Source organism: Coptis chinensis, chromosome 1 (assembly GCF_015680905.1).
Source record: "Coptis chinensis isolate HL-2020 chromosome 1, ASM1568090v1, whole genome shotgun sequence".
Classification (NCBI taxonomy): Eukaryota; Viridiplantae; Streptophyta; class Magnoliopsida; order Ranunculales; family Ranunculaceae; genus Coptis; species Coptis chinensis.
The window spans coordinates 33,857,158-33,923,726 of NC_141456.1; the positions used below are offsets into that span (position 1 = coordinate 33,857,158).

Sequence of the window (66,569 nt, forward strand, 5' to 3'; positions counted from 1 at the left end):
TGAGGTTGAATACCCTCACATTCTCAAAGTTAAAAGTTTCTTATTAGTGGTGGTGGTAGGTGAATTAGTGAATAAGTTCAAAAATATAAGAATGGGCCCGTTACCATTGTCAGACAAATAATATATAACGACAATGGTCTACACAAGAGTTAAAATACAAACAAGTTCCGTTTTTATTTTGGCCTAGGAATTATTGCCTTTTTGTGTAAAATTAATTTTTTTTCCAATCAAGTTCTCATCACTTCTTTTTATTTTAATAAGAAAAAAAATTAAAAATTACAAAAAATAACTCACCACTTCTCTAGACCAAATTCTTTATTTAACTTGGCAAAATTTTCAAAGATTTTAACTTTTTGCCAAAACATACAAAATTAGTATTATCGGTAATAAGAAAAAAAAAAACAAAAAAATAACTCACCACTTCTCTAGACCAAATTCTTTATTTAACTTGGCAAAATTTTCAAAGATTTTAATTTTTTGCCAAAACATACAAAATTAGTATTATCGGTATACCAATTTGAATACTTGCTGGAAATCCTGAATGAGTGTAATATTTAAAACCCTGCATAATTTTACCTGATTTTAGAAAACACTTGCTTTTGGAGTGCTCATGGAGTTGATAGAGTTATATTTTACTGTTAAAAAGTCGTTTGCCACGTCCAAAAGTCTAATAAATTTAAATTGTTAACCCAAAAACATGTGTTTAATGAGACCCTTGTCATTGGGCTGGACTCGTATGCCACCAAGCTAGCCCCAAAATGGGGCATGCCAAGTTAGGCTGGCTAACTAAGCCATACTTATTATAAAATGGAAAGGTTCACTATTTTTCATTTCAAATTTGACACGAAGAGAATATATTTGAATTTCGAAATATCTAAATTATATATAGAGAGGACATACATTGCAACAATTAACACACATGGTTACAAATCTACTCGATTAACAACTAAGCTTGACCAAGTCATCTCCTTCTCTTCATCTAAAGTACATTGACAACTTTTGTCAGATTCATCCGACTACAAATTGTTATGTAGTCTTGCTGCCCATACTTTACTTTCTAGAGGAAATCACTCACCTTTGGAGCGTCAACTAAGATATTAATATGAGCTAACATATCTAACCTATAGTTTTTCAATGCATGTATGATATATCCATAAATGCATGAAATTATCAGTATTCCTCAATTCATTATTTTTTCAAAAGAATTTAAGCTAGGGACACAGAACTATGATACAAAGATCAACTTATTTACCATATAACTACCAACACTATTTACCGTTTTTTTTTTTTCCAACACATTGGGGACTTTTTGACTGAAATTGAAATGCCACTAACAGATTTCACTCTTAGCAACTCAACTTCGGTCCTTGCCGTCGATTTCAATTGTTCAATCTCAATGTCCAAAAAATAATACTAATCTCGATAAAGTTTTCTCACTCTAATCCAATCGTATTTTTGGGTCCCCTCAAAACTCCCGAGTAAATATTTCTTCATCGTTACTATCGAAAGTTTCCGTTAATTACGGCAACTTTCTCGTTTACAGCTGTAATGTTATAAAGTACAGCTGTAAACAGCTTGCATTGTAAATTGTAGGGTCTTAACTGTCATTTTATTATTTTTTTCTCTCACATCTTTGTTCTTCCCCTTTTGCCTTTTGGGTTTATACCTTTTCATTAAAAGTTGTTGTAGTTCATTAGTTCAGGGTTTTGACTGTCATTATTTGCTGTGGATTATTGGATTTTCAAGCTCTTCATAGACATCTCTCATTAGTAGGTAATTTCTTCTTTGTTGTTGTTATTATTATTATTATTATTATTATTGTTGTTGTTGTTTTTTTAATAGTTGCATGTTTGAAGTGAGGATATGTTTGCTTACTTGCTGCATTTCCTTAATAACTGTCAAATTGGGGGCATGGGAGAACTTGTTTTGGAACTGGTTCTGGTTATTAAGCTGAATTATTGATGATCAGTTAAGGGTGTTCACAATTTTAGCTATGTTTCTTGGTATATAAGTTCTGGAAATTGTCCACATTGTGTCACTTAAATCTTTTTTATAGTTGTTTGCCAAAAAATATCGGATTTCGGAAGAAAGTGGCACTTCTACCCCTACGCGCTACCGGTTTATAAGATTATCTGATTCTGTCTTCAATTGGATGGTTGTTTGTGTTGCAGGGTAAGATGAGCTTTACAGAAGTTGTAGATCTATGTAGTGATGATGATACTGGGGAGGCAGTAATGCAAGTTGTGAAAGAGGAGCCTCATCTGAACCCAAGTGTTGCACAAAGGAAAAAGAAGCGTAAAGTTGAGAATCAGACATCGACATTTCATAGTACATGGAAAGCGTCTCAAGCCAATGGAGGTTCAAATGCTTTAAATACTGTCCAAGCCGGTTCTGCAACCAATGGATCTGACTTTGCTTCAAATTTGCCTCCTGCACCCTTATGCCGTCAATTCTGGAAAGCTGGGACTTATAATGATGCACAGGCTTCCAAGGTGGCACTTCAAGGTACACCGCTATTTTATCATAGGATAAAGGTGTCTTATGGCCTGGTGGGTTGTTGATTGCATTTCATGTTCGTATTGTTACAGGTGGACATAATCATTTACGTGTTCATCCCAAGTTTCTTCACTCAAATGCTACTTCACACAAATGGGCCTTTGGTGGTAGGTAGAAATGCCTCCCAAGTTTCTTCTTCTTTGTTTAGTTTGTTGACTCTTTCAGTGCATTTCTGTTTTTGTAACCGTTTTGTTGGATCTCTTTGCAGCCATAGCAGAGTTGCTTGACAATGCACTTGATGAGGTAATTTTTTCTACAGATTGATGTTTCTGATGGTCTTTGTTCTTGCTTTATACTTTTGGTTCAGTTCAAATGAACCTAATGACTAAATTGCAACTGGGGTTCATTTCATTTTTCCATGCTGTGCTGCACCTAGTTGATCTAGTTTTACAATTGGTAGAAACTGTGTTTCTCACCAAAAAAATAATCCATGACATTTAGATTTTTTTTTATGTAATTGATTCTTCTTTCACCATTTCAGTACTGTTGCTATATGCCTATATGTGCTTATTGAATTCTATTCTGGATCATCAAAATTGTATAACAACAGATTTGCTCTGGATATGCATTATAGGTGCAAAATGGAGCTTCTTTTGTCATGGTTGATAAAACCATAAATCCAAGGGATGGGTGCCCAGCTCTAATTATTCAGGGTATTTCCCTAGTGATTCTTTGAGTTATGTTGGAATCTTTACATTATACTTTTACCACTAGATATGTTCCCATTATAATACTTGTGTATCTGAACTTGGTACTTGGCGATAAGAAGATGATGGAGGTGGAATGGACCCAGAATCAATGCGCCGTTGTATCAGCTTTGGTTTTTCAGATAAGAAATCAAAGTCTGCCATTGGACAATGTAAGAATGTTATACTTGTCCTTTTACATGTAGTTTTGCTCATACTTGCTTATTTTATATTTAATTGTGGGCTTGTAGCCTTTCAGATGGAAATGGCTTTAAGACAAGCACTATGAGACTTGGAGCAGATGCTATTGTTTTCAGCCGCCACACTTCTAACAGGTTTGATTGCTATCTTTGTTTAATTGAATCTTAGATCTTTTTTTTGCTTGGCTGTCTCCCATAAATCAAGAGGTGCATGACAATTTTTTGAGCATCTTCAAAAACCTCAGAACACTCAAGAAGTAGCATCAACAAACAACAACTGAACTCATCTATTTATATGGAAAATAAATCATGAAACCGCAGATTCCCAAGTGCGGTTCCCCTAGACCAATTGTACAGTGTTTCTATGGTTTCCTGTGCCCATTGACTTCTATCTTGTTTTGGTTATACAGATTTTTACTTGATAATCATATTACTTTTGTTAATATTGCTAACTTTTCTATTGTAGTTTTTAGTGTTAGCCAGTTCTCTTCTGGATGTTGTAATAAAAAATTCTTGAACAACTTCCCTAATTTTGCAAATGAGAACTGAAATCTGCCATGTATTTGAACTTTAATTTTGTATAGATGTTGAAGTTCTACTTCGCACATGTCTATTTCCGATTACGCTTCACTGATTTAGGTATTTTAATAACCTGTATTTCTCTGTTATCAGGACATTGACTCAAAGTGTTGGTCTCCTTTCTTACACATTTTTGAGGCAAACAGGACATGATAGAATAGTCGTACCGATTGTAAGTAGTTTCCCTATATTTTTGTTGATGTTTTTAAGTTTTTTGTTATTATGGTTAAGTATTAATGTATTTATCTCGACTAAAAAATGTAGACGGGCCGGTACAATAAGGGTGAGAGAGGGGATCGCCTAGGGAGTAAGCAAAGGAAAGAACAAATTGATACAAATATCCGTAAATGCATTTGTTTCTATATACAGTTTTTAGGGACCCTCTCTAACATGTGAAGTTTGTCTGGAAGTCAAAGAGAAGCTGGCCTTGTCAAAAATGTAACTTATAGTTGAATGATTTCTTATTCCCTCAAGTTTTATTTCAACTTATCAAAGGAATGGAGGAATGTAATGATTTTGAACCAATCTATCCCGTTCATTGTTGTGAACTTGGAAATCAAATCTCCCCAACTAGAATGTTTTTATTACACCTGTGTGTGCAGCTAAGTCACGAGGAGAAGCCTACATCAACACCCCACAAAAAAAAATGTGTCGACACGGATACGTGTGTAGACATGGATAAAAACATCAGATCAGTGCAAAATGTTCTTTAACACCACTAAAATCGGAGTGGAAAATTTAAATAAAAAATGCCTATTAGGTAATTAAAGCAAAGAAATATCCCAGAAATATAGTATTACTATTCTCTTTTGCCATAAAAATCTGTGGTAGAAAATTAGAAACTTTATTAAAAGGGACTCAAAGGTCAAATTTGCCAGCAATAACATTTTTCGTCTCCTAAGAAATTGCATGAATAATACTACATAAAAAAAATATAGGAAATGGGTTTTTTGTCATGGTTTTGCCAAGATGGTCAATAATTTTTCTATATAAAAAATACTACTATTGGTGTCCCCGTGTCGTTTCCCACAACTTGCTGTGTCAGACACTCCGTATTCGTGTCGGTGTCATAGAGTGACTAAAGTCAACCTAGTCAAACATGTGGTCAGTGTTTCACGGAGTGACTAAAGTCAACTTAGTCGACCTATTTAAACATGTGGTCAATGTCCCCTTTTGGTTTTAGTGAAAATTTTACTTAGACATATATAGGGAGGAATGAGTTCCCATTCTCCTCATCGTCTACGGACCATATGCAAGGAACTTCCCTGGTGGGATACCAGGACCAGCTCACGACGACACTGAAGGGTGCGTCATGGGTTCCCGATAACTCTAGGACAGGTCTAGGGACGTAGCTCAGTTGGAGCCTGACTACATGGGTCCGTTGGGTAGAGAGGTTTCTAAATACCATGTCCTAGCGCGCCGCGCTATGCCTTGTTGCTCGGTCGTGTGTCATCATCACATCCCTCGTTGCAATGAGGTATTGGCTTTCCAATCTCAAGATATGAGACAAGTGTGCTTAGTCTGCTCTCAGGTTTACCCGAGGATGGATTTGACTGTAGGTAAATGGGGTAACCTTCAGTCTTGGCTATCCATGAGAATACTTGAGCACCAATGCTTATCATGCTTGTATTGGTCGAGCTGCACGATCATGTGCGCCGCACGATCACCTCCCAGCACATGTGCTTCAGGGCGTGTAAGTGACAATCGGGTAGTGATACATGTGTCCGTGTCAATGTAACTTAGCTGTGCAATGCCTTGTAAATTTTGTTATATGCTTCATTTGTACCTATATTATTCTCAGAGTGAAGGTTTTTCCTTTGATAATTAGTTGTTTATTGTTCTTTCAGGATTTAATATGCATTAAAGTGATGTTCACTTTGTGGGTTGCAGGTTGATTATGAGTTTGAGGCATCAACTGGCAAATTAAAAAGCCTAAGCTCCTATAGCGCAGAGCATTTTTCATCTAATATGTCTATGCTCTTACAGTGGTCACCATATGGTACAGAATCTGAGTTGCTGAAGCAAGTAAGCATGCAAATCATTTTTGGTTATGGCTTTATTGTGTAAATTGACCAGAAGTATGAGTGTTGGAGTCAAGTTGTTGTTTTTAGTCCACCGTTTTAGTCAAGTGCCTCTTGAATGTATTGCTTAAGTTCATTGGAAATGGCTTCATCATTTAGACTGTTCAACATCCATCATGTTTTAGTTTCCTTTCAAGTCATATTCCTGGTCAAAGATCGGGAGAGACATTTCTTTTGGTAGTTTTTTTTTTGCTGTGATTCTTTCATGGGCAGCCTGTTGTAACTTTCTTGGTGTCGTTTAGTGTTTATGTGGTCTCCCTCTTGTTGGTTTTCTTCAGTTTTTTCATGCTTGCTTTGTAGTGTAGGATATCACATCCTGCTTATCTCTTATTAGTAGTCCATGTCTTACCTAAAGTAGAAAGAGAAAAAGAAAAGGAAAAAAAAGAGAAAGCATGTGCAAGAACATTCGCATTCCAAAAGGCACTTAATCCTGGAATTACATGTACACTTTTTGGAGGTGTTCCACCATGTGCCAAATTTGTCTGTGTGGATGAACTATAGGCATAGTCAAGCACTCATTGGCAAATTGACAAGCATTTGTATATATGTTTGAGTTGTCACTTAATTTGTCTACTTGTGTAGCAGTTACATTCTTCCAGTTCGAGCCTGTTGCACCATAGGATGTTATATATATATGCTGGGTGAGTGTGTGTGCTTCCAGGTTCCATTTACCAGTCTTTATACAATGTTTTATTCAGTCCCTCCCACCGCACCCTACAAGGTGAATTAAGGGATGACATTTTGTGGATGAAATGTTCCCACCATGGAGACGGTCTTCCACATGAGCTGATTGTTTGTGGAGTCGATCTCCATGGCATATAGAACACATCCACAAAAAATCAGCTCCTAATTCATTGTTTTTAAGGAGTTTTGTATTAAACATTGTATAAAAAGTGTTGTATAGGTTTTGTGTTAAACGGTGTCTGTGCGTGTGCATGTTTTCTATGGGGTTGGTGTGAACAGTTGGGTCGAGTTAGCATGATTGTCTTCGTCTGAACCATGAACATAGTTCTATGAAAAGATTAACGCACCAGAGAAGTTCATGGGATCTAGGAGAGAGTTAAGCTAGCAAAGTTGGTAAAACCTTTGGGTGATGATACCAGAGGTTTGGGGCTCGAACCCCGCCAGCATCAAAGAGTTGCTGATCTCATTTAAAACAGGCTTGCCAAAAAAAAGGCTAGAATCAATTTTGACTTTTCAGATTGTATTTCTCTTGATATTATTGATCTTCTCTTTCAACGGGAATTTCATCAGTATTACATTTCTGTATTAATGTTGCATTATGAGGCTTCATTTAAATCATACTGAATCTTGATGCAACTATTTTCTTTAAAATGTCTTATTTACTTTACTCTTGGATTCATTTGGCAGTTCGATAACATGGGACATCATGGCACCAAAGTTATTATTTACAATCTTTGGTTCAATGATGAAAGAAATTTAGAGCTTGATTTTGAATCTGACGCTGAGGTTAGCTATTCTCTAAAGCTTTTTTAACTCTCTCCCCCCCCCTCCTTCTCTATTGGAATATATAGTACTGATGATGATTTCTGAGTTGCTGGTTGTAGGATATTCTGATTACTGGAGCTCCTACAGTTGTTAAAACTTCTCACCAGGGAAAGATGATTACCCAACATCATATTGCTACCCGGTTCCCTTATTCCCTTCGTGTAGGTTCATTGTATAGTATTTGATAATCTCTACAGAAGTCCATTTCTTCTGCTAAACGTAGTTCTTATTGAATAACAGGTATACTCGGCCATTTTGTACCTAAAGGTACCAAAGCATTTCAGAATAATATTGCGCGGGAAAGTGGTTGAGCATCATAGTATTGCTAATGATCTCAAATTTCCCCAATGCATTTTGTACAAGCCTCAAATTGGTAAAGATCCAGAGGTTTGTGAATTGATATAGAATACTTGGTTTTTTGCTTGAATTGCAGTACGTTTCTTATATATCTGCTGAGGGTGGTATTTATCAACTTCAAAGCTATGCACTATTTTAATATAGTAATATTAACGTGGTTTGACTATTATCTACTGAGTTGACAGTGTTCACTCCACTGGATTCATGGTTCCTTGGGTTTGTCAATATGAAAAGGTTTTTTCAACTTTTTTCTATTTTTTTAGTGAACACATATGCCAGCCAATCAACCTAAAATTAAAAGAAATTGGTTTCTGTAGAGAATATTTTATTGGCTCATGGGTCCTTGCCAATAGTAAGCATATGGGGAAGTGGGAACCATAAGAACCTTCATAAATCATAGTAGAAATGTTTTGTCTGCATGAGATGGTTTTTTGATAATATAAGCCATTAAGCCTCATGCTCATGTCTTCAGTTAGTTACACTGCGTTTTTTTTTGGTTTTGCAGGCTGCAGTTATTACTACCATAGGGTTTTTGAAGGATGCTCCACATGTGAATATCCATGGATTTAGTGTCTACCACAAGAACCGCCTTATAATGGTAATTTCATGTACTTATGCACAATTACACACTTCAATGGGTCATTCTTAGGTTTTGAAAGAGAGTTTATTCAGAACTTTTCTTGCGAATACTCAAACTAACGCGACTTTAACAAGGTCAGGGGTATGACAATCAAATGAATTGAGAACTTAAACCCGACCTTGTTGAACATCAGGGGTAAGTTTTCAATTCATTCGATAGTCCCGTTATGAGTGTGTTGACTTTATTGTTCTCTTGATAGCTGTATCATGGACTTTTAGCGAGATTATTGGGAAGTTTTAAATAAAATGGAATAATGCTTTATGCTTGTGTAGTATAACGTGGAATATGAGAGGAGAAAAATTCCATTGCTTCCATCATGTTCCAGTGTCAGCTGGTGCCAGTGGTTTTTCCAGTTTGACAGTATATAATGCCTATGACTCTATGAGATTCTCACCGACTGTCCAGCATAATAGGAAGTCCTGGGGACTTACATTTACTCCCTTCTATAATTGCAATTGCATCTCAAACCTCTTTCGCTCTCTTTTCCAATTGTCCGTTCTCTGGCAAATAGATTTTTCCAACAGTTGACTCGTCCATGGTAGGTCTGGATATGCAAGGCCATACAACAAATCTGGATAAATCTCACAATTCCCTCTTTAAGCTCTTCTCTTACAAGACTTCCTTACCCGTAATCCAAACATATTCAAGTGGATAACTCTATTTCTAACTGTAGCAATTTGGTGGAGAAAGCTTAATGCATTTTCGTTCTCAATGTCAGTCTTGACAAAACATTTTTCATTTCCATCATATCTCCTCCTTTCTCGCCATTCTCTCAAACTTTAAAGAGATTTATTTTATTTAAGCTCTACAGGGACTTATTTATCCTCTTCTTCCTTGAAATCGAGCTCCCTAGTCATCTTAAGTAGTTCTTCTTTTCCTCAAGATAAACAATTTTATCTGCTATTGGTGCTAACTTTCTATTTTGGGAAGGTTTATTACTCTAGTTGTCTGAATTCTGACGTGGGCATTTTTTATCCACATATAAGCTCTTCAAATAACAAACAATGTCATAAATCTTTCTCCAGTTCTCTGAATTCTGACATGGGCAATTTTTTTTTCTCTCCATCTTTCCTTTGTTTAGTATGTGAGGATCCGTTGTCGGCCTTTTCTGTTGTTGAGACAGCAAATCCTTATGGATGTTCTCCTGCGTCAATAGTTAATGAATTTCACTTTCAGCAATATGCAGGATGAATCATGCGAGTCATTAATTAGTAAGAAGTAATGTGTCCCTATAATTGTCAGTTCAGACCAAATTTATCTCCCTTTTGATGTCGTGTAGATTTTCTTGTTTTATTGACATTGAAGAGCAGGGACATTTATCTCACTCTTTCTCCATAACTTCTTTGCAGCCATTTTGGCGTGTTGTGAGTCAGAGCAACAATAGGGGCAGGGGTGTAGCTGGTGAGGAAACTTTTTGCTTCTTTTTCCTGTTGCATATTTAAGGATTTGATTGACCATAAAACTTAAATCCATGTTTAAAATTCACTTTACTGAATATTCTAATAGTGTTTGTTAGGTGTACTGGAGGCCAATTTCATTGAACCTACTCATAATAAGCAAGATTTTGAGAAGACATCTCTTTTTCAAAAACTTGAAGCCCGTTTGAAGGACATGACGTTGGAATATTGGTAAGTTAAATAAAATCTTTTGAAGCACATTTATTGTGCTATGTGTTTGATCATGTAGCAGAAATCTTTCTCTAATCTTTGTGACACATTCAAGCGCACTTATTTTTTGTGACCCTTGAGGTCTATCTTTAATCTAGTAATCTTATGCTATTGTCGTTATTGTCATTCTCTTCTTGCCTGTTAGTCGAATTTCATTAAATACACAAAATATGGAACTGATCAAGTACATGCTTTACTTCTTACCTGATCAACTTTTCCTGTAATTCTGTAGGGATTATCACTGTGGATTAATTGGGTATCATCAACCTAAGAAGTCTCCCACAGCACGGACTCCTCCATCTAAAGCAGTCAGTGGACTGCAACCTGTAACAATGACTCCCAGTTCTCCGGCTCTTGATAGTTCAAGATTAGCTTCCGGAGGTAGATCGCTTAGAGATTCTCCCAGCGCGTTCTCTCTCTCGATCTTCTGGCGGAAGACCAGGGGAGGCTCTTGCAAACAATCAAACCAGCTCTGCACCAGGTAAATGTACAAATAGACAATACTGTGGGGAGAAACAAATTTATTTGTTTATTTATTCTATTCATAAAACACAAACAGGAGTAAATATGAAGAGGAAAAGACAAGGTAATGTGATCGAGAATGAGGGAGTGAAAAGACAAGCAGGACCAGGGGCAGATTGTGTCAGCGGTCAGAGGCATATTTGGGAAGTACAGGTACCATATGAGATTTCAGTTCACATTCTGAATTCACATCCCTTGATTGAACTCTACACAATGAGTAGTTCATGGGCTGATTTTTTGTTGAGATGATTTCCCCACCATAGAGATCATTCCACAAAAAAGTCAGCCCATTTAAAGATGTCTAAAACTGTTAAATGAATGTTAAATTTAAATACAACTTTGACAAGTGAGACATCTTCAAATGAGCTGATTTTTGTTAGGATCATCCCCATGGTTGGACGATCATCTTTTGTCTTTACCCAAAAGAAAGAAGATTGTCCCGACTTTGGATGCCGTAGTCTGACATACACATGCAAGGATGCACACATCCGAAGTGGCACCTCAAGTATGAGGATTCGTACCTAGGGTAGTAAGTAATAACTCACCCACTCTAGCTTGTTAATACACGAGAGGCTTCCTGGTTGCACCAACTGAATTGGAGTTTATGAATGGTCATATGGGCCTGTATCCAGAATGGATTCTTAAACATCATATCGTATTTGATCCACTTTGAAGTCTTAAAACATAGAGCAAATTATGACAATGCATTCTTTGGCTTGTTTCAGACTTCAGTAGTTTCTAAAATGGTTAGCAGTATTAGAAGATAGAGGGTGAACATCTTCTTCACGTTTGTTTCCCTCTCTTTCTGCAACCCCTCCTCTAAATGTATCAGGATGGTACACTCATAATATGTGGTCCTATGGGGTGCCAACGTAGTTCGCATATCCTAGAATCACATAGTTGCTCTTCCTACCACCTTTAGCTTAGCTGTATACTTGTCCTGTACGTTAGTAAAAGTTTTCCATTAAAAGAAAGGTGAAAGATGGTCTCTAGAGCGCCAAAATTGTTTTAGAGCTATTTATGTCCCAGAGACGCAAGGTAGTCTGGGGGGGGGCATTTTGAGAAAGGTACCTGTTTGTACACCTCATAGTATATGATCTTTGTCTGGACATTTTCTCAGCTTACATTGTTGTAAATGTTGGTGTTTTTCAGAGACCCTTTGGCAGCTCTAGTTTCTGTCAAAAAATTTAGTCTTAGACTACTACAAAACCTTATCTCATTAGAAATAGAGGAATGACAAATTTGATCTTTAAAATCATTAACTGTTTACATGATTCTTGGAGGAACTTAATTTGGATCCAGCTCATATGGTTTTGTGTCTAAAAATCAGTTTCTGTGTACATGCTTTTGGAAGACCTTAAATTTAGACAAATTTTGTGTATTACTTACTGTGTTTCTCTTACCTTTGGGGGAATTCTGTTGTGTCTTCTCTTTTATTAACTGATTTACTGAGAATTTTCTCTACTGATTCTTTCCATGTCTTGTTGATAGCCTGTGAATGGTACTGAGAACCAGTTGCTTGACGAGGAAGCTGAAAGCCTAATACAAGAAAACAGGAAGCTACAAGCACAGTAAGCACAGAACAGTATATTTGGCTTTAGAAAGCTTGTATTATGTTTCCTAAGTACAATTTTTGGCTGCATTGCATATAAATAATGTTTTCAGCAGCAAACTAAATAAAATCTGGACACCGGCCCTAAGAAGTGATTAACTGGCCCCACATGGAATATTGATGAACAGTTGAACACAGTAGTTTAAGTTTGTCTTTCAGATTGCCGTTTTTGAAAAATCTTAATTGCTTTCATGTTCTTCTATACAGGTGTTTGGAGTACGAGAAGAGGGAAGAGGAGCTTAATCTTAAGGTAATTTACCTGAAATAGACATAACTGAACTTGAGTAGCTTGTCACAGGGCTGTCTACTGCGTGTAAACCTGATGCAGCAGTCTCAGAGCGACATGTTTATTAATATGATAAATCAAGTGAAATTCTTAAGTGTGGCATGGGCTCTCCTTGTTATAGCCATTATGGTTTCCATTTGCCAGACTACTATCTGCATCATGAGAGTTGTGCTGTTTATGTGGAAGAGCACCCTAGGAGTTGGATTAGGGCCATACCCGAGTCTTTCTAATGAATACTAATATTTTGATTTTTTTTTTTTTTTTTTTTTTTGTAAATTAAAGGCTGTGGTGCAGTTTTCCTGTCCACATTCATAATGACTTGAGAAGATAAGAACTGAAGGACAATATGATGTATGGGAACACTGTGCACCATGGCCTTTTGGGGTTAGGAAATATAACTAATAAGATTATAAGAACACCTTTCTTGTGAGACAATGTTCTCATATGCACCGAAATCTACAACAGACAATGCTTACTTATCATTTTAATTCATTGATAGGTGGAACAGCTCAAAATTGAACTACTTGAGGTCCAGCACGAGTATGCAAGGCTGTTGTCTGAATCAAAAGCATTGGAAGACGCTGTGAAGAATGAGAAAATGTAAATTATACTCTTATCGGGTTCATATTTTACATCTGTAACATATCTTATGAAGTTTTGTTGGAAGCTTGTCTATAAAAAATGTCACCCTTTGAACGGGTACGTAGATAAAGGTCCCCCCTAGGCACTAGGAGGTAGTTAACAATCTGTTTGGGGATTCCACATTTTGCCTTACTGTAAGATTGTAAAGTGTAAATGAGAAAATAGACGGAGAAAGAAAAAAGCGATTAAGGAAAAAGAAGTTATACGTTAGTCATCTTTTGTATATTTTTGCTATATATAGCATCCACATGCAGTATATTTTTTGCTATACTTCTTGTTTCTGAACAGAGATGTCGGATTTGAAGTCATTTGAGCTGTCAATACTCATTTCCAGTTTCGTGTACATGTGTAATATGCGAAATCCCTGAATGTAATCAGAATGATGTTCCACACTACTAATTCAAAAGTTAAACCGGTTACTTGTAACCATCTTAGTTGTTAATCATTGCTATTTTACTTCAATCTCTTCGTCAACATAGGATTATCTGGTCTCATCACCTGTACACAGGCCTTCGTATTTAACGAGCGTCTCAGCTTCAGACCACTTCTTTCGTTTCTTTGTTAAGGCATAATGTTCGATTAACTCGAAAGTAGTTACTATGACTAGTATACTGTATGGCTGGGGAGTGAGCGGTCCGCATACCCCTTTCTGCCACCACTCACTCAATTAGTTGCCACTTGCCAGATTAGCCTGCAAATATCGGTTACTCCTTACAACAGTCCAGTTTACAGTCAGTTGGCAATTTGGCACTATCCAGAGGCCAGAGCTATGGTAATTACAACTCATATATTTACGTTGTGTTTGAATAAATAAATTGTTGTAAAATTGAAAAGGAAAGGATTTGATCATTGGAATTAGTACCAAAAAAGAAACTTCTTGGGGGCGGGGCTGTTATGTTATGTTCAAAACCTCTTACTTTTAGGGTGTTCATCGTCTTCATCCTCAACCTCTACTGTTTTGTTTGTATTGTATGGCACACTGTATCCTAAGCGGTTACTATTGAAAAAAGAAGAAAATAAAAAATGGGTGAACTTTGGTGTGATGACCGGAGACCATCCTCATCAAAACCACGGCTTAATTACGTGTAATTTGTTTCATTGCCTATCATTAGCTGTCAATGCATCGGTTTGGATGCTCCGAAACCAAACAATAATATAATTGGGTACTCGAAACTGAAACGAACTGATAATATTATATTTTATCTTAAATCAAATCAAATTGATAATATATGTTGCAAATCAAAACTAAATTGATTCGAACCGAACCGGAAAACTATAAAATCAATTAAATCTTAAATTAAATCGATTAATTTCAGCCACTACAATTGATAAAATTTATACAAAATTAATCATAAATATTACGAAAATACCATCTTATTAGTTCGGTAGAGAGCACACCAGAAATTAGGGGTGTAATACGGGATGGGCCGGGTCAATCGCAGGCCAAATAGTGGGTCAGGACGGGTCTAGAGGATACAAATCTAGTGATCCCCGATGGGGCAGGGCGGAACAGGTTGAAGTGTTATGTCTTAGTACCATTATCCGGCCTGTTGGGTCAGCTTACGGGGCGGGTTTTGGGCGGGTCATTCGAGTCGGGTGGAAATATCATTTTAACCCAATTTCACCTAAAAAAAACTTTCTAATTCTGCAAATAATATATTTTCAATTCACAACATAGAGAAAAAAATAGAATCAATCAATAAAAAATAAACAAAAATAAAAAAAACTTGAACTTGAACCCAAAACCATATATGTAAATTTGAAACTTTTTTCTCATGATTTATCATTTGTAAATTGATTATTTTTCATAGCATGATAAAATGAAGATGAGAGCGAGGATCTATGGTACTAAACAATAAAATATAAACTAAAATAAGAATTCGAAATTAATACAAGGATGAATGATTCATTTTCTCCAAAATTTGAAAGTTAAATTTGAACTTTTGATATTTGCCCAATGTTCAAACTTGAATATTTGAAATTGATGTTGAACTCATAAGTTTGTGCTTATATCTTTCAAATTCCTATAAAAGTTAAAATAAAATATAAACAAAATACAAAAATATTAGAGTTGAGTCTTGAAATTTTTTGTCAACGGAGTCGGTCAATGACTTTTGACACGGTCGGTGTCGGGTGGCTTTGACGGGTCGGGTTTGAACATAAAATCTACACCCATAGCCCAACCGCGTAAAAAACGGCGGGGTAGGGGTAGAGCCTGTTTTTGGGTCGGTGTGGATTTGGGTGGCGGGTGAAGACCGGGTACCCTACCGGATAATGAGTCAACGGTTTTTTTAAACCAAACCAATATCTGATAGGTACTCAAAATTAAACTCATTAGTCATTACCGAACTAAAACCGAATTACCAAAACCTAAACTGCTTTTGATTGGTTTGGTTCGGTTCGGTTATCGGACCCATTGACAGCCCTAGCCATTACACACCAAATTAGGACTAATAATAGGCGGTACTTAGCACATATATGATATATCAAAAAACAACTCGTGCTACATTTTAAGATTTTAACCTTATTAAGTACCTAAAAAAAAATAATATGAGTCCTATTACTAACGACCCTATATTGTGTTGGGCAGACAAAAAAAAAAACAATTATTACAAGTTTGTCATTGGTCTCAAAAAATCCAAAAAAAAAAAAACAATTATTACAAGTGTGTCATTGGTCCCAAAAAGTTGTTTTGTGTTGGGCACCTCCCAAACCAACGTGAATTTCCCCTTTTCAGCCCTTCTCTTCTATTTTTTTTTTCTTCTCTTCCACCATCCTAAATTTTAAACCATGAAAACTATATCCTAACACTAACATTAAACACTGTGGTTTGAATATGCATGTAATGCGATTGGGTGAATGAAAAATTCGAAAACCCCAAACTTAAACGAATTCTGGGTGGATTCGTTGTTAAAACCAAATGGTCTGGTCACATCGTCTGGACTGAGTCCAAAACGATGTGGTCATGTCGTTTGGGATTTGGACGTAGAAAAATCCCCAATGATATGGCCACACCGTTTGGACTAAGTCTCCAACGATATGGCCACACCGTTTGAACTAAGTCCCCAACGATATGACCACACCGTTTGGGATTTGAACTTTGAAAAAATATAAAGTTCTATTTTTTGGCCAATTGACCGGTGTGGGCACATCGTTTGGACTAAGTCCCAAACGATGTGGCCATATCGTTTTGAACTTAGTCCAGACGGTGTGACCAGACCGTTTGGTTTGCACAACGACGACCTAGCCGGGTTATTTAAAATTGGGGTTTTCGAATTCAACTTTTTGGGACCAATGACACACTTGTAATAATTGTTTTTTTTTTTTTTTTTTTACTTTTTGGAACTATCTCTACACTATATGATAGCCGGGTTTTCCGGAACTAACTCCCACCATCGAACAGGCAACCCCCCCCTCCCTTTTCAATTAGCCCCCTACTGTTTTTATTCCACACAATCAGAATCCATTGAAACCATACTACCTATCGATCTTGAAAGACCGGTTTGAAGACTGAACAAATGATGTGTAGCTCAGTTTGCATACTTGTAAATACCTATAATATAGGCTCGCATTTTAATATTGTTGTTGCCCCGCAACTTGCTACTCTATATTGTTGTTGCCCGCTGCCCAAAACCCTAATGTGTTTCACAACTTGTACCATTTGTTTTTGGTAACTAAGGCGTCACAATTTTAGCCGGCCCTAAGACCTCTCAAACCTTTATATAAGCCAACTTTCTAACGTATACTACACTCTCTCTCAAAGCCCTAATCTGTAGGGGCTGTAGCACCTCTATTCTTCATAGTCTCTATTGTTTCAGAGTAAGATTTTTTGTAGTGTTTCCTTTGTCTTATTTTTAGGTGGTGGATGCATGTTATGTATCTAAACACTTTGTTAGATCCTATAGAGTATAGAGTCTGTTTAAATTTGGTTACCTAGATAACACAGAGTTTTTATAACATATACCTCTAAAACTGCTGGAAGATTGCCAACTCCAATATTTAAACCATTTTTTTTTATCTTAATTACAAAAGTAGATCAACAAAAACACGCTCCGACCACAATATAGATCAAGTTTTGTCCAGTGATGATGTCTTATATCGTTACATATAGAGCATTTTGAGGTGAGTGTAATTTGCGTCCTTGAGAGCTACCTATCTGTAGATTTATTTGTGTTTATTGATATTTTACGTGCAAATGACTTCCATCCGCATGTGAAAACAAGGTGAACAAAGCGGCCATAGTTTTGCACAAATTAATACGCAAAAGAGCTTTTTTCCTATAAGAGCTCTTGCTGTCTTCTAACTGGTTTACGTGAAATTATCACATAAATCTTGTTAAGTTTGTCAGCGAACATTTTCTTACAATAAAGTTTTGTACCCAAAAAAAAGTCGTCTGGAGGCTGGACCAAATAAAGGAAGAATCACAAAGAAGGCTTTTTTTTTTTACAAGATTTTACTTGCCAATTAAAGGATGTTAGCAAGTTTATTCAAATCAAATTGAACCAGGGTCTGCGCCCAATTTTATTATGTCCATTTGACTTGAACAGAAACTGAGGGGGATTTCAGACACACACAAATTCTCATGATGAGGTTGTCATCTTGTTATACCTAACCTCTCCACCAATCCGTGATACACAATCCGTAAAATTTAATTGGTAACCCAGCATTGGCGTCAATAAGGCAGCTAAACGCATCATGTCTTTTGGACTTTTTGCATCTACTGATCTACACACCTTTTCACAAATTGTTACATCGGTCATGGGCTCTTGTGAGTATTGACACTACTTAAAGCCTTAAAGGGCATAAAGCTGAATATAAGGCAAGTTGAGTATTAAGTCTTGAAATAAAGTTTAAGCCCAAAGCTAAAAACAACCTCCAAGACTCAAGTGGCTCCACAACCTCATCCAGTCCTAGAGTCATTCTTGCTGGGCTTGTTTAAGGAATACCCTTGAGTAAATAAAAAGAGGCTATAACTCTTGGCACCATCCTTTTTATGGTCTAGGCCCAAGCCCAGGCCCGTGAAGAATGGGAATCACTGTGGAGAACGACAGGCCTAGGTGTGTATTGGTGAAGAACACCGGCAATTGTATCAACGATTCAACTGAGAAAAACTAAAACGAAGCGATAGATATAACTATATAAGAGCAAGTCCAATGGGATGCTATATGGGCTGCTAAATAGTCATATAACATCCCAAACACCAAAATGTCATTTTAATGGGATTGTTAAAAGGGTTTTAAATTTGGAAACTGTTATAAACCAAGCCAAATGACGCCAATGCTAAGTCCTTGTGAACGGGCTTTTATTCAAGCCCGATCAACAAGCCGAATGGAATGAGTGAATGACTAGAAAAGTGACTAACAAGTGGCATTGATACAGACTACGGACACAGATAGACTGATGCACAATCAAGTCAAAAATAATCCAGTCTCTGATTTCTATACAGTTAAATTAAGGACTAAAATCTGTTATGGTAGTTTTGACTTTTGACAGTTGTAAGGACAACACGAGAACTGAAGAAACCACAGCATTAAGCAAGAACACAGGTACAAAGAATATGAAGTAAAGTAGAAAGAAAAAACGGTGAGAAATCTGGCTACACCAATGCATTCTCCTTGACACTCATGTTCGTCCTCAGATATGTTTCAGTTGACAACTCTTCTCCTTGTGAATTAACCAGAGTCATGGAACTCATCTTCCAGTACTTAACATTTTTCTTCTTTTCATGAATGGTATTTTGTTCTGTTCCATCACTATCTGAGCTTGAAATTGAAACTTTTTGCCAAGTACTCCATATCCTCAACATTATATAAAGCATTATACAACATATCAATGTTGAAGTGAACACAATGGCTACTACTATCCCAGCAACTGCAGTTTCTGATAGAGGTTTTTTACTTGAACTGGTTAGTCTCGAACATGACACCAATGGTTGGCCACAAAGGTCTTTGTTACCCAAAAAGGAACTCAGAGGGAACTGTGAGATTGTTGAAGGAAGCTGGCCTTGGAGTAGATTATTTGACAAGTTAAGAACATGGAGGCTGGTTAGCTTTCCAAGTGATGGAGGGACTTCTCCTTGTAACTGGTTAAACGAAAGATTCAACCTCTCTAACTTAATAAGGTTTCCAAGTGATGAAGGGATCTCACCAGATAAATGGTTTCTACTGAGGTCTAGTATCACTTGTAAATCTGTGAGCATTCCTAGCTCAGTCGAGATCACACCCGTAAAGGAATTTTCAGAAAGTCTCAGTTCATAGAGCTTCTTACACTGCTGAAGTGTGGAAGGTAGTGATCCAGAAAGGTTGTTCTTCCGCAGATTAAGCACATTCAGAAAGGTAAGTTTTCCAATCTCCAATGGAATTTCACCTGAGAGTGTGTTACTATATAGTGAAAGCTTTAGTAAGCTTGAACAGCTTCCAAGTTCTGAAGGTACTGTTCCATTGAAGAAATTAGACGACATGTCTAGTTCTCCAAGAGCTTTCAAGCTTCCTAACCATGATGGTATGGTGCCTGTAAACTGATTGTCGTTGAGAAGGAGATGCTCCAATTGCTTACAGTTTAATAATTGTGGCGTCACTTCGCCTGTGAGGTTGTTCGATGATAAATCAAGGAAATTGAGCAAATTAAGTTGGCCAAACTCGGATGGGATATTCCCAGTGAAATGGTTGTGACCAAGACGAAGACGGGTCATATTTCTTGACGCTGCGAGTTTAACAGGGATGGGACCAGAGAAACTATTATTTGTCAAGTCCATTTTGATCAGAGTGCTCGAACCACAGAGAGGAAGAATACTTCCACCGAATCTGTTATGAGAAAAATTGACAATTGTGAGATTTTTTAGAAGGAAAAGAGATTCGGGGAGTAGACCTTCGAGAGAATTGTTATAGAGAGTAACAATGCTCAGCTCAGAAAGGAATCTGAAAGTTGGTGGCAATGTTCCTGAAAGTTTGTTATCCGCCAAAGCCAAGGCTTGAAGATTCTTGCAGTAACCCAAGCTTGGTGGGATTGGGCCGGACAAGTCGTTCTGCCTTAGTTGAAGCACAACTAAGTTCTTAAGCCTCCCAATTGTGGCGGGAATGGGACCTGAGAAATGATTTCCAAAGAAGTCGACCTCGGTTAAGCTTGAACAATTCATTAGCTCCATTGGTATGGTTCCTGACATTTGATTTTCATAAAGAAAGAACTGACTTAGTTGCCACAGTTTTCCAATTTCCGTGGGAATGCTACCTGTGAGGCTGTTGTGGAACAGAGATAGAGATTCCAAATTGCTCATATTTCCAATCTCATGAGGTATAGACCCAGTGAAGCTGTTATTATTGAGCAGAAGGTCTGTGAGGTTCCCCAGGCTGTCTAGACCAGATGGTATCTCTCCGCCGAGGGCATTGTCAGAAAGGTCTAGTTGTTTTAGTGAAGAACAATTCATAAGCTCTGGTGGAATCCTGCCTGAGAGCTTGTTTCTTGCAAGAAATAGCTTATGCAAGTTTGAATTAGGGACGCAAATATTACTCGGGATTTCTCCTGATAGAAAGTTATCAGAGAGAACTAGAGCCTCAATATTCTTGAGTTGTGCATTGAAGATGTTGATAGGTCCTGACAGATTGTTCCTTGATAAGTCGAGGGTGTTCAGCTGACTCAGTCGATTCAGCTCGAAAGGTATCTGACCACTCAATCTATTTCCAACTAAACTCAAGTACTTCAAATTGAACAGGCCACCAAGCTCAACTGGTATCAATCCAGAGAGACTGTTATTGGACAAGTTCAAAATCTCGAGTGTCTCGAGCTTTCCCATCGACATGGGAATTTCTCCTTCGAGCATATTGTTTTCAGCTGAGAAGAATTGAAGTTCTCCACAGGCACCAACATCTTGTGGTATGAGACCACTGAGGCTGTTTTCCTGCAAATTCAGAGATTTCAGATGCTTCAGTTTGCCAACTTCCATTGGAATGCTTCCATTTAATTGGCAATAACCAAGACCCAGTACTCTCAATTCGCTCAAATTACCAATACCAGGTGTAATTTCACCGGTTAACATGTTATCTCCTATTCTAAGAACTTGCAAGTTCTTCAAAAGACCGATCTCAGCAGGAATCTTACCAGATATGAAATTTGAATACAGATGTAGTTCCTTCAGGTTTTCTAGCTGCCCGAGCTCAGGAGGAATAGTGCCGATAAGAAAATTTGATGACAAGTCGAGCGTTTGGAGCGAAATAATGTGTGAGACTTCAGGAGAGATAGAGCCAGCTAGTCCTGATCCAGACAGGTTCAGGCTAACAACTTGAGTAAAATTCGCAGAACATTTTAGTCCATTCCAGCTGCATATATTGGCCCCTGGAGACCAACTATCAAGTACTCCTTCAGTATCAACGAACTTCGATTTGATTCTCAGAAACCAGTAAGTATCCGCAGAAGTATGACTGTATGTAACAGTAAGAACAACATATAGTACTGATAGAAACATCAAAAACGGTTGTGTTCTTACTCCCCACATTTTAGAATATAAATTTAAGAGAAGTCTATGAGCTTAATTATTATCATAAAACCAATGTCAAACTCGAGAGAAACAACAAGCAGAAGAAGCTAGGATTCGACACGTTTGTAAAGAGTAGGAAAGAAAGGAATGAATAAGAATTTGAATATAATGAAGAAGAACACAAGGTTTAAATTCTTAGGTGATGGAAGCATGCAGTTTATATAGTTATGCAGTGGCCTTGCTTGTTCGCTTGGGAAAGGGAGTTAGAATTGAAACAAAAAAGTAATTGACCTTTTACCAAAATAAATAGTTATAATAGTTTTTCACATTAGACTATATAATTTGAGAAAACATATTAGGTAACTATAGATAGTTTTTCCTTTTCTTTTTCAAGGTTTTGGATTGTGAAACGGGAAGATCTATGGAGATAAGGTGGTGTAATGGGCATGGATGAAACTACGACAGATTAAAAAGTAGGGAAGGGCCACAGGCCACTTGTGCAGTTGTGCTCATCAGAGGTAATTCAAGAAGTAGTCTTTCTTCTAGTGCTAAGGTTGAGATTGGATGAATCACTCTTTTTCTCTCTGTGTGGAATTAAGATAGTGATGTTTTAAGTTTGTGTGTATGTACATGTATCTTTTCTTTCTCATTCTTCCCTTTTTATCAATTTTCTGTATAAAGATTATCAAAGCCTATTCCAGAAGTTGAAGTAGCTAGGATTTGACTCTTAACAGATTTGCACAGATTTGCCAATTTCAACTAATTGGTTAAAAATCCATTAGCAGTTTTTTGAAGAAATATATACCTCACACCATAGTGCCATACACAACTACTTCATCAACATTCTTTAATCAAATTCAAAAACGATCAAACGGTAGCAACAAGTGTGGCAAACCAGAAAATGTAAATATAATTTCGTTTTTCTTGATATTCATGGCTGAGACCACAGATCAATTTTGTTGGCTTTTGGTGAACCTAGGAGCATAATGTACTTTCGGATTAGCTTTAAAATTAGATTTATTAAATCATCAAATTTACTATTCCATTGGAATGTTTAGAATGAAATAAGGCCAAGTATTAAGATCAAATATCTTTACCTCAACCAAAACTCACCTAATACCAAATTAAAAATAGGAAGAAAACAGAAGAACAGATCCACCACATTTGATAACATTCACAACGGAGTCCAGCTTCATGAATCATATTGAAACCAGACGAACCCACATGGACTTTGGTGTTTAAAGACAAGAGATGCTTAATAACTAACCACATAAGCTTCTAAATAATTTTATCATTGAGAGAAGGGGGGCGGGGGTCGGCATCATAGTTTCTATTCTATAGGAATAGAAAGAGTGATTCCTGCATCCAAATATGTGGAGACAAAGTGGCTCATTTCACAAGTGGATTTTCTTTGATATTAACATGTTTTTTGTTTAGCTGTCAGTGTACACTTTATTTCTTTAACCTTTCCATAGTATTTTTGGGCTACAAGCAAAGGGGACAACTGTATATGAAAATCCAACTAAGAATGTTATGCCATCAATATCTTAATCCAAAGGGAGCACGACATTTCTTACCCGGACCGATGTTGTTAGTTTGACACCCAACTGCTGCTTTTCATCGTTTGCATCTTTCTTTCTGATGAATGTGCATACGATGGTTAAGTATCGGTGCCAAACATATGAGAGTACTACATGCCTGATTATGGATACAAATACATTCCTAATTCCTTTCCTGTAAAGCTGTAACACCAAGAGAGCTTTTTGCTAATATGATTAACAGCGAATGTGAGGTTGTTTTGGGCAGATCCCTAGTGTATTTGGCTTTTGTTTCTTTCCCCTGAGCTACGGGCATAAGTGATTTAGAGTTACGCCCTGATACTTAACTGAATTCAGTCGCCATGATAAATCTGTTTTCGATCTGGTTGTCATTTTGTTGTATAATTAGTTTCTTTGAGTACTAATAGTATTGGTGGTTCACATTTTTCAATTTTTCTCCTTGTAGGAAGAACCGAAGAACCAGCAAGTACTTTAAAGCGGATTTCAACAAGAGTCAATGGAGCATAAATTGCCAACAATAGTATAGTATTTTTTGTACAAAAATAATTAGTCTTGTTTATTAAGATTTAAGCAAGGGTATGTTGCGTTGCAGAGACACACTAAAATATTTGTTATACTAAGACAATAATGCATGGTTTATTTATATTAGTACATATATGCGATATGCCATGCTTGCATTCATATCAAGGGGTACGTGAATTAACTTTGTAACTACTCATTCTGCAATCTATCAACTCTTATAGATCAAGAAAACGCGGAATTATGAGAAACAGATAAAGTCATCAAGTCGTTTTTAACTTGTGATATACAAATATCATATGGTTGTCAAATCTTCATACAAACTAGTTGTTGATCAGGGAGACTTTCTTCATCAATTAAATGGGATGGGAAGAATTCCTTACAATCTGCCACAGACAAATATACCACCTAACTCTAGAATATAGAATGAATGAAATACATCTTTTGGTCGCTATGTTAAACCATTGTGATATAAAGATTGATATAGAATCAACAAAAGGCCAAAGGAGAAGGTAAATGATTGAGGATTAATAACATTTGTATAACAAGAACAATAATGGTGCTATTAGTGAGTAAACGGAAACGAGAATCAAAGTTATTATACTGCATCATACTACTTTTTGTTATGGTAAAGTATATTGCATCATACTTGTAAGAGAAATAATAGAGATCTTCGAAGAAACCCTGCTAATTAATTAAAAATATCTGTTGACTTGTCCTGGAAATGGAAACAGATGAGGAGCTCCAATTTTTTAATCACCTTAGTGATGACTATTGTGAGTTTAAGATAAACTACCCTTTGACTAATTGTAATTCCGATTGATAGAAAATAAAGTGCGAACCTAGTTTTCATTTTCTAGTCTAAGATTGTGTACTTTCAGTAATTTAGTTTATGTACTTTTGGGTGCCTTTTGCCGGAAGTACATCTACTTTGATGCTTTTGACCTCAAAATACAAGGAATATTTTGGCAGTTGTTTCGTATTTGGTCAACTTGGTCTACTATCTTCATGACTTCATCACATATCTAAAACACATAAATTAACAGAATTTGGTTTAAAGTTGGAAATCAATATGTGATTCCCAGTCCCCACATTCAGCTAATATGCATCATCTGGACTGGGAACCAGCAGATCCTCTCTTAAGCCAGTGTTAGTGTGTTACCATTTACCAATAACCCAAAGTCAAGGCGTGCATTGGTGGAATGTCAGAATCACAGTACTAAAGAATGTCCATGACAAAACTGCATGCGTAGCATATACGGGATCAACTATCAAATGGGACCCCACCTAAATAGATCTCCCAAGTCCCAAGCCATATTGTACCTTAATGATCTGTCATCCGTCCTGGAGCATTCTTGTGATTTTGATATTCTTTTTTTTCTGTTTTAGTTCTTTACAACAAGAGTACTGTTAGTCTGGTACAGTAGAGAGATAACCCTAGGGATGTCCAAACGGGTACCCGACCCGGCCCGAACCCGATTTTTCGGGTTTTGAACGGGTATCGGGTTACTCAAGACCGGCCCTGTTCTTTGCGGGTCGGGTTCGGGTTCGGGTATTTGTTGGATACATGTGACCAAATCCTACCCTAACCCTATATTTCGGGTACCTGTAGGGCTCGGGTTCGGGTTTCGGGTATTATAAAACCCGAAATATATGAAACAAAAGAATATTAGATCTCTTCATCAGGAACGTCATTTTCAGCTATTAGATCTCAAGATCTCAAGAAAAACCTCTTTTTCATCTAATTAATCAAAATCCATATTCTTTTATTGAATTTGATCTGTTTAACTTTAACATCGTAAAGCCACCCAATAGTCATCAAAGATTCAAAACACACAGGATTGCATTTTTTGAAAAGCAAAAGAATTGATGAAGATAAAAGTAGACCAAGCAAGGCAAGCAATTTCAAGACTAACTCAATAAGATTAATGGTTTTTTTGGAGTTTCGACTTATTATGGTGGTGTGAATCCGACCTGTTGATTTAACAATAAGATTGATGGCTTTTTAAGAGTTTCGACTTCTTGTGGTGGTGTGAATCCGACCTGTTGATTTGCTCAGTCTTGATGACCACATTTAGAAAGAGATATATTTGAGGAGGTGCTGCAAATTTTCTGAGTGAATGCAAACTTAGCACAACCATCAAACCCACCAATCTCTTCATTAGGAACGTGTGATTGGGTTGTCTTGTTCTTGGAGAGTTGTTGGAGGGAAGAGGGAGAAGAGTAGTAAGGGTACGGTCAAAGGTAATTTGTCTTGAAGACCAAAAGTAAATAGTAATGAGCAAAAGACCAAAAGTTTATTGAAGATAAATAGATAATAAATGAAAATAGAGCTATTAGGAATTATGGTATGGTTCGGGTTTGGGTTTTGGTCGGGCATTTTTACCCTCTATAACCGGGTTTTGGGTTCGGGTTCGGTCCGGATATGGTTTCGGGCTTTTTAACCCTTTTAACGGGTTTAGGGCCAAATTATCGGGTCGGGTTCGGGTCGGTCCGGGTTTAGATAGTGTGACCAAACCCAACCCTATGTATTTCGGTCTGGGTTCGGGTTGGGTTTTGTCGAGCTCGAGGCGGGGTTCGGTCTTGGGTTTTTTTCGGTTTTAGAGTGAGAATGGACATCCCTAGATAACCCGCACAAGAGATATCTTTCAAGTTAACCCAGAGCAAAACTGAGAGGGACGAGTTAGGATGGAGGGGAGTACTTTTTCTAATTACATCATATCTACAAAAAATCTAAGTATTTTTTTTGAAATGATGAAATTTTGTAGAGATAATTTTTACGGTGAGTACATCATATACACAAAAAATTTGGTTTAAATTCATTTTCTAAGTGAAGTTTTAACTTACGTACTTATTTTAAGTTAAAAAAGTACGTATTTCTAAGAAGGTATAGATAGATTTGTATTTCGGATATTATATTTTACTTATTAAGACTTTCCTGTTTTTTGTGGTATAATCGTATAAGTAGTTTTAAAAAAATGAGTTCTTGTTGTGGAAAAGTGCAAGTACTCAAGTACATACAGTTGTTATTGTCCTTAGTTAAAAGAGAAACCTACTATGATGTGCTATGAATCACGGAACAAAACTTGTTATGTAGTAAGGCTGTTTGAATGCAATTCTCAAGTGAGTTGATGCTTGTATTCCTCGACTTAAAATGTCTAAGAGCGTCGCCACTAATGTTCTGCTAACGAAGTATTTACGTACTCTCTTTGTAATAAATTCATTAAATTGATTAACAATGTTGTTGTTTTGAAAAACTAAGAAAAGAAAAATAAAAATTTGTTAGTTTTTTTTTTTTTTTTTTTTTTTTTTGAAAATTAAGCTAGGGCAGACCCTCACCTGTATTCATTGATTAAAACCTCATGGACTCATAGAGTACAATCTATCATTCATCTTCTCCCTTACAATCTTGTATGTTACCAAGTCGAGAGGAGGGACAAAATTAACAAATTCTTATTTTGTTAGTTGTTAGTTGTCGATGAGTTGATTTGGACAACTCTTCAAGACTATTTATGCTTTTTCTTACTTCATTCTTTTCTCTCTTCCTTTACCCTAATACAAACTTCTCACAATTTGTTATGAGTTAGTTGGGGGAACTTACAACTTGCAAGAACATTATGATTTTTGGTCATTAATATTTAATTATAGAGTATAGAAAAATACCCAATCTTCTTTTTTTTCGCTACTGTGAATATTTTTAGTGTTGATTATATTCTAACTCTACCCATTTTGAGGATGTGGTCATTTCTAACGCCGTAATAACAAATATAAGTAAAAACAAAAACTTGTTTTCAATACTTGATAATTTATAAAACTCGTAATCAATACTTGATTATTCAAATAATGACGAGTTTGAAGTGCACGTTACTTTTAAGTACGGTTTGTAGTACAATGACTAAACAAAAGAAATGTCGAAGAAAAAACTACGGTTTGTGATGTGTGCTCCAAAAAGAAAAAAAAAAAAATTGTAATGTGCTAGTCAATCCTTTTAACTAGGTGAATTTGTTTGTGATGTGCGCTCCAATTACTACTGGTTGTTGCATAATTGCTCTCTTTAATTCCGCATCCGTAGAATTAGGTTACCACTTTATAGTCTTTTACAAAAACTCTTCTTCTGTCTAAACACAAGATAAAAATTCACAAGGTTAAATAAACATTCATAAATACTTAAAAATCTTCTTAAATAGTTAATAATTATAATATTGAATACCTTCAACATGGAAGCTATACAAGGATTGTCTAACCTTGAGAAAGCGTAATCACAATCTTGGAAATACATTTTTTTAACGAACGCAGCCATTATTCCATGGGTAATTCCTCTATGCCCAACTTTTTGCGTCGAGAAATCTTTCACACAACCATACTCTTAAATGCAGAGAGATTGATTACCCTTTTGGTATGTAAAACTATTGCAGCTTCCATGGTTGTCGTGAATTGGATATTCCCACAAATCTCTTGAGCTGCCAAAAGTTAAGCAAAGAAAGAAGTAAAAAAAAATGTTTGAATTTTTTGTAAAAAAAAAACCCCCAATTTTTATCTCGACCTTGGAATCTTGTCTCTGACAAGACATTACAATTGGGCACTGATATTCGCTTTTTACGACCACTTAGAGTTTAGAACTCTCTAAATTGAAGCAAAAGAAATCAAGGTTCCTTACTCACGATCTTCGTTGAGTAGAGTTAGAATAAGGATTCGAACTACCTAAAGTATAGAACAACTACAAATTGGATGTTACAATAAGGGAACTAAGGAGTAAGGGTCTATTATAAATGTTAGATTTTTATCATTCCTACTTAAACATTAAGAAAACATTAAGTTGAAAACATGCACTTGATACTAAAAATAGAAATTTGGAAGAGAAGTTGGAGAGTTAATCCTCCTCATGTGAGCTACCATTAGTGTTGATTTGAAATAGGTTTTATTCTTTCTAAACTCATAGACAAGTCCCTAACGGAAAAATATAATTGATCCCTAGCATGCATGGCTCACTTAAGAGCTTATACATGCTAGCAAGTGAAACCAAACAATGACTTATCTCTAAGCTCATTGTTTGATTTCTAACTAGACACTACACCAACTATCATTTTGGGATAGGATGTAGTGTTAGTTGTTTATCCTAAAAACCTACCAAACTCTCAACCAATGTTTTTCCCTCACAAGAGTTGGATTAACTCCCCAAAAGGGAAGTTAGCTCATGATCCTTGGGACAAGGACTTATGAACTAATGAAAACTCAAAAGAGAAAGAGAGAGAGAGAGAGTAAGAAAATCCACAACCAACTCACTTCTATTATTTCTTAGAAGAACAAGTGTTCCTCCATTAAAACTATTACAAGCTTTTTGCAAAATAAAAACTAAAACTTACTTCTCATTTTCACTAAGGAACTAAAATAATGCCATGTGAGGAAAATAAGTCAAGGGAGTTAATGGAGTATCCCCCACCTTTGTTTAATTTCTTCTCCATTTGAGAGAAATCTCATTTCCTCCCACGTGAATTATCAAACCACATTGATTCATTTTTATCTACCACATTAAAACAAAGTGACACCTTGCCTTTTTCTCACTATTAACACCTAATCTAATTTATTACATGCAAGGTGTCAACTTTGCACCAATAATTTGTTATCTTTGTCTTGACATGCTCCATGATTGATGACTCATCCAATCTTGTGGCCCCATGATGGGTCCATAATGCGATCCAGATGGCGATCCATTATTTTGGGCGGTTTACAACTTCCCCTATCGTAGAGTTCATCGCCTACGATTGTCCGGCAGCTCTCTTGTCGCGTTCGAGTCTTGGTTCGAGAGGTAGGAGCTTTGGAAGTTTGATGCTTCAACGTGGATTTGGGAGAATTCATATAACGCCCGTGAATCATGCTTTATTGCGGTTTTAACCAATATTTCCATGTTTACTTGCAAATACACGCAAAAGTATGAAAACATATTTATTTCATGATTATTAAACACATAATGAACCAAATTTATATGTCTCAATGGGGTTTCATAATACACTTTTGGGTGCTTATCACACTACCCCCAAACGACGACTTTGCTTGTCCTCGAAGCAAAGAAGAGACACTAAAATAGATAAGTGGCCAAAAATGTGTAGTCCTAAACTAATTCTCGTTTAGCAGAGTCGCGATTGCATTGACCATATGCAACAAGGCCTTAAACCACTAGGAATTCCCTAGTGGGAAGTTATAGCCTCGTGAGAGTTTTCGAGAAAAGATACTCACAAACTTCATTTTATACTACAACGACTTCGGTGTAACTTTGTTTCCTAAATTAATCTCGGATATCCATACATCTCCTTAGCGGGAACGAGGATTTATTTCTTTGAAACTCAAGTTAATATGTATTCAATAATTAAAACATCTACATATGATTATTCATGCGATGAACTTTTCATTGAAATATACTAGCGGGGGTTGTTTGGATCCTTGGAGAGCATACCTAAATGGGTTCTCCGCGGTATGTGTTGAAACACATATTCACTCAAAATTTTTCCCACTCGGGTTTTGTTAACTCCGATTGTCAAGGTGGGCACCGCGTTTCCTTATCTCAATGACAATCGAGAGGAGCCGATGTCGATCAATCACGTCTACTACTTATTATCACATCACCCTACTCCTAATTGAGCTAGAGGTCTTTATTAGGTATTGTGGGGCTTAGGTGATAGTGTACAAGAAAATGGAAATGGATAATCAAAATTTACGAGTATGAGAGAATAGGGTCTTCATATATTTATACTAGAGAAATCCTTTTTCCTTTCCTTCTTCTAACCGAGTTTTTCCAACCTTGTTCTTAAGCCTCCTCGGATACTAAAGATTTTTTTTTTTTTTTTTTTTTTTTTAAAGGCTTAAGAACATGATTCTATTTTTCTTTTACGGAAGCAAATAACCGACTTAAATTTGGGACAAGTCTTTCTCTTTATTCTTTCCACATTTCATCCTATTTCTCATACTCATCACTTAGGTAGGTTCTTTTATTTGGTTTAATAGATGGGTAAGGAATTTTTTGTGGTGAAAGTGAAAGGTTTGATGAAAGGTTCAATGGAGTGACTAGCGGTAATATTTGTAACAGGTAAGAATTTTTAGCTATGTCGATCCAAAGAAGGCCTAAATTCAAAGCTTTAGGGTTGGTGGTGATCAAGTAAGTAGATCGTAATTTCCTCTGTAATCGAAAAACTACTCCTCGTGTCATCACACACAAATCACTCATATCAAGGCTTTTGGTTAGATTCTCACGGGGTTTATAGTTTAAGTAACTAACCGTTGTTTCCGAAACTTCTTGCTATGTACAATCAATGATACTTTCGATACATGAATATTTATGAAAAGATGTATAAAACTATTAACGTATTATCTAAAATTTCTTAAAACAAATCCTAATTCGGATACTAAAGTGAGATTTCTAGACAATTTTCATCATTGAAAAGGAAACAAGACTTTGTCACTAAGTACAATTATTAATATGAAAATAAAAAAAATATATATAGGCTACAAGATGCCTAATTCTTGCTATAGGTTTAAAGCACCCCCAAAACGAATGATGCTTAGTCCTCGAAGGATCAATAATTAAAGAGAGAAAGTACGAGAACCGTGAGCAAAATTAGGGCTAGATTCTTTGAACCGAGAGGTTGGAGATCATAATATATTATTCAAGAAGAACAAGAAAATGTTCATAGCACACTAAACATAGCACACGATATAATAAACCACAGCATATGAAACATGAAAAACAATAGCACACCAAACAAAAGGTTTAGCTAGATATATGTACAATGGCAAACTCAAGTTTACCATCCAAATAGGGCGTGAGGTGCGGCGTCCTCTTTAAGGAAATGCATTTCCTTAGCATCACGCCAATAGATAATAGTCTGCCAAATTTCTGCCCATTCTTTGTCTCCGGATTCCCTCAAATTGGTCTTCATCTTTTCGTCCTTTGGGTAACATCGAACATGCCTCAGGTATCGAAATTTTGACGCTTCCATTGCGAAACCTTAATGAGCGAATGATTACGTTTCTTTGGGCACATGGAATCAACTTTGACCCGATCATGAAAAGTAGCCGCAAACTGTGGGGGAAATGTGTCTTCATGATTCGCAAGGCGGTGGTAAAAGTATATACTTATCCCGAAAAGTCGCGAGCTCGTTTTCAGCCGAGACAACACAACCTAAAATGTTAAATAATGCATGACCACGAGCTAGTGCACTGAATACAACGCTAGGCGACCTCATTGGCGAGAAAAATGCCAATCTCCCATAATGTTTAGAGTACAAATAACATGGCGTCCCCATGTTCATGGTCATGCTTGCTAATGGAATGGTGATGTTTAGCCATGGCACATGGCCATCTCCTTCCCGTTTGATCTCAAGACCATCACCATAAGAGTCGCCAAACGCTTGCCACTGAAAGGAATGGTAAGAATTATGAAAGATGTCTTTGCCAAGATGCAAACCGTTTCGTGATATGGGAGGTCCAAAGAGATAGCAAGTTGTTGTTGTTGAGAAAAGATATGAGGTGTGTCATCAACCCGGATTGTGAACCCGTCTAAGTAGAACCCATGCGCATGGTTGAATCTTTGGTGTGTCATCCATATTAGCATAAAAGTATGCAGCCAAACTAGGAGAATAAGTTTGGTCAGGTTGAAGAATTAGGGAAGACCACCCAATGTTTGTGATGTAATCATGGAAAAGATGGCCATAGGCATTGGAATCCATCATAGGAACGAAAGGATTGCTTTCGGGGAATGAGTTTGGGAGGGACCATGGATGATGAAGATCTTTGTGATTGATGAAGATGCCATAGTGGATGAAGTAATAAACTAGGTGCGGCAATCGGATGGAAAAATGAGTATGTAAGAAAATAGACCCTCCTGTAGCACATGTTAAAATTATATTAGTCACAATGGAAATGATGACAATCCTACTAAGCATTTCATACAAAATAAAACAAAAGGATAAGATAAAATACATAGTACGACGGAAAAAACGTAATAACATATATGATTATATACTTATTGACTTAGTAATATCATGGATTCTGATATTGATCTAGGAGATGCATATTTTGCACCCGGGCGTTTAGGTTTTCTATTTGTTGGCGAAATGCATCTGAATGTCCCCTTGGGGGCAGAGAGTCTGCGGTTGATTTTCCATTAGGAGCGCCGCGTGATTTTGCAAGGATTGAGAATGAGTTTCCAAGATCTCTTCTGCTCAACATCATGAGTTGCTTGACGATCTTGGAAATCCTGAAGAGTTGTGATGATGATATTCTGACGAGCGTGTAGTTCCCTCAAACCCTGATGAAGGAGTTTAATGCCGTCCATAGGATTAATAATATTCACCATGGCATTTTCATCAAATAAATGGTCAGAATTTGAGCTTGGGGTGTTCTGCTCATCTATCAGAGTATTAGGGGTCCAAAAACCAACAGAGTAGTCTGTTTGAAAGACCTTTATATATGCTCTTTGAAGGGGTGTCTCTGGAGAAATTACTGGATAACCCCAACGCATCATAATCTGCGTAACCAAAGTGGGTAAAGGCTGGCGACCTTCTTTGTTTTCTTGGTGATTACGTTCGAGGTGGTGTTGGATCATACAAAAGTCATCTCTCTGAGTTTGCAAAATCCAAAGTAGGTGAAGCTGAGGCTTTGTGACTTCAGATTGGTGTGATGTACCTAACACATTATGTCCCAACCAGTGGAGCACAACACGTTGATTCTGTTTCAAAGAGCGTTGAAGAACAATGTGATGTGTATTTTCGACGTCGCCATGAGATCTGATGGCTCGCAGATAAAGTTTTTAATTGAATCAAATGATGACTCTTGAAAAAGGACTCCCGGTTATTTATTGGGATTTGAAGTATGCTCCGGAGATCATGTCCTTATTCAATTCCAAACGTTGTCCATAGGCATTGAAGTAGAATCTTCCATCTTCATAACCGCTAAATTGGTAGAACATCAAAACCAATTCTCGGGAATAACTAGCTGATGAATGATATAGAAGAGGCGTCCCCGCGACGACTGATTTCAGTGTCAAAATAAGGAGAAAACCGGCCCTCTTCGAAAGATTTCAGGTAGTCTTTCTCTGCCGTTATTTTTCTTGGTTGAGCCATTATTGAGGGAAGGATAGTGAAAATTGTATGAATAAGAATGGCTTAAAAGAAGAGATTTATAGCCAATCTGGAGTCCAAGTGTAGTTAATGACCCATGTGATTATGAACAAAGATCATAGGGGATCCACAAGAAGTCTTTGTCATGTCGGATATCCAAATATAATTAATGAGATTGTTGAATGTTTAGAAAATCTGGAGGAAAGTTTCACGGGGTAGTTAAAACTTACACGTAATTTCAAATTGATGATCATAACTTCGGTAATAGAATATGGATAGAATAATCGAAATGCATCTGTGACAAGTGTTATGTGTACCTTGTAGCGTCGCGTGATTTTCTCTGAACACCATGTGTATCCATTAATGATTTTGTTGAATTTTTGGATGGCCTTTCGTTGTTATGGTTTGCTTATTTATTTACTTATTATTATTATTATTATATATATATATATATATATATATATTAGAGACGAAAAGACAACTAATAGACACAACTAATTAATACGGAACTTCTCCATTTAATACGTAACCCGTACAAATGTGTGAGAATTATTTAACACACCATACTAATATACAAAATGAAAATCAGAAAAAAGAAAAACGGTTACATAGATCTAGTTATGCTGCATCGTTTTATGCATGAGTGACAAGAGAATGATGATAAACACTGTCATCACAATTAATGTGATAGCCCATTCGCGTTGCTCCTTTTCCCATCGCTCTAGTTTATTCATTAATGTCAAGAAATTGAAAATTTGTGAAGAAGAAGTTGTGAAGATTGAGAGAAGGGAATGAGTGAAAGAGGAAAGGAGAGTTGTATTTATAACTTGGTTTCTGACCGTTGGGCATGTGACCGTTTGGATCGATCCGTTGGGTTACGACCGTTGGGCTTGTGAGAGTAGGCCCAATGAATCAAGGAGCAAACTCATATTTTTGAAAGTACTATATTAAGCATAACATAAATAATTTCTCATTTAAACCGTCTGCGGAGATACAAAATTATGAGAAATCAACCGATATATAATAATTTAGCACTAAAAATAAAAATCGATGCATTAGGGAAATAAATGACATAGTCATTTTAAACCAAAGAAAATAAAAAGCTATCGGAATCCTCGGGTTAGCGGAAGATGAACCCGGTTTCTACGCCTTGACCCACGAACTTAACTTCAGCCGAGTTGATCAAGCAGGAATGTGGCCTATAGGCTAACCAAAGCCCGATCTTGAATTAAATGGCGATTAGCCATCATCATTCTCTGGAATTGGCCTTGGCGATTTCTCATTTCTTGCTGGAATTCATTCTGGGAAGTAATCATCTCTTCCTGGCGAAGAAACATCCTGCGCATACTAGAATTCATGTTCCTCAAGGCATCCATAGGAGTATTTATTCGGTGCATGGTATCTTCGTTAAAAGCAGTCACAGTGGTGAAGGCGGAGGAGGAGGTACGTTATCATGCTCAATGTCATCTCTAGCTACTGGGTCCCAATGGTCCAAAACACAAGTCTCAAAAATTCCAAAATTCTCGAAAGCCCTTGTTTCAATGAAAGGCGTAGTAGACTGGAACCCTAAATTAAGCATAAGCCGAAAGTAACAAGTCTGACAAAGAGGAGTCGACTGCTTGACGCGGTCGTAAGAATATGGCCCGAAAATGGACCATACTGAAAGTGTGCTTCCTCTCTGTAGGATCCACAGCGCAGGTGCAAAGAAAGTCTTGTTCACGTCGGGCGTCTTTGAAGTTCCAATGACGCGTTGTCGCCAACCATTGAAAGGCGGCTAATTGATTACGTCGGGCGAATCTTTGGTACACGCAGTTCGAGCGGTGTTGTACTCCCCTCGAAGTGTGTCAAACATCAAATCCCTCGTGGTCTGGATACTCGACAATAACAGTCGGGCTATCCGAAGTTAATCGGTATATCTGCGCGGTATTCAAATCAACTCCAAATGAGTTCCGTTCCATCCCATCCGCCCGTAATCCAAAATTACGTCACCCGAAAACCTCCATTGTTATAAAATTTCAACACCAAATCTTGAATATTGAGCTGGGATTGATGCAAAGATATTCCCACTCTCTACTTTCAATTTCCTCATCAAAAAATGGGTGAAACATCCCGAATTATATAGATTTTGAAATTTCTTTTGACTTTGTAATTCGCCTTCGTGCTGCCATAAGCGGGTTTAAATTGAATTTTGATAGTGCAAATAGTAAGAGGAGGTGGAGGAGGTGCTCTGGAGGAAGGGGGTGGAGTTTGGTGGAGGTTGACCCGGCGTCTTGTGAGTCGATTTCGATGGTGGAGAATTCGCTGCCATGGGTTTATGTTGGGGGACCAAGATCCGTTTTGTGGAAGAAGAAAATAGAGGGGAACGGCGTGGGTGCCCCCGCTGGCGTGGGCTTTAATACCGGATCGTGGGTTTTGGGTCGGGTCAAAATTTTGGCCCAAGTACAAATGAATTACAAAATTCTGTTATGTCCCGAAATGTTCCGAAACTTCAAACTTGGAAATTCGATTCGTTTCAACTCCGAATTTTACCGATGAGATATCGAAACGATCAGTATTAAAAATGCCATCCATTAGAATATGAAAAATCACATTCAAAAATCTTTTTTTTTTTTTTTTTTTTTTTAACAATTTTTGGTTTTTATTTATTTATCCTTTATATACAAATGTACAAGTCGAGAAGAACGTGTCAACAACACCGGAAATCCAAATAAAACAACACATCACAAAATGAACTTAACTTTAACTCAGCAACTTTCATGTGGCCTGGTGAACCCAATCCAGCCCGGTGTGGCTTATCCTTTATGTTTTGGGGGCTAGGGTTTGGGGCGGTACCATCCTTGACCAATGTGCAATGGTCTAATAATAATATTACCCTTAGTACATATGGTATAGCCTCAAACCGCCCGAAGCGATCCAAAAACTGAATGGGGTTGGCACGGGGAATCCATTGCCCGTCTGAACTATGAAATATCCGATGGTGCATATCACGACTCTCTTTGGGCACCATCTTTGGGTGCTAATAAAACAAAACGTGTATATACATGTTGGAGTCTTTTAACGTCGAGATCCTCAAGGCGAATGTGAGTCTTTTTAACGTCCAGATCCTCAAGATCTAATGTGAGTCTTTTAACGTCGAGATCCTCAAGGCGAATGTGAGTCTTTTAACGTCCGGATCCTCGAGGCGAATCCCAACCTGTGGGACAGCGGGGCGACGGCGACGAAGTTTATCTGTTGAGTCGGTGTCGGACAATAATATACCTTATACCGGCTCATCTCGGATAAAAGATCAAGACACAGACGAAAAAGGAGTTTGGCCGGTTCATACACCAACCCATCCTTTTTTTACAAATTAAGCTTTCGAGCAAAAAGTACTCACGACCATTACCAATTCGAGATGGGTGAGATTTGGACCAAATGATGAGTTGGAGTTAGCGAGGAAAAGAATAGAAAAGGGAAGAAAAGAAGGAGTTGAAATTTTTGGTACCCATTGTTTTCCCCGGAGGCACGCGTTTGCTCGATTATCGAAGACATTTATACTCGATTAAATTAGAGTTTTTGTGGACTAAGGTTCCGCTTGCAACCACACACTCTAGGAATTTTAGAAAAGAAAATAGAAGAGGGCGGCTACCCTAATGGCATACTTTTCCTTGTTTAAATACATGGAAAGAAGTACACCAAATCTATCTATTAGATGCAGTAGACTGGATCATTGAGAAGAGTCTCTTCGACATCCGGAAGCTTGACTTCATGATAATGTTTAAAATTGGCCATTTACTTGGAATTATTTTACCATCATTTACGTTTTCACGCGAGATAGCCCCATAAGGGGTGGCAGAGATGATGAAAGGACCGGACCATCGAGTTTTTAATTTTCTGGGAAAATGTGTAATCTTGAGTTGTACATCAAAACTTTTTGACCCGATTTTGAACTCTTTTTCGCAATATGTGCTTGTCATGCACTCTTTTCATGTTGGCTTTATAGGATTTCCCCGAGATCATAGGCATCACTCGAATTTCCTCAAGCTCGTTTAAGCTGCAATTTTTCTTTTTACTTTGCCATGTTAGTGTTATAATTGGGCTTTTGATGGCCCATAGAGCCACGGTGCTCAAGTTCACCCCCGGAGATGCAAGGTTTTCCAAAAACGAGGCGATCACGGAGACATCCCTATAGGTGTCTTAAAAGGCGCTACGTATGCCCACAAGGCATCGGATAATCGTAGAGACCGATCTTTCCTAGATGGATTGGCCGATTTTTCCAAAATGGATTTTATTTCTCGATTAGAGACTTCTACTTGACCAACTGGTTTGAGGATGATCTGAGTTGCCACTTTGTGCGTGACTCCATATTTCTTTACTAATGATTCAAAAATTTTATTGCGAAATGTTTTCCCCATCACTAATTATAGCTTTTGGAACACCAAATCGAGAGAAAATATTTTCTTTTACAAACAAAACTACCGTTTTATGATGCGTTAGCCGCGACATGCCAATGCCTCAATCCATTTTGACACATAGTCCTTTGCTACAAGTATGTATAGGAAGCCATGAGAATTTGGAAATGGACCCATGAAGTCGATGCCCCATACATCAAAGATTTCCACAATTAGAATGGGATTTAAGGGCATCATATTGCGTTGAGTAATGCGACCTAACTGGGCAACGATTGCATGCTTTGCAATGCTCATGTGCATCTCTAAACGGTGTTGGCCAATAAAACCACATTGTAGAACCTTGGCGCCAGTTTTCTTACCACTAAAATGACCACCACAAGATTGTTCATGGCGGAGAAGGATAACACATCGTTGTGTTCCCGGTCGAGAATGCAGCAGCGGATTAGTTAGTCCGAACAATACTTGAAGAGGTAGGGATCATCGAAATAGAATTTCCGCGATGGATAAAAACTTTTTCCGGTCATTCTGAGACCAAGATAAAGGAACTTCCTCGGTAACTAAGTAATTTACTATGTCTACATTACCAGGGGGCGAAAAATAGAGTACAAGTGTTCATCCGGAAAGGAATCCGCGGATAGGTTGATTATCGGTATCAACATCAGCGACAAGTCTTGATAAATGGTGCGCAACCACATTTTTAGCTACCTTTTTTATCTCTAATTTAGAGTAAACTCTTGCAAAAAAGGAGAATCCATCGGATCAACCTTTGTTTTGCATCTTTTTTGCTAATAGATAGCGAAGTGCCGCATGGTCGATGTAGACAATAGTTGGAGAACCCACTAGGTAAGGGCCGAAACTTATCTAACGATATCTGGCCGAGAAACTCTTTCTCGATTGGTGGTATAGTTTAAAGTTGAGCTTCATTAAAAAGGGTTTTACTTTCGCGCAGTAAATGACAAGCTTTATCTTCTAAAACGTTGCCTAATGCACGACTCAATAGCATAGTGCTGCGTCACACATTAATTCAAAGGTTTAGACCAATCCGGTGGTTGAATTATAGGGCCGGTAGTTAATGCGGTTTTAATACCTCAAAGGCTTGTTTGCAACTGAAATTGAAATCAAAAGCGGCATCTTTAAGTAGGAGATTGGTTAAAGGTCTAGCAACCTTTGAAATCTTGAATAAATCTCCTATAGAAACACATGTCCTAAGAATCTTGCGAATGTCTCGAACAGTTTTGGTATAGGAAGTGAAGCAATTTTTCTATCTTAGCTTTGTCTACCGATTCCGTCCTTTGAAGCGATATGTCCTAAAACTATTCCTTTAGTAACCATGAAATGGCATTTTTTCCAATTAAGAACAAGGTTTTCTCTTCCACAACGTGTAAAGACCTTTTCAAGATTTGATAGGCGGCTATCGAAAGAATCTCCATAAATTGAGAAATCGTCCATGAATACTTCCATAAACCGTTCAACCATATCACGAAAATATGAAGCATCACGGCGTTGGAAAGTACGGTGCATTGCAAAGGCGAAAGGCATTATCTATATGCAAATGTACCAAATGGGCGGGTGAGCGTTGTTTTCTTGATCGGCGGGATCTATGACTATCTGAAAATAACACGAATAACCATCAAAAAGCGGTAATAGGCATGACCGGCTAAGCGTTCGACATCGATCGATGAATGGAAGTGGAAAGTGATCCTTCACAGTGGCGGCATTAAGTTTGCGATAGTCGATGCATATTAGCCATTTCTTGCGGGATCTGGCGGAAATGCATTCATCTTTATCATTTAACTGGGCCCGTAATGCCCGTTTCTTTGGAACTTCGTGCCGCAGGGACTCACCTGAACACTATCGAGATAGGGTAAATAATACGCATCTAGTAATTTTAACACTTCTTCTCATACCACATCTTTCATGGTAGGGTTTAGGCGTGTTTGTGGTTCCATGACGCGTCTTAGCATTTTCTTCAGGTGTATCACGATGGGTGCACATTAGGTTGATACCTTTAATGTCATCGAGGACCATCGATAGCGAGCGATGTTGTTGAATGACATTAATTAAAAGCGAGCTTCACGATCGTCGGTCAATTGTGAAGAAATAATAATGCGGGTGGCGACCATCGGCATCAAAGGCATGCGTATTTTAATTCGAAGGAAGTGGTTTTAATTGGGGGGTGGGCGAGTGGGTATTAAAGATTCTTGAGGAAGGTCATCATCCATGTAGTAAGCAGAGGATGATCATCAAGTTACTAGACATCAACATTTGTAGGGTCGATTAATGAAGTGCGACTCACAATAACTCATTTACTTAGTTTTGTATAATCATCGTCCTCAAACTTCGAGTAAGCTAAAGGAAAGAAATTGGTACACTTCATCCTCGGGGAAAGAGTTTGAGAAATACTCTTCTTGGAATCTTCAAATCCTGTTGACTTCACCATCGATGTCGGGCTCACGGAATTTGTTTCATTAACTTGAACCATTCACCTCGCCGAAAAAGATTTCGAAGGACATGGTCATGGAACCATCTCGGCGGTTAATAAGAGCATTAGCGATTGGCAAGGAGCGGACGTCCTAAAATGATAGGAATAGAATCACAAGCAACTTACGTATCCAAAATAACAAAGTCTACCGGGATAGAAGAAATCTTGGACTTTACAAGGGCGTTTTCCGCAATTCCTTTTGGATACTTTATGGAGCGATCTTGCTAAGCTGTAGAGTCATGGTGGTAGGTTTGAGTTCATGAAGACCTAATTGTTTAAATAAATAATATGGAAATAAGTTCCGCTAGCTCCCTAGGTCCCAATAAACGATGGCCGTGTATTTGTCACCCTAAGGTGCATGGAACCAGTTAGTCGACCGGGGTCCTTGTATTTTACAATACCATGATTGATGTTTCTGATGGTCTTTGTTCTTGCTTTATACTTTTGGTTCAGTTCAAATGAACCTAATGATTCTAAATTACAACTGGGGTTCATTTCATTTTTCCATGCTGTGCTGCACCTAGTTGATCTAGTTTACAATTGGTAGAAATCTGTGTTTCTCACCAAAAAAATAATCCATGACATTTAGATTTTTTTATGTAATTGATTCTTCTTTCACCATTTCAGTACTGTTGCTATATGCCTATATGTGCTTATTGAATTCTATTCTGGATCATCAAAATTGTATAACAACAGATTTGCTCTGGATATGCATTATAGGTGCAAATGGAGCTTCTTTTGTCATGGTTGATAAAACCATAAATCCAAGGGATGGGTGCCCAGCTCTAATTATTCAGGGTATTTCCTAGTGATTCTTTGAGTTATGTTGGAATCTTTACATTATACTTTTACCACTAGATATGTTCCCATTATAATACTTGTGTGTCTGAACTTGGTACTTGGCGATAAGAAGATGATGGAGGTGGAATGGACCCAGAATCAATGTGCTGTATCAGCTTTGGTTTTTCAGATAAGAAATCAAAGTCTGCCATTGGACAATGTAAGAATGTTATACTTGTCCTTTTACATGTAGTTTTGCTCATACTTGCTTATTTTATATTTAATTGTGGGCTTGTAGCCTTTCAGATGGAAATGGCTTTAAGACAAGCACTATGAGACTTGGAGCAGATGCTATTGTTTTCAGCCGCCACACTTCTAACAGGTTTGATTGCTATCTTTGTTTAATTGAATCTTAGATCTTTTTTTTGCTTGGCTGTCTCCCATAAATCAAGAGGTGCATGACAATTTTTTGAGCATCTTCAAAAACCTCAGAACACTCAAGAAGTAGCATCAACAAACAACAACTGAACTCATCTATTTATATGGAAAATAAATCATGAAACCGCAGATTCCCAAGTGCGGTTCCCCTAGACCAATTGTACAGTGTTTCTATGGTTTCCTGTGCCCATTGACTTCTATCTTGTTTTGGTTATACAGATTTTTACTTGATAATCATATTACTTTTGTTAATATTGCTAACTTTTCTATTGTAGTTTTAGTGTTAGCCAGTTCTCTTCTGGATGTTGTAATAAAAATTCTTGAACAACTTCCCTAATTTTGCAAATGAGAACTGAAATCTGCCATGTATTTGAACTTTAATTTTGTATAGATGTTGAAGTTCTACTTCGCACATGTCTATTTCCGACACGCTTCACTGATTTAGGTATTTTAATAACCTGTATTTCTCTGTTATCAGGACATTGACTCAAAGTGTTGGTCTCCTTTCTTACACATTTTTGAGGCAAACAGGACATGATAGAATAGTCGCACTGATTGGGGTGTAGTTTCCCTATATTTTTGTTGATGTTTTTAAGTTTTTTGTTATTATGGTTAAGTATTAATGTATTTATCTCGACTAAAAAATGTAGACGGGCCGGTACAATAAGGGTGAGAGAGGGGATCGCCTAGGGAGTAAGCAAAGGAAAGAACAAATTGATACAAATATCCGTAAATGCATTTGTTTCTATATACAGTTTTTAGGGACCCTCTCTAACATGTGAAGTTTGTCCGAAGTCAAAGAGAAGTTGGCCTTTGTCAAAATGTAACTTATAGTTGAATGATTTCTTATTCCCTCAAGTTTTATTTCAACTTATCAAAGGAATGGAGGAATGTAATGATTTTGAACCAATCTATCCCGTTCATTGTTGTGAACTTGGAAATCAAATCTCCCCAACTAGAATGTTTTTATTACACCTGTGTGTGCAGCTAAGTCACGAGGAGAAGCCTACATCAACACCCCACACTGAAAAAATGTGTCGACACGGATACGTGTGTAGACATGGATAAAAACATCAGATCAGTGCAAAATGTTCTTTAACACCACTAAAATCGGAGGGAAAATTTAAATAAAAATGCCTATTAGGTAATTAAAGCAAAGAAATATCCCAGAAATATAGTATTACTATTCTCTTTAAAATAAAAATCTGTGGTAGAAAATTAGAAACTTTATTAAAAGGGACTCAAAGGTCAAATTTTGCCAGCAATAACATTTTTTTAGCCTCCTAAGAAATTGCATGAATAATACTACATAAAAAAATATAGGAAATGGGTTTTTGTCATGGTTTTGCCAAGATGGTCAATAATTTTTCTATATAAAAAATACTACTATTGGTGTCCCCGTGTCGTTTCCCACAACTTGTTGTGTCAGACACTCCGTATTCGTGTCGGTGTCATAGAGTGACTAAAGTCAACCTAGTCAAACATGTGGTCAGTGTTTCACGGAGTGACTAAAGTCAACTTAGTCGACCTATTTAAACATGTGGTCAATGTCCCCTTTGGTTTTAGTGAAAATTTTACTTAGACATATATAGAGGAATGAGTTCCCATTCTCCTCATCGCCTACGGACCATATGCAAGGAACTTCCCTGGTGGGATACCAGGACCAGCTCCACGGCGACACTGAAGGGTGCGTCATGGGTTCCCGGATAACTCTAGGACAGGTCTAGGGGCGAGCTCAGTTGGAGCCTGATTACATGGGTCCGTTGGGTAGAGAGGTTTCTAAATACCATGTCCTAGCGCGTTATGCCTTGTTGCTCGGTCGAGTGTGTCATCATCACATCCCTCGTTGCAATGAGGTATTGGCTTTCCAATCTCAAGATATGAGACAAGTGTGCTTAGTCTGCTCTCAGGTTTACCCGAGGGATGGATTTGACTGTAGGTAAATGGGGTAACCTTCAGTCTTGGCTATCCATGAGAATACTTGAGCACCAATGCTTATCATGCTTGTATTGGTCGAGCTGCACGATCATGTGCGCCAAGACGATCACCTCCCAGCACATGTGTGCTTCAGGGCGTAAGTTACAATCGGGTAGTGATACATGTGTCCGTGTCAATGTAACTTAGCTGTGCAATGCCTTGTAAATTTTGTTATATGCTTCATTTGTACCTATATTATTCTCAGAGTGAAGGTTTTTCCTTTGATAATTAGTTGTTTATTGTTCTTTCAGGATTTAATATGCATTAAAGTGATGTTCACTTTGTGGGTTGCAGGTTGATTATGAGTTTGAGGCATCAACTGGCAAATTAAAAGCCTAAGCTCCTATAGGCATGCAGAGCATTTTTCATCTAATATGTCTATGCTCTTACAGTGGTCACCATATGGTACAGAATCTGAGTTGCTGAAGCAAGTAAGCATGCAAATCATTTTTGGTTATGGCTTTATTGTGTAAATTGACCAGAAGTGTGAGTGTTGGAGTCAAGTTGTTGTTTTTAGTCCACCGTTTTAGTCAAGTGCCTCTTGAATGTATTGCTTAAGTTCATTGGAAATGGCTTCATCATTTAGACTGTTCAACATCCATCATGTTTTAGTTTCCTTTCAAGTCATATTCCTGGTCAAAGATCGGGAGAGACATTTCTTTTGGTAGTTTTTTTTTTGCTGTGATTCTTTCATGGGCAGCCTGTTGTAACTTTCTTGGTGTCGTTTAGTGTTTATGTGGTCTCCCTCTTGTTGGTTTTCTTCAGTTTTTTCATGCTTGCTTTGTAGTGTAGGATATCACATCCTGCTTATCTCTTATTAGTAGTCCATGTCTTACCTAAAGTAGAAAGAGAAAAAGAAAAGGAAAAAAGAGAAAAGCATGTGCAAGAACATTCGCATTCCAAAAGGCACTTAATCCTGGAATTACATGTACACTTTTTGGAGGTGTTCCACCATGTGCCAAATTTGTCTGTGTGGATGAACTATAGGCATAGTCAAGCACTCATTGGCAAATTGACAAGCATTTGTATATATGTTTGAGTTGTCACTTAATTTGTCTACTTGTGTAGCAGTTACATTCTTCCAGTTCGAGCCTGTTGCACCATAGGATGTTATATATATATGCTGGGTGAGTGTGTGTGCGAATAGGTTCCATTTACCAGTCTTTATACAATGTTTTATTCAGTCCCTCCCACCGCACCCTACAAGGTGAATTAAGGGATGACATTTTGTGGATGAAATGTTCCCACCATGGAGACGGTCTTCCACATGAGCTGATTGTTTGTGGAGTCGATCTCCATGGCATATAGAACACATCCACAAAAAATCAGCTCCTAATTCATTGTTTTTAAGGAGTTTTGTATTAAACATTGTATAAAAAAAGTTGTATAGGTTTTGTGTTAAACGGTGTCTGTCATTTGTGCATGTTTTCTATGGGGTTGGTGTGAACAGTTGGGTCGAGTTAGCATGATTGTCTTCGTCTGAACCATGAACATAGTTCTATGAAAAGATTAACGCACCAGAGAAGTTCATGGGATCTAGGAGAGAGTTAAGCTAGCAAAGTTGGTAAAACCTTTGGGTGATGATACCAGAGGTTTGGGGCTCGAACCCCGCCAGCATCAAAGAGTTGCTGATCTCATTTAAAACAGGCTTGCCAAAAAAAAGGCTAGAATCAATTTTGACTTTTCAGATTGTATTTCTCTTGATATTATTGATCTTCTCTTTCAACGGGAATTTCATCAGTATTACATTTCTGTATTAATGTTGCATTATGAGGCTTCATTTAAATCATACTGAATCTTGATGCAACTATTTTCTTTAAAATGTCTTATTTACTTTACTCTTGGATTCATTTGGCAGTTCGATAACATGGGACATCATGGCACCAAAGTTATTATTTACAATCTTTGGTTCAATGATGAAAGAAATTTAGAGCTTGATTTTGAATCTGACGCTGAGGTTAGCTATTCTCTAAAGCTTTTTTTTTTTACTAACTCTCTCCCCCCTCCTTCTATTGGAATATATAGTACTGATGATGATTTCTGAGTTGCTGGTTGTAGGATATTCTGATTACTGGAGCTCCTACAGTTGTTAAAACTTCTCACCAGGGAAAGATGATTACCCAACATCATATTGCTACCCGGTTCCCTTATTCCCTTCGTGTAGGTTCATTGTATAGTATTTGATAATCTCTACAGAAGTCCATTTCTTCTGCTAAACGTAGTTCTTATTGAATAACAGGTATACTCGGCCATTTTGTACCTAAAGGTACCAAAGCATTTCAGAATAATATTGCGCGGGAAAGTGGTTGAGCATCATAGTATTGCTAATGATCTCAAATTTCCCCAATGCATTTTGTACAAGCCTCAAATTGGTAAAGATCCAGAGGTTTGTGAATTGATATAGAATACTTGGTTTTTTGCTTGAATTGCAGTACGTTTCTTATATATCTGCTGAGGGTGGTATTTATCAACTTCAAAGCTATGCACTATTTTAATATAGTAATATTAACGTGGTTTGACTATTATCTACTGAGTTGACAGTGTTCACTCCACTGGATTCATGGTTCCTTGGGTTTGTCAATATGAAAAGGTTTTTCAACTTTTTCTATTTTTTAGTGAACACATATGCCAGCCAATCAACCTAAAATTAAAAGAAATTGGTTTCTGTAGAGAATATTTTATTGGCTCATGGGTCCTTGCCAATAGTAAGCATATGGGGAAGTGGGAACCATAAGAACCTTCATAAATCATAGTAGAAATGTTTTGTCTGCATGAGATGGTTTTTGATAATATAAGCCATTAAGCCTCATGCTCATGTCTTCAGTTAGTTACACTGCGTTTTTTTTTGGTTTTGCAGGCTGCAGTTATTACTACCATAGGGTTTTTGAAGGATGCTCCACATGTGAATATCCATGGATTTAGTGTCTACCACAAGAACCGCCTTATAATGGTAATTTCATGTACTTATGCACAATTACACACTTCAATGGGTCATTCTTAGGTTTTGAAAGAGAGTTTATTCAGAACTTTTCTTGCGAATACTCAAACTAACGCGACTTTAACAAGGTCAGGGGTATGACAATCAAATGAATTGAGAACTTAAACCCGACCTTGTTGAACATCAGGGGTAAGTTTTCAATTCATTCGATAGTCCCGTTATGAGTGTGTTGACTTTATTGTTCTCTTGATAGCTGTATCATGGACTTTTAGCGAGATTATTGGGAAGTTTTAAATAAAATGGAATAATGCTTTATGCTTGTGTAGTATAACGTGGAATATGAGAGGAGAAAAATTCCATTGCTTCCATCATGTTCCAGTGTCAGCTGGTGCCAGTGGTTTTTCCAGTTTGACAGTATATAATGCCTATGACTCTATGAGATTCTCACCGACTGTCCAGCATAATAGGAAGTCCTGGGGACTTACATTTACTCCCTTCTATAATTGCAATTGCATCTCAAACCTCTTTCGCTCTCTTTTTCCAATTGTCCGTTCTCTGGCAAATAGATTTTTTCCAACAGTTGACTCGTCCATGGTAGGTCTGGATATGCAAGGCCATACAACAAATCTGGATAAATCTCACAATTCCCTCTTTAAGCTCTTCTCTTACCGCACTTCCTTACCCGTAATCCAAACATATTCAAGTGGATAACTCTATTTCTAACTGTAGCAATTTGGTGGAGAAAGCGAATGCATTTTCGTTCTCAATGTCAGTCTTGACAAAACATTTTTCATTTCCATCATATCTCCTCCTTTCTCGCCATTCTCTCAAACTTTAAAGAGATTTATTTTATTTCGCTCTACAGGGACTTATTTATCCTCTTCTTCCTTGAAATCGAGCTCCCTAGTCATCTTAAGTAGTTCTTCTTTTCCTCAAGATAAACAATTTTATCTGCTATTGGTGCTAACTTTCTATTTTGGGAAGGTTTATTACTCTAGTTGTCTGAATTCTGACGTGGGCATTTTTTATCCACATATAAGCTCTTCAAATAACAAACAATGTCATAAATCTTTCTCCAGTTCTCTGAATTCTGACATGGGCAATTTTTTTTTTCTCTCCATCTTTCCTTTGTTTAGTATGTGAGGATCCGTTGTCGGCCTTTTATGTTGTTGAGACAGCAAATCCTTATGGATGTTCTCCTGCGTCAATAGTTAATGAATTTCACTTTCAGCAATATGCAGGATGAATCATGCGAGTCATTAATTAGTAAGAAGTAATGTGTCCCTATAATTGTCAGTTCAGACCAAATTTATCTCCCTTTTGATGTCATGTAGATTTTCTTGTTTTATTGACATTGAAGAGCAGGGACATTTATCTCACTCTTTCTCCATAACTTCTTTGCAGCCATTTTGGCGTGTTGTGAGTCAGAGCAACAATAGGGGCAGGGGTGTAGCTGGTGAGGAAACTTTTTGCTTCTTTTTCCTGTTGCATATTTAAGGATTTGATTGACCATAAAACTTAAATCCATGTTTAAAATTCACTTTACTGAATATTCTAATAGTGTTTGTTAGGTGTACTGGAGGCCAATTTCATTGAACCTACTCATAATAAGCAAGATTTTGAGAAGACATCTCTTTTTCAAAAACTTGAAGCCCGTTTGAAGGACATGACGTTGGAATATTGGTAAGTTAAATAAAATCTTTTGAAGCACATTTATTGTGCTATGTGTTTGATCATGTAGCAGAAATCTTTCTCTAATCTTTGTGACACATTCAAGCGCACTTATTTTTTGTGACCCTTGAGGTCTATCTTTAATCTAGTAATCTTATGCTATTGTCGTTATTGTCATTCTCTTTTTGCCTGTTAGTCGAATTTCATTAAATACACAAAATATGGAACTGATCAAGTACATGCTTTACTTCTTACCTGATCAAATTTTCCTGTAATTCTGTAGGGATTATCACTGTGGATTAATTGGGTATCATCAACCTAAGAAGTCTCCCACAGCACGGACTCCTCCATCTAAAGCAGTCAGTGGACTGCAACCTGTAACAATGACTCCCAGTTCTCCGGCTCTTGATAGTTCAAGATTAGCTTCCGGAGGTAGATCGTTTAGAGATTCTCCCAGCGTTCTCTCTCGATCTTCTGGCGGAAGACCAGGGGAGGCTCTTGCAAACAATCAAACCAGCTCTGCACCAGGTAAATGTACAAATAGACAATACTGTGGGGAGAAACAAATTTATTTGTTTATTTATTCTATTCATAAAACACAAACAGGAGTAAATATGAAGAGGAAAAGACAAGGTAATGTGATCGAGAATGAGGGAGTGAAAAGACAAGCAGGACCAGGGGCAGATTGTGTCAGCGGTCAGAGGCATATTTGGGAAGTACAGGTACCATATGAGATTTCAGTTCACATTCTGAATTCACATCCCTTGATTGAACTCTACACAATGAGTAGTTCATGGGCTGATTTTTTGTTGAGATGATTTCCCCACCATAGAGATCATTCCACAAAAAAGTCAGCCCATTTAAAGATGTCTAAAACTGTTAAATGAATGTTAAATTTAAATACAACTTTGACAAGTGAGACATCTTCAAATGAGCTGATTTTTGTTAGGATCATCCCCATGGTTGGACGATCATCTTTTGTCTTTACCCAAAAGAAAGAAGATTGTCCCGACTTTGGATGCCGTAGTCTGACATACACATGCAAGGATGCACACATCCGAAGTGGCACCTCAAGTATGAGGATTCGTACCTAGGGTAGTAAGTAATAACTCACCCACTCTAGCTTGTTAATACACGAGAGGCTTCCTGGTTGCACCAACTGAATTGGAGTTTATGAATGGTCATATGGGCCTGTATCCAGAATGGATTCTTAAACATCATATCGTATTTGATCCACTTTGAAGTCTTAAAACATAGAGCAAATTATGACAATGCATTCTTTGGCTTGTTTCAGACTTCAGTAGTTTCTAAAATGGTTAGCAGTATTAGAAGATAGAGGGTGAACATCTTCTTCACGTTTGTTTCCCTCTCTTTCTGCAACCCCTCCTCTAAATGTATCAGGATGGTACACTCATAATATGTGGTCCTATGGGGTGCCAACGTAGTTCGCATATCCTAGAATCACATAGTTGCTCTTCCTACCACCTTTAGCTTAGCTGTATACTTGTCCTGTACGTTAGTAAAAGTTTTCCATTAAAAGAAAGGTGAAAGATGGTCTCTAGAGCGCCAAAATTGTTTTAGAGCTATTTATGTCCCAGAGACGCAAGGTAGTCTGGGGGGGGGCATTTTGAGAAAGGTACCTGTTTGTACACCTCATAGTATATGATCTTTGTCTGGACATTTTCTCAGCTTACATTGTTGTAAATGTTGGTGTTTTTCAGAGACCCTTTGGCAGCTCTAGTTTCTGTCAAAAAATTTAGTCTTAGACTACTACAAAACCTTATCTCATTAGAAATAGAGGAATGACAAATTTGATCTTTAAAATCATTAACTGTTTACATGATTCTTGGAGGAACTTAATTTGGATCCGGCTCATATGGTTTTGTGTCTAAAAAATCAGTTTCTGTGTACATGCTTTTGGAAGACCTTAAACTTAGACAAATTTTGTGTATTACTTACTGTGTTTCTCTTACCTTTGGGGGAATTCTGTTGTGTCTTCTCTTTTATTAACTGATTTACTGAGAATTTTCTCTACTGATTCTTTCCATGTCTTGTTGATAGCCTGTGAATGGTACTGAGAACCAGTTGCTTGACGAGGAAGCTGAAAGCCTAATACAAGAAAACAGGAAGCTACAAGCACAGTAAGCACAGAACAGTATATTTGGCTTTAGAAAGCTTGTATTATGTTTCCTAAGTACAATTTTTGGCTGCATTGCATATAAATAATGTTTTCAGCAGCAAACTAAATAAAATCTGGACACCGTCCTAAGAAGTGATTAACTGGCCCCACATGGAATATTGATGAACAGTTGAACACAGTAGTTTAAGTTTGTCTTTCAGATTGCCGTTTTTGAAAAATCTTAATTGCTTTCATGTTCTTCTATACAGGTGTTTGGAGTACGAGAAGAGGGAAGAGGAGCTTAATCTTAAGGTAATTTACCTGAAATAGACATAACTGAACTTGAGTAGCTTGTCACAGGGCTGTCTACTGCGTGTAAACCTGATGCAGCAGTCTCAGAGCGACATGTTTATTAATATGATAAATCAAGTGAAATTCTTAAGTGTGGCATGGGCTCTCCTTGTTATAGCCATTATGGTTTCCATTTGCCAGACTACTATCTGCATCATGAGAGTTGTGCTGTTTATGTGGAAGAGCACCCTAGGAGTTGGATTAGGGCCATACCCGAGTCTTTCTAATGAATACTAATATTTTGATTTTTTTTTTTTTTTTTTGTGTAAATTAAAGGCTGTGGTGCAGTTTTCCTGTCCACATTCATAATGACTTGAGAAGATAAGAACTGAAGGACAATATGATGTATGGGAACACTGTGCACCATGGCCTTTTGGGGTTAGGAAATATAACTAATAAGATTATAAGAACACCTTTCTTGTGAGACAATGTTCTCATATGCACCGAAATCTACAACAGACAATGCTTACTTATCATTTTAATTCATTGATAGGTGGAACAGCTCAAAATTGAACTACTTGAGGTCCAGCACGAGTATGCAAGGCTGTTGTCTGAATCAAAAGCATTGGAAGACGCTGTGAAGAATGAGAAAATGTAAATTATACTCTTATCGGGTTCATATTTTACATCTGTAACATATCTTATGAAGTTTTGTTGGAAGCTTGTCTATAAAAAATGTCACCCTTTGAACGGGTACGTAGATAAAGGTCCCCCCTAGGCACTAGGAGGTAGTTAACAATCTGTTTGGGGATTCCACATTTTGCCTTACTGTAAGATTGTAAAGTGTAAATGAGAAAATAGACGGAGAAAGAAAAAAGCGATTAAGGAAAAAAGTTATACGTTAGTCATCTTTTGTATATTTTTGCTATATATAGCATCCACATGCAGTATATTTTTTGCTATACTTCTTGTTTCTGAACAGAGATGTCGGATTTGAAGTCATTTGAGCTGTCAATACTCATTTCCAGTTTCGTGTACATGTGTAATATGCGAAATCCCTGAATGTAATCAGAATGATGTTCCACACTACTAATTCAAAAGTTAAACCGGTTACTTGTAACCATCTTAGTTGTTAATCATTGCTATTTTACTTCAATCTCTTCGTCAACATAGGATTATCTGGTCTCATCACCTGTACACAGGCCTTCGTATTTAACGAGCGTCTCAGCTTCAGACCACTTCTTTCGTTTCTTTGTTAAGGCATAATGTTCGATTAACTCGAAAGTAGTTACTATGACTAGTATACTGTATGGCTGGGGAGTGAGCGGTCCGCATACCCCTTTCTGCCACCACTCACTCAATTAGTTGCCACTTGCCAGATTAGCCTGCAAATATCGGTTACTCCTTACAACAGTCCAGTTTACAGTCAGTTGGCAATTTGGCACTATCCAGAGGCCAGAGCTATGGTAATTACAACTCATATTTACGTTGTGTTTGAATAAATAAATTGTTGTAAAATTGAAAAGGAAAGGATTTGATCATTGGAATTAGTACCAAAAAAGAAACTTCTTGGGGGCGGGGCTGTTATGTTATGTTCAAAACCTCTTACTTTTAGGGTCTTCATCGTCTTCATCCTCAACCTCTACTGTTTTGTTTGTATTGTATGGCACACTGTATCCTAAGCGGTTACTATTGAAAAAAGAAGAAAATAAAAAATGGGTGAACTTTGGTGTGATGACCGGAGACCATCCTCATCAAAACCACGGCTTAATTACGTGTAATTTGTTTCATTGCCTATCATTAGCTGTCAATGCATCGGTTTGGATGCTCCGAAACCAAACCATAATATAATTGGGTACTCGAAACTGAAACGAACTGATAATATTATATTTTATCTTAAATCAAATCAAATTGATAATATATGTTGCAAATCAAAACTAAATTGATTCGAACCGAACGGAAAACTATAAAATCAATTAAATCTTAAATTAAATCGATTAATTTCAGCCACTACAATTGATAAAATTTATACAAAATTAATCATAAATATTACGAAAATACCATCTTATTAGTTCGGTAGAGAGCACACCAGAAATTAGGGGTGTAATAATGGACGGGCGGGCGGTCAATCGCAGGAGCCAAATAGTGGGTCGGGGCGGTCTAGAGGATACAAATCTAGTGATCCCGATGGGGCAGGAACAACAGGTTGAAGTGTTATGTTTTAAGTACCATTATCCGGCCTGTTGGGTCACTTTTACTGGTTTTTGGGCGGGTCATCCGAAGTCGGTGGAAATATCATTTTAACCCAATTTCACCTAAAAACTTTCTAATTGAAATAATATATTTTCAATTCACAACATAGAAAAAAAATAAATCAATCAATAAAAATAAACAAAAATAAAAAACTTGAACTTGAACCCAAAACCATATATGTAAATTTGAAACTTTTTTTCTACGATTTATCATTTGTAAATTGATTATTTTTCATAGCATGATAAAATGAAGATGAGAGCTCGAGGATCTATGGTACTAAACAATAAAATATAAACTAAAATAAGAATTCGAAATTAATACAAGGATGAATGATTCATTTTCTCCAAAATTTGAAAGTTAAATTTGAACTTTTGATATTTGCCCAATGTTCAAACTTGAATATTTGAAATTGATGTTGAACTCATAAGTTTGTGCTTATATCTTTCAAATTCCTATAAAAGTTAAAATAAAATATAAACAAAATACAAAAATATTAGAGTTGAGTCTTGAAATTTTGCGGGTCAACGGAGTCGGGTCAATGACTTTTGACACGGTGCAGGTCGGGTGGCCTGACGGGTCGGGTTTGAACATAAAATCTACACCCATAGCCCAACCGCGTAAAAACGGTGGCGGGGCGGGGTAGAGCGGGCCTGTTTTTGGGTCGGTGTGGATTTGGGTGGCGGGTGAAGACCGGGTACCCTACCGGATGATGAGTCAACGGTTTTTTTAAACCAAACCAATATCTGATATGTACTCAAAATTAAACTCATTAGTCATTACCGAACTAAAACCGAATTACCAAAACCTAAACTGCTTTTGATTGGTTTGGTTCGGTTCGGTTATCGGACCCATTGACAGCCCTAGCCATTACACACCAAATTAGGACTAATAATAGGCGGTACTTAGCACATATATGATATATCAAAAAATCAACTCGTGCTACATTTTAAGCTTTTAACCTTATTAAGTACCTAAAAAAATATAATATGAGTCCTATTACTAACGGACCCTATATTGTGTTGGGCAGACAAAAAAAAAAAAACAATTATTACAAGTTTGTCATTGGTCCCAAAAAATTCAAAAAAAAAAAACAATTATTACAAGTGTGTCATTGGTCCCAAAAAGTTGTTTTGTGTTGGGCACCTCCCAAACCAACGTGAATTTTAAAAGCTTTCGGCCTTTCTTCTATTTTTTTTTCTTCTCTTCCACCATCCTAAATTTTAAACCATGAAAACTATATCCTAACACTAACATTAAACACTAGGGCTGAATATGCATGTGTAATGCGATGGTGAATGAGAAAATTCGAAAACCCCAAACTTAAAACGACATTTGGAGTCGCTCGTTGTACAAACCAAATGGTGCGGTCACATCGTGCGATTGAGTCCAAAACGATGTGGTCATGTCGTTGGGATTTGGGCGTAAAAAATCCCCAATGATATGGCCACACCGCGTTTGGACTAAGTCTCCAACGATATGGCCACACCGTTTGACTAAGTCCCCAACGATATGACCACACACCGTTTGGGATTTGAACTTTGAAAAAATATAAAGTTCTATTTTTTGGCCATTGACCGGTGTGGGCATCGTTTGACATCGTTTTGGACCTAAGTCCCAAACGATGTGGCCATATCGTTTGAACTTAGTCCGGGCGGTGTGACCGCACCGCTTGGTTTGCACTGTCAACGACCTCACCCAAATGGTTATTTAAAATTGGGGTTTTCGAATTCAACTTTTGGGACCCGATGACACACTTGTAATAATTGTTTTTTTTTTTTTTTTTTTTGGAACTATCTCTACACTATATGATAGCCGGGTTTTCCTAACTAACTCCCACCATCGAACAGGAACCCCCCCCCCTTTTCAATTAGCCCCCACTGCTTTTATTCCACACAATCGAATCCATTGAAACCATACTACCTATCGATCTTGAAAGACCGGTTTGAAGACTGAACAAATGATGTGTAGCTCAGTTTGCATACTTGTAAATACCTATAATATAGGCTCGCATTTTAATATTGTTGTTGCCCCGCAACTTGCTACTCTATATTGTTGTTGCCCGCTGCCCAAAACCCTAATGTGTTTCACAACTTGTACCATTTGTTTTTGGTAACTAAGGCGTCACAATTTTAGCCGGCCCTAAGACCTCTGAAACCTTTATATAAGCCAACTTTCTAACGTATACTACACTCTCTCTCAAAGCCCTAATCTGTAGGGGCTGTAGCACCTCTATTCTTCGTAGTCTCTATTGTTTCAGAGTAAGATTTTTTGTAGTGTTTCCTTTGTCTTATTTTTAGGTGGTGGATGCATGTTATGTATCTAAACACTTTGTTAGATCCTATAGAGTATAGAGTCTGTTTAAATTTGGTTACCTAGATAACACAGAGATTTTATAACATATACCTCTAAAACTGCTGGAAGATTGCCAACTCCAATATTTAAACCATTTTTTTTATCTTAATTACAAAAGTAGATCAACAAAAACACGCTCCGACCACCATATAGATCAAGTTTTGTCCAGTGATGATGTCTTATATCGTTACATATAGAGCATTTTGAGGTGAGTGTAATTTGCGTCCTTGAGAGCTACCTATCTGTAGATTTATTTGTGTTTATTGATATTTTACGTGCAAATGACTTCCATCCGCATGTGAAAACAAGGTGAACAAAGCGGCCATAGTTTTGCACAAATTAATACGCAAAAGAGCTTTTTTCCTATAAGAGCTCTTGCTGTCTTCTAACTGGTTTACGTGAAATTATCACATAAATCTTGTTAAGTTTGTCAGCGAACATTTTCTTACAATAAAGTTTTGTACCCAAAAAAAAGTCGTCTGGAGGCTGGACCAAATAAAGGAAGAATCACAAAGAAGGTTTTTTTTTTTTTACAAGATTTTACTTGCCAATTAAAGGATGTTAGCAAGTTTATTCAAATCAAATTGAACCAGGGTCTGCGCCCAATTTTATTATGTCCATTTGACTTGAACAGAAACTGAGGGGGATTTCAGACACACAAATTCTTATGATGAGGTTGTCATCTTGTTATACCTAACTCTCCACCAATCCGTGATACACAATCCGTAAAATTTAATTGGTAACCCAGCATTGGCGTCAATAAGGCAGCTAAACGCATCATGTCTTTTGGACTTTTTGCATCTACTGATCTACACACCTTTTCACAAATTGTTACATCGGTCATGGGCTCTTGTGAGTATTGACACTACTTAAAGCCTTAAAGGGCATAAAGCTGAATATAAGGCAAGTTGAGTATTAAGTCTTGAAATAAAGTTTAAGCCCAAAGCTAAAAACAACCTCCAAGACTCAAGTGGCTCCACAACCTCATCCAGGCCTAGAGTCATTCTTGCTGGGCTTGTTTAAGGAATACCCTTGAGTAAATAAAAAGAGGCTATAACTCTTGGCACCATCCATTTTATGGTCTAGGCCCAGGCCCAGGTCCGTGAAGATTGGGAATCACTGTGGAGAACGACAGGCCTAGGTGTGTATTGGTGAAGAACACCGGCAATTGTATCAACGATTCAACTGAGAAAAACTAAAGCGAAGCGATAGATATAACTATATAAGAGCAAGTCCAATGGAATGCTATATGGGCTGCTAAATAGCCATATAGCATCCCAAACACCAAAATGTCATTTTAATGGGATTGTTAAAAGGGTTTTAAATTTGGAAACTGTTATAAACCAAGCCAAATGACGCCAATGCTAAGTCCCTGTGAACGGGCTTTTATTCAAGCCCGATCAACAAGCCGAATGAGTGAATGACTAGAAAAGTGACTAACAAGTGGCATTGATACAGACTACGGACACAGATAGACTGATGCACAATCAAGTCAAAAATAATCCAGTCTCTGATTTCTATACAGTTAAATTAAGGACTAAAATCTGTTATGGTAGTTTTGACTTTTGACAGTTGTAAGGACAACACGAGAACTGAAGAAACCACTGCATTAAGCAAGAACACAGGTACAAAGAATATGAAGTAAAGTAGAAAGAAAAAACGGTGAGAAATCTGGCTACACCAATGCATTCTCCTTGACACTCATGGTCGTCCTCAGATATGTTTCAGTTGACAACTCTTCTCCTTGTGAATTAACCAGAGTCATGGAACTCATCTTCCAGTACTTAACATTTTTCTTCTTTTCATGAATGGTATTTTGTTCTGTTCCATCACTATCTGAGCTTGAAATTGAAACTTTTTGCCAAGTACTCCATATCCTCAACATTATATAAAGCATTATACAACATATCAATGTTGAAGTGAACACAATGGCTACTACTATCCCAGCAACTGCAGTTTCTGATAGAGGTTTTTTACTTGAACTGGTTAGTCTCGAACATGACACCAATGGTTGGCCACAAAGGTCTTTGTTACCCAAAAAGGAACTCAGAGGGAACTGTGAGATTGTTGAAGGAAGCTGGCCTTGGAGTAGATTATTTGACAAGTTAAGAACATGGAGACTGGTTAGCTTTCCAAGTGATGGAGGGACTTCTCCTTGTAACTGGTTAAACGAAAGATTCAACCTCTCTAACTTAATAAGGTTTCCAAGTGATGAAGGGATCTCACCAGATAAATGGTTTCTACTGAGGTCTAGTATCACTTGTAAATCTGTGAGCATTCCTAGCTCAGTCGAGATCACACCCGTAAAGGAATTTTCAGAAAGTCTCAGTTCATAGAGCTTCTTACACTGCTGAAGTGTGGAAGGTAGTGATCCAGAAAGGTTGTTCTTCCGCAGATTAAGCACATTCAGAAAGGTAAGTTTTCCAATCTCCAATGGAATTTCACCTGAGAGTGTGTTACTATATAGTGAAAGCTTTAGTAAGCTTGAACAGCTTCCAAGTTCTGAAGGTACTGTTCCATTGAAGAAATTAGACGACATGTCTAGTTCTCCAAGAGCTTTCAAGCTTCCTAACCATGATGGTATGGTGCCTGTAAACTGATTGTCGTTGAGAAGGAGATGCTCCAATTGCTTACAGTTTAATAATTGTGGCGTCACTTCGCCTGTGAGGTTGTTCGATGATAAATCAAGGAAATTGAGCAAATTAAGTTGGCCAAACTCGGATGGGATATTCCCAGTGAAATGGTTGTGACCAAGACGAAGACGGGTCATATTTCTTGACGCTGCGAGTTTAACAGGGATGGGACCAGAGAAACTATTATTTGTCAAGTCCATTTTGATCAGAGTGCTCGAACCACAGAGAGGAAGAATACTTCCACCGAATCTGTTATGAGAAAAATTGACAATTGTGAGATTTTTAGAAGGAAAAGAGATTCGGGGAGTAGACCTTCGAGAGAATTGTTATAGAGAGTAACAATGCTCAGCTCAGAAAGGAATCTGAAAGTTGGTGGCAATGTTCCTGAAAGTTTGTTATCCGCCAAAGCCAAGGCTTGAAGATTCTTGCAGTAACCCAAGCTTGGTGGGATTGGGCCGGACAAGTCGTTCTGCCTTAGTTGAAGCACAACTAAGTTCTTAAGCCTCCCAATTGTGGCGGGAATGGGACCTGAGAAATGATTTCCAAAGAAGTCGACCTCGGTTAAGCTTGAACAATTCATTAGCTCCATTGGTATGGTTCCTGACATTTGATTTTCATAAAGAAAGAACTGACTTAGTTGCCACAGTTTTCCAATTTCCGTGGGAATGCTACCTGTGAGGCTGTTGTGGAACAGAGATAGAGATTCCAAATTGCTCATATTTCCAATCTCATGAGGTATAGACCCAGTGAAGCTGTTATTATTGAGCAGAAGGTCTGTGAGGTTCCCCAGGCTGTCTAGACCAGATGGTATCTCTCCGCCGAGGGCATTGTCAGAAAGGTCTAGTTGTTTTAGTGAAGAACAATTCATAAGCTCTGGTGGAATCCTGCCTGAGAGCTTGTTTCTTGCAAGAAATAGCTTATGCAAGTTTGAATTAGGGACGCAAATATTACTCAGGGATTTCTCCTGATAGAAAGTTATCAGAGAGAACTAGAGCCTCAATATTCTTGAGTTGTGCATTGAAGATGTTGATAGGTCCTGACAGATTGTTCCTTGATAAGTCGAGGGTGTTCAGCTGACTCAGTCGATTCAGCTCGAAAGGTATCTGACCACTCAATCTATTTCCAACTAAACTCAAGTACTTCAAATTGAACAGGCCACCAAGCTCAACTGGTATCAATCCAGAGAGACTGTTATTGGACAAGTTCAAAATCTCGAGTGTCTCGAGCTTTCCCATCGACATGGGAATTTCTCCTTCGAGCATATTGTTTTCAGCTGAGAAGAATTGAAGTTCTCCACAGGCACCAACATCTTGTGGTATGAGACCACTGAGGCTGTTTTCCTGCAAATTCAGAGATTTCAGATGCTTCAGTTTGCCAACTTCCATTGGAATGCTTCCATTTAATTGGCAATAACCAAGACCCAGTACTCTCAATTCGCTCAAATTACCAATACCAGGTGTAATTTCACCGGTTAACATGTTATCTCCTATTCTAAGAACTTGCAAGTTCTTCAAAAAGACCGATCTCAGCAGGAATCTTACCAGATATGAAATTTGAATACAGATGTAGTTCCTTCAGGTTTTCTAGCTGCCCGAGCTCAGGAGGAATAGTGCCGATAAGAAAATTTGATGACAAGTCGAGCGTTTGGAGCGAAATAATGTGTGAGACTTCAGGAGAGATAGAACCAGCTAGTCCTGATCCAGACAGGTTCAGGCTAACAACTTGAGTAAAATTCGCAGAACATTTTAGTCCATTCCAGCTGCATATATTGGCCCCTGGAGACCAACTATCAAGTACTCCTTCAGTATCAACGAACTTCGATTTGATTCTCAGAAACCAGTAAGTATCCGCAGAAGTATGACTGTATGTAACAGTAAGAACAACATATAGTACTGATAGAAACATCAAAAAACGGTTGTTCTTACTCCCCCACATTTTAGAATATAAATTTAAGAGAAGTCTATGAGCTTAATTATTATCATAAAATCAATGTCAAACTCGAGAGAAACAACAAGCAGAAGAAGCTAGGATTCGACACGTTTGTAAAGAGTAGGAAAGAAAGGAATGAATAAGAATTTGAATATAATGAAGAAGAACACAAGGTTTAAATTCTTAGGTGATGGAAGCATGCAGTTTATATAGTTATGCAGTGGCCTTGCTTGTTCGCTTGGGAAAGGGAGTTAGAATTGAAACAAAAAAGTAATTGACCTTTTACCAAAATAAATAGTTATAATAGTTTTCACATTAGACTATATAATTTGAGAAAACATATTAGGTAACTATAGATAGTTTTTCCTTTTTCTTTTCAAGGTTTTGGATTGTGAAACGGGAAGATCTATGGAGATAAGGTGGTGTAATGGGCATGGATGAAACTACGACAGATTAAAAAGTAGGGAAGGGCCACAGGCCACTTGTGCAGTTGTGCTCATCAGAGGTAATTCAAGAAGTAGTCTTTCTTCTAGTGCTAAGGTTGAGATTGGATGAATCACTCTTTTTCTCTCTGTGTGGAATTAAGATAGTGATGTTTTAAGTTTGTGTGTATGTACATGTATCTTTTCTTTCTCATTCTTCCCTTTTATCAATTTTCTGTATAAAGATTATCAAAGCCTATTCCAGAAGTTGAAGTAGCTAGGATTTGACTCTTAACAGATTTGCACAGATTTGCCAATTTCAACTAATTGGTTAAAAATCCATTAGCAGTTTTTTGAAGAAATATATACCTCACACCATAGTGCCATACACAACTACTTCATCAACATTCTTTAATCAAATTCAAAAACGATCAAACGGTAGCAACAAGTGTGGCAAACCAGAAAATGTAAATATAATTTCGTTTTTCTTGATATTCATGGCTGAGACCACAGATCAATTTTGTTGGCTTTTGGTGAACCTAGGAGCATAATGTACTTTCGGATTAGCTTTAAAATTAGATTTATTAAATCATCAAATTTACTATTCCATTGGAATGTTTAGAATGAAATAAGGCCAAGTATTAAGATCAAATATCTTTACCTCAACCAAAACTCACCTAATACCAAATTAAAAATAGGAAGAAAACAGAAGAACAGATCCACCACATTTGATAACATTCACAACGGAGTCCAGCTTCATGAATCATATTGAAACCAGACGAACCCACATGGACTTTGGTGTTTAAAGACAAGAGATGCTTAATAACTAACCACATAAGCGTCTAAATAATTTTATCATTGAGAGAAGGGGGGCGGGGGTCGGCATCATAGTTTCTATTCTATAGGAATAGAAAGAGTGATTCCTGCATCCAAATATGTGGAGACAAAGTGGCTCATTTCACAAGTGGATTTTCTTTGATATTAACATGTTTTTTGTTTAGCTGTCAGTGTACACTTTATTTCTTTAACCTTTCCATAGTATTTTTGGGCTACAAGCAAAGGGGACAACTGTATATGAAAATCCAACTAAGAATGTTATGCCATCAATATCTTAATCCAAAGGGAGCACGACATTTCTTACCCGGACCGATGTTGTTAGTTTGACACCCAACTGCTGCTTTTCATCGTTTGCATCTTTCTTTCTGATGAATGTGCATACGATGGTTAAGTATCGGTGCCAAACATATGAGAGTACTACATGCCTGATTATGGATACAAATACATTCCTAATTCCTTTCCTGTAAAGCTGTAACACCAAGAGAGCTTTTTTGCTAATATGATTAACAGCGAATGTGAGGTTGTTTTGGGCAGATCCCTAGTGTATTTGGCTTTTGTTTCTTTCCCCTGAGCTACGGGCATAAGTGATTTAGAGTTACGCCCTGATACTTAACTGAATTCAATCGCCATGATAAATCTGTTTTCGATCTGGTTGTCATTTTGTTGTATAATTAGTTTCTTTGAGTACTAATAGTATTGGTGGTTCACATTTTTCAATTTTTCTCCTTGTAGGAAGAACCGAAGAACCAGCAAGTACTTTAAAGCGGATTTCAACAAGAGTCAATGGAGCATAAATTGCCAACAATAGTATAGTATTTTTGTACAAAAATAATTAGTCTTGTTTATTAAGATTTAAGCAAGGGTATGTTGCGTTGCAGAGACACACTAAAATATTTGTTATACTAAGACAATAATGCATGGTTTATTTATATTAGTACATATATGCGATATGCCATGCTTGCATTCATATCAAGGGGTACGTGAATTAACTTTGTAACTACTCATTCTGCAATCTATCAACTCTTATAGATCAAGAAAACGCGGAATTATGAGAAACAGATAAAGTCATCAAGTCATTTTCAACTTGTGATATACAAATATCATATGGTTGTCAAATCTTCATACAAACTAGTTGTTGATCAGGGAGACTTTCTTCATCAATTAAATGGGATGGGAAGAATTCCTTACAATCTGCCACAGACAAATATACCACCTAACTCTAGAATATAGAATGTATGAAATACATCTTTTGGTCGCTATGTTAAACCATTGTGATATAAAGATTGATATAGAATCAACAAAAGGCCAAAGGAGAAGGTAAATGATTGAGGATTAATAACATTTGTATAACAAGAACAATAATGGTGCTATTAGTGAGTAAACGGAAACGAGAATCAAAGTTATTATACTGCATCATACTACTTTTTGTTATGGTAAAGTATATTGCATCATACTTGTAAGAGAAATAATAGAGATCTTCGAAGAAACCCTGCTAATTAATTAAAAATATCTGTTGACTTGTCCTGGAAATGGAAACAGATGAGGAGCTCCAATTTTTTAATCACCTTAGTGATGACTATTGTGAGTTTAAGATAAACTACCCTTTGACTAATTGTAATTCCGATTGATAGAAAATAAAGTGCGAACCTAGTTTTCATTTTCTAGTCTAAGATTGTGTACTTTCAGTAATTTAGTTTATGTACTTTTGGGTGCACTTTGGCCGGAAGTACATCTACTTTTGATGCTTTTGACCTCAAAATACAAGGAATATTTTGGCAGTTGTTTCGTATTTGGTCAACTTGGTCTACTATCTTCATGACTTCATCACATATCTAAAACACATAAATTAACAGAATTTGGTTTAAAGTTGGAAATCAATATGTGATTCCCAGTCCCCACATTCAGCTAATATGCATCATCTGGACTGGGAACCAGCAGATCCTCTCTTAAGCCAGTGTTAGTGTGTTACCATTTACCAATAACCCAAAGTCAAGGCGTGCATTGGTGGAATGTCAGAATCACAGTACTAAAGAATGTCCATGACAAAACTGCATGCGTAGCATATACGGGATCAACTATCAAATGGGACCCCACCTAAATAGATCTCCCAAGTCCCAAGCCATATTGTACCTTAATGATCTGTCATCCGTCCTGGAGCATTCTTGTGATTTTGATATTCTTTTTTTCTGTTTTAGTTCTTTACAACAAGAGTACTGTTAGTCTGGTACAGTAGAGAGATAACCCAGACAAGAGATATCTTTCAAGTTAACCCAGAGCAAAACTGAGAGGGACGAGTTAGGATGGAGGGGAGTACTTTTTCTAATTACATCATATCTACAAAAAAACTAAGTATTTTTTTGAAATGATGAAATTTTGTAGAGATAATTTTTACGGTGAGTACATCATATACACAAAAAATTTGGTTTAAATTTATTTTCTAAGTGAAGTTTTAACTTACGTACTTATTTTAAGTTAAAAAAGTACGTACTTCTAAGAAGGTATAGATAGATTTGTATTTCGGATATTATATTTTACTTATTAAGACTTTCCTGTTTTTTGTGGTATAATCGTATAAGTAGTTTTTAAAAAATGAGTTCTTGTTGTGGAAAAGTGCAAGTACTCAAGTACATACAATTGTTATTGTCCTTAGTTAAAAGAGAAACCTACTATGATGTGCTATGAATCACGGAACAAAACTTGTTATGTAGTAAGGCTGTTTGAATGCAATTCTCAAGTGAGTTGATGCTTGTATTCCTCGACTTAAAATGTCTAAGAGCCGCCGCCACTAATGTTACTCTTCTAACTAATTTACATTACTCTCTTTGTAATAAATTCATTAAATTGATTAACAATGTTGTTGTTTTGAAAAACTAAGAAAAGAAAAATAAAAATTTGTTAGTTTTTTTTTTTTTTATTGTTTTTTGAAAATTAAGCTAGGGCAGACCCTCACCTGTATTCATTGATTAAAACCTGATGGACTCATAGAGTACAATCTATCATTCATCTTCTCCCTTACAATCTTGTATGTTACCAAGTCGAGAGGAGGGACAAAATTAACAAATTCTTATTTTGTTAGTTGTTAGTTGTCGACAGAGTTGACTGGACAACTCTTCAAGACTATTTATGCTTTTTCTTACTTCATTCTTTTCTCTCTTCCTTTACCCTAATACAAACTTCTCACAATTTGTTATGAGTTAGTTGGGGGAACTTACAACTTGCAAGAACATTATGATTTTTGGTCATTAATATTTAATTATAGAGTATAGAAAAATACCCAATCTTCTTGTTTTTTTCCGCTACTGTGAGTATTTTTAGTGTTGATTATATTCTAACTCTACCCATTTTGAGGACGTGGTCATTTCTAACGCCGTAATAACAAATATAAGTAAAAACAAAAACTTGTTTTCAATACTTGATAATTTATAAAACTCGTAATCAATACTTGATTATTCAAATAATGACGAGTTTGAAGTGCACGTTACTTTTAAGTACGGTTTGTAGTACAATGACTAAACAAAAGAAATGTCAAAGAAAAAACTACGGTTTGTGATGTGTGCTCCAAAAAGAAAAAAAAAAAAAAAAAAAAATTGTAATGTGCTAGTCAATCCTTTTAACTAGGTGAATTTGTTTGTGATGTGCGCTCCAATTACTACTGGTTGTTGCATAATTGCTCTCTTTAATTCCGCATCCGTAAATTCGGTTACCACTTTATAGTCTTTTACAAAAACTTCTTCTGTGTCTAAACACAAGATAAAAATTCACAAGGTAAAATAAACATTCATAAATACTTAAAAATCTTCTTAAATAGTTAATAATTATAATATTGAATACCTTCAACATGGAAGCTATACAAGGATTGTCTAACCTTGAGAAAGCGTAATCACAATCTTGGAAATACATTTTTTTAACGAACGCAGCCATTATTCCATGGGTAATTCCTCTATGCCCAACTTTTTGCGTCGAGAAATCTTTCACACAGCCATACTCTTCTGTACAGAGAGAGATTGATTACCCTTTTGGTATGTAAAACTATTGCAGCTTCCATGGTTGTCGTGAATTGGATATTCCCACAAATCTCTTGAGCTGCCAAAAGTTAAGCAAAGAAAGAAGTAAAAAAAAATGTTTGAATTTTTCGTAAAAAAAAAAACCCCCAATTTTTATCTCGACCTTGGAATCTTGTCTCTGACAAGACATTACAATTGGGCACATCAAATTTTTCCCTCCATGTGAATGTGTAAGATAATATATTTCAATGTTATTGAGTTACTCTCTCCTGCTGCTTTTTTAGACTTCTCAAATTGTTTTGATCATCATCATCATCCAATCTCGAAAGAGGAGTCAAGTGATCTCTCTATGCCAAACAACTTCAAAAAGAGGAGGGTCTTTATAGTTTAAATTTGGAACCCACTCACCAAAGAGGAGGGTACAGTTAAGCTTCCGTAAATACAATGATCAAGCTTCTCATCTTGGCAAACAAGAACCCATGGGCGTGGACCATCAGCCATAATTAGAAAACGATAGGGGATAAAGTTAGTGCTATAATCAGTCAAAACTACAAAGCATTCATGTACGGATTAAAGGAAACATCAAGGCGTTGTTCTAATGAAAAGTGTGGTGCCAAATTGAAAGACACGGTTCTTGATTGGGAGGATGCCTTACCTCCAAAGGAGATGAATCAAGCAGAGAAGCACTGTAGAATGGTTGATGTTGTACTATGTCTAGGAATCAGGTGGTTATGGTGGTATTTTCCGTTGGCTAAGACGTGCTTTAAGCAAAGAAGCACTGAAAATATAAGCATGTCTAGGAATCAGGTGGTATTTTCCGTTGGCTGAGACGTTCAGTCGACAAAACGGGCTTTGCTCCCCTTTACAACCATTTAATGGGTTTGTCCCAAAGGGACAAATGAGAATGACCGCAGAGAACAAGGCGGGGAAGTGCTATTGAAAGAATAAAAAGAAAAATAGTAAATAGTCCTCAGACATTCACATACTTGGCCTATAGTGCGGATGATTTCTCATGTTGGTTAGATGAAAATGAATATGTATATATATAATATAAG

General features: G+C 37.2%; 4 protein-coding genes and 1 long non-coding RNA gene across 5 annotated transcripts; 3 read left to right on the plus strand and 2 right to left on the minus strand.

Annotated features, from left to right (window-relative positions):
• The first annotated feature begins 1,498 nt into the window (after positions 1-1,498).
• DMS11 (Histidine kinase-, DNA gyrase B-, and HSP90-like ATPase family protein) lies at positions 1,499-13,645 on the plus strand. Its single transcript, XM_086571601.1, has 20 exons — positions 1,499-1,773; positions 2,172-2,505; positions 2,589-2,663; positions 2,765-2,799; positions 3,131-3,209; positions 3,326-3,415; positions 3,502-3,577; positions 4,115-4,193; positions 5,912-6,046; positions 7,474-7,572; positions 7,671-7,772; positions 7,852-7,998; positions 8,474-8,566; positions 9,958-10,009; positions 10,125-10,236; positions 10,508-10,756; positions 10,842-10,950; positions 12,289-12,368; positions 12,617-12,659; positions 13,195-13,645. Exons 2-20 carry the CDS (start codon positions 2,178-2,180, stop codon positions 13,297-13,299), a joined length of 2,088 nt encoding a protein of 695 aa, XP_086427727.1. The 5' UTR covers positions 1,499-1,773; positions 2,172-2,177; the 3' UTR covers positions 13,300-13,645.
• Positions 13,646-17,030: 3,385 nt separating this feature from the next.
• LOC147523593 (uncharacterized) lies at positions 17,031-18,079 on the plus strand. Its single transcript, XR_015216433.1, has 2 exons — positions 17,031-17,156; positions 17,370-18,079. It is a non-coding gene; the product is annotated as an uncharacterized LOC147523593 (long non-coding RNA).
• A 674-nt stretch (positions 18,080-18,753) lies between these two features.
• LOC147523594 (uncharacterized) lies at positions 18,754-22,617 on the minus strand. The gene has a single exon (XM_086599160.1). It carries the CDS (start codon positions 21,823-21,825, stop codon positions 18,934-18,936), a length of 2,892 nt encoding a protein of 963 aa, XP_086455286.1. The 5' UTR covers positions 21,826-22,617; the 3' UTR covers positions 18,754-18,933.
• Positions 22,618-41,792: 19,175 nt separating this feature from the next.
• On the plus strand, positions 41,793-51,992 carry LOC147523595 (protein MICRORCHIDIA 6-like). Its single transcript, XM_086571610.1, has 15 exons — positions 41,793-41,870; positions 41,957-42,032; positions 42,567-42,650; positions 44,415-44,496; positions 45,924-46,022; positions 46,124-46,225; positions 46,305-46,451; positions 46,923-47,015; positions 48,408-48,459; positions 48,575-48,686; positions 48,958-49,202; positions 49,281-49,396; positions 50,736-50,815; positions 51,063-51,105; positions 51,638-51,992. Exons 1-15 carry the CDS (start codon positions 41,798-41,800, stop codon positions 51,740-51,742), a joined length of 1,509 nt encoding a protein of 502 aa, XP_086427736.1. The 5' UTR covers positions 41,793-41,797; the 3' UTR covers positions 51,743-51,992.
• A 5,128-nt stretch (positions 51,993-57,120) lies between these two features.
• LOC147523596 (uncharacterized) lies at positions 57,121-60,516 on the minus strand. Its single transcript, XM_086571616.1, has 4 exons — positions 59,826-60,516; positions 59,450-59,662; positions 58,567-59,286; positions 57,121-58,534 (listed from the first exon to the last, which is right to left on the minus strand). The coding sequence occupies exons 1-4, from the start codon at positions 60,255-60,257 to the stop codon at positions 57,365-57,367; spliced, it is 2,535 nt and encodes an 844-aa protein (XP_086427742.1). The 5' UTR covers positions 60,258-60,516; the 3' UTR covers positions 57,121-57,364.
• Between the last annotated feature and the right edge of the window lie 6,053 nt (positions 60,517-66,569).

Bases quoted from the DNA above. Each gene is read 5' to 3' on its own strand.
- DMS11 (XM_086571601.1), top strand. From the start codon at position 2,178: ATGAGCTTTACAGAAGTTGTAGATCTATGTAGTGATGATGATACTGGG. The intron at 7,573-7,670 runs GTTAGCTATTCT...TGCTGGTTGTAG, and splicing joins ATTTTGAATCTGACGCTGAG to GATATTCTGATTACTGGAGC. The intron at 10,951-12,288 runs GTACCATATGAG...TCTTGTTGATAG, and splicing joins GGCATATTTGGGAAGTACAG to CCTGTGAATGGTACTGAGAA.
- LOC147523594 (XM_086599160.1), bottom strand. From the start codon at position 21,825: ATGTGGGGAGTAAGAACACAACCGTTTTTGATGTTTCTATCAGTACTA.
- LOC147523595 (XM_086571610.1), top strand. From the start codon at position 41,798: ATGGACCCAGAATCAATGTGCTGTATCAGCTTTGGTTTTTCAGATAAG. The intron at 47,016-48,407 runs GTAATTTCATGT...ACTTCTTTGCAG, and splicing joins ACAAGAACCGCCTTATAATG to CCATTTTGGCGTGTTGTGAG. The intron at 48,687-48,957 runs GTAAGTTAAATA...GTAATTCTGTAG, and splicing joins GACATGACGTTGGAATATTG to GGATTATCACTGTGGATTAA.
- LOC147523596 (XM_086571616.1), bottom strand. From the start codon at position 60,257: ATGTGGGGGAGTAAGAACAACCGTTTTTTGATGTTTCTATCAGTACTA. The intron at 59,663-59,825 runs GCAAGTTCTTAG...CTGAATTTGCAG, and splicing joins TCGGTCTTTTTGAAGAACTT to GAAAACAGCCTCAGTGGTCT. The intron at 59,287-59,449 runs GTTGGAAATAGA...ACTTTCTATCAG, and splicing joins ATTTGAAGTACTTGAGTTTA to GAGAAATCCCTGAGTAATAT.